Source organism: Dama dama, chromosome 3 (genome assembly GCF_033118175.1).
Source record: "Dama dama isolate Ldn47 chromosome 3, ASM3311817v1, whole genome shotgun sequence".
In the NCBI taxonomy this organism is placed as follows: Eukaryota; Metazoa; Chordata; class Mammalia; order Artiodactyla; family Cervidae; genus Dama; species Dama dama.
Window position 1 is genome coordinate 22,696,144 of NC_083683.1, and position 59,497 is coordinate 22,755,640.

The 59,497-nt window shown below is 38.2% G+C and overlaps 1 protein-coding gene across 1 annotated transcript; it reads right to left on the bottom strand.

Moving 5' to 3' along the window:
* Nucleotides 1-4,539: 4,539 nt before the first annotated feature.
* CAPS2 (calcyphosine 2) lies at nucleotides 4,540-49,193 on the bottom strand. Its single transcript, XM_061121963.1, is given in 16 exon segments — nucleotides 4,540-4,779; nucleotides 6,280-6,376; nucleotides 9,645-9,770; nucleotides 10,932-11,086; nucleotides 12,907-12,980; nucleotides 13,982-14,100; nucleotides 17,380-17,473; nucleotides 17,562-17,657; nucleotides 18,525-18,599; nucleotides 24,545-24,664; nucleotides 29,568-29,635; nucleotides 32,627-32,749; nucleotides 38,828-38,998; nucleotides 44,057-44,102; nucleotides 45,704-45,753; nucleotides 49,050-49,193. Coding segments are annotated over 16 exon segments (1,734 nt in total). The 3' UTR covers nucleotides 4,540-4,603.
* Between the last annotated feature and the right edge of the window lie 10,304 nt (nucleotides 49,194-59,497).

Genomic DNA, 59,497 nt, shown 5'->3' on the forward strand with positions numbered 1-59,497 from the left:
GATATGTAGAACCTTTTGACTGCCATCTCAATAATATCTTAATAATCGAGTATTTTCAGGATGGTGTGTTATTATTCATATTATTCCCCTGGAATGACATGGACAGCTCTTCCATGCTCTGCTGTGCCTCGTTTATGCTTGCGATAGTGATCATGAGTTCGGTTTTGGAATTTTTAACTCTACTATTGTCGGCATTGTGCCATGCCATATTTGCATCTGTGTTGCCTACTGCTGTGTCTGACCAAGAACTGACAGCTAATTTAGGAGTAGCTGGTTTAGTTGCACACAAGTTATAGATTCTTTGTAGTAACTCTGATGTCCCCTCCCTCCCTCAAATCTCTGAGTTCGGTGAGAACTAGCTATTCCTTCTATCCTCACTATCCAGTTATAACGAAACAAATTTCAGAGTAAATTCTGCCACATGTACAGACGCTTATTAATGAGCACATCTTAGCAAGGAGGCACAGATAGATTCCACAGCCTCTTCTGTCAACTCAGTGAAATTCCAGCAGCCTGCCCTTCTGGGAACTCCAGTCAATGCTACACCCGAAAGGCTCGCCGGAGGAAGCTGCAGCCACACTCCAGGGAAGGGATCTGGTGACTGGATCTTTAACAACCGGTCAGTCCAAAGTCGTCGTGATCCCCAGGTGGACACAGGACCATTTAGGACTCTCACAAGACTGCAGTCATCATCTGCAGTGAATTTGGAGCCCAAGAAAATAAAGTCTTTCGAGGTTTCCATCGTTTCCCCATCTATTCCCCATTAACAGTTGCTGTTACTAAATCTCACATGTATCCTGTCAAGAGATTTTGATTTAACACCTACCACAGGTCAGACACTGTGCTAGACACCAGGGTCATAATGCTATCTTACAAACTAGTGGGAGAGACACAAGCAAAGTAATCGCTATAGTATAAAGTGATAAATGCCGGATTAAAGGCACACCCAGGGGGCCAACGGGATCCCAGAGAAGAGCAGCCACATCAGACTCCAAAGTTTGTCTGTGTAGCTTCTATAAGAGACGGTTCTTGAGGTAGTATTAGAACACAACTGTGAGCTAAATTAGATGAACGGAGTGGAAGGAATAATTTTGGACAGGAATATTATAACAGAGCAGTTCTGAAGGAAGAGAAGTTTGAAATCTCACAGCCCATTTTAAAACTGTACGTAGTTCAGAATGGCTGGAGGGTCATGGAGAGTGAGCGGAGCGGAAAGAGAGGCGCTCAGGGGACAAGGTCGGTGAGGTTTACATGTCAAGGTAAGGAGTCTGAACTTTCCTGAAAGATACGGAGTCAGGGGAGGATTTTAGTCATGGATATTTTGGAAAGATCATTCCAATAGTAATGCGTAGGATGGATGGAAGTAGGATTGGGAAGGGACAGTTGATGAGGGGGCTTGTGGTAAAAGTTTGAGCAGAGGCATAAGCCACTGAGAATAGTGAAAGGGGCAGATTCAAAAGAAGGAAACCAGAGGACTTGAGACTGAGTGGATACAAAGTGTGAGAAAAACTTAGACTATCTCTGCCTCGGGCAATTGTATGGATGTGTTACACAACAGGTGTTAAATGACTGAATGACGAAATGATCACATGAACAGTGACTCCAATAGGAAGCATTTATTCTTTACTTTAGGACGACATCCAGGGCTTCCCACATGGCACTAGTGGTAAAGAACCCATCTGCCAATGCAGGAGACATAAGAGATGTAGGTTCAATCCCTCGGTCAGGAAGATCCCCTGGAGGAGGGCATGGCAACCCACTCCAGTATTCTTGCCTGGATAATCCCATGGACAGAGGAGCCTGGTGGGCTACAGTCCATGGGGTCGCAAAGATTCGGACACAACTGAAGCAACTTGGCATGGATGGATGAAGACACCCAATAAATAAGTTGTCCTTAGGAGTTATAGAAACATCAAAGTGGGAGGCAATGATGAGAGCTTTCTGTCTTATCAGTTACTAATACAATCCACTGGATTCTCCTTCTCTTGCATGGCTTCTGGTTTTATAGGCTCAGGTCCTTCTACTTCTTTAAGCACTTTCACTGTCGATGTTTATTCTTGCTGGTCAACCTAGTAATGATTATAACTTATCACAGTATATATTTTATTTTGCAAGCACTGTAATCTCACAAATACATGTTAAATAATCTGTAGTTAGCATAGCTTACTTTACACAATTCTCTCTTAAAGTAATGGACAGCTTAGATTGAGAAATTGAAAGTAATTAATAAACTAAGATGTGTTTTACAGCTGCATCAATATTATGAATTATTCTAAGTGACTCTCCCTGGGCAGAATCACTGGTCCATTAAGCACATATATTCATATATTTAAAATAGGAGCATATACTTTTATCGATACTCTACTCCAGTGCTCTGTCATACAAATGTATATTCTTTCCTAATTAAATATAGCTAAAATTCCTAAATAATATCTCTTCTTTAATAAAATGTAAATTTTCCCTGAAAATTCTCTAAAACTTTAAGTGTAAGAATAGAAACAGTAAAACCAAGATATAGAATTCAATAAATAGTATGGTTAACTGGAAAAGCAATTCTATACCACAAACAAGTAACTAACCTTTTAAAGATCTTGAGAACAGTGAAATACATTTAACTATAAACTTCATGTAAAATCATTACAACATATAACAAAATTTTAAAACTTATCAAGAGATTTTTTAGAATATGAAGCTTATATTTTTAAATATAATGTCAGAAGTCAGTTATTATGCTATGGATGTTTGAAAATGTAATTTCTATTAAATGCTTTTTTATGAAATTGAATACTGAATAGTAGATTTTACTATACCAAAGCCAAAGAAGAATGTAGACAATGGGACAAAAGCAGAATGATTTATTGTGCCACCAATTATAATATTACAAAATATGCCAAATAACATATTTTATAGCTTTATATGGAAATAACAGTGTAAAATAATAAGAAATTAACTATAAAAAAGTTATATCCCTTAAATATAGAGAATCACAAATATTCAGAGAATCACATGCATATTTATATTAAGAGGTTGGATGTTTATTTAAGAATAGGTTGTTCTATTAATATGTTAAACTCTAGAAGAATCCCAAATTATAGGGTTTTAAATGACTACAGTTGGAGAAATTTTTCCAAGATAAAGCATGTGACTCAGAAATAGTGTTACAGACTTATTTCTGTCAAAACATCTTCCAGCATATTGTTTTAATTGAAATAACCTAATTGAAAAAAATTCCAAGGAATAAAGAATTTAGCTAGTGAAAATAGCACTGAAATACTTACGCATACTTTGTTTCTGATAATTCAGTAGAAAGTTTTAGTACCTCCTTGAATCTTGAAAAAGTACTACTTTAAATTTATGGTGTTCACACACATCACACTTCTGATAATGTTGCCAAGGGTATAGATGAATGTAGTTATTTGCCAAAGTTTATTTTTTATAAAGTATGTATTTTCATTTTGAACCACTTCTTATTTTGCTTGACACTGTTTTTTTTCCCTAATTTGTTATCTTAATATATAAAATTTTAAATTATTAACTTGAAAACAACTCTATAAAGTTATTCTTCTCTCTGTATATCCAAGAAGTGAGAAACATAGAAGAATTTAGAAAAAATGATTGCATCTAACTTTTAAATATTTATTTAGGGGAAAAAAAAGTTTCAGTTTTTAGTATACCAAAAAGAGGTACTATTTAGAATAGCATACATTCATTTTAGGACACAAATGAACTTTTTACAATTTGGTTAAGGATTATTAAATTATCCTTCAGTCCATATAAGTGATAATATACTGTTTAAAATCTTTATTTGATATTCTAAGAAAATATTTCTCTTCCCACTTTGTATTGCTTCTAGTTAAATAACAATTGTATGCCGATAATAAGAACTGCACAGTTAAAAACAGAATAAAAGAACAGATAGAACTGGTAACTAGAATAATTACATGGTGCTCTATTGAACAAACAGTAGCACATGATTTGGAAGACAAGAAATCATAAGACAAGTCAGTGCTTAAATAAGCATTTTTGAGGTAAACCTCCATCATTCTAAATATTCATGTTACAGAAAATATCTATAATCACACTGCATGGAAAATTTCTTTTGCATATCCTTTAATTCATTTAACATTTTCAGATGTTTGAAGCAAGCAGAGCTATTTCAGTCTCATAGGCTTTGGGCCCAAGTCCAGTTCATCAAATTGAGAATGGTGTCAACTACATTTTGGGGAATAGGTAGCAAAAAAATCGACGGGCAAGAAACTTGGTTTCACATAGCTGCTCTCCTATTGTTTGATACAGATGTTACTTTCCTAAGAAAGCTAATAAAAATGACCTCTAAAATATATTCAAGAGAAGTAATAAATCAAAAAGACAGATCATTATAAACTTATAAACAGGTGAGCACAGGCGTGCACGTGTGTGACTATACATATACTCTTCCATCTATCTTTCTGAATGCTTCTCTTTCCAGGCTCAGCTTTTTTAAGAGCACAAAAAACAAACAGAATAAAGAGAATCATAGAGATATACATTCTGGTGTTTGATACTTCACATTCATCTCTCCACACTTAGTGCTGGTGACATGTTCATTAAAAAAAAAAAACAACTAAATCCCCCATGGAGTACATATGATATTAACAAAATCTTCATCATCTACTATCCCTATACTTAGACCTTCATAGTAATCTTCAAATTCACCATATGACACCTCATCAGACTTGCTGCAGGCATCTTTTAATGTCTCTAGAAAAGATGATTTGATTTCTTCCTCTGTGGAGTGTCCTGTAAAATAGTACTGACTATGAAACCATGTCCTTAAAAGTCCAGTAAAATGGCTGACAATAAAGAAATACAATGTATGGCAAAAACCACTACAATATTGTAAAGTAATTAGCCTCCAACTAATAAAAATAAATGGGGGAAAAAAAAGAAATACTTAAGTCACCTGATGAAATCTTTTCAGCAATTTGAAATCTTATGTCAAACTACCCATCAATTTATTTAAACATTTACTTGCATGAACTAGAATTTAATGATGGGGACTTAACTATACATTTGAGGCATCTTTTAAGAAAGTCTGATAGAATGTATCCTATATATGTATGGGCAAAATAACAGCTACTACTGTAGATATTTTTGTATTTGTTAATGTTTTAGAGAACTCAGTTTCACTCCCATTAGAAGTGAGGAAAGAAGAAAACAATTTCACTGATATATAGGCTGTTAACACAGTAATGCAATGTGTGAAAGGCATTAGTTACTTTATGAAGCAGTTACTCATAAATGCAACTAGAAAATATTACTAGGATTCAGGATTCAGAGGCCTATGAAAATCTTTGCTGGATGAACTTCCAGTTAATTAAATCATTCTAATTTAATCTCTGACATTAAGTAGGCTATTTCTACTGGTGGGTTATACTGAACATGTTTAATTTTAAACTACAGGAAGATGCTATTGAGAATCACATATGTAAAAAAATTGTAATTCTTTAGTTTGCTATTTAAAGTGAGAACATAAAACATCTAAGTCATCCTTTTTAAAAATTAATTTGATTTTTTAGCTTAGAACAATAAGCTATTGAAATAAGTATCTCTGATTGTATTATGACTGGTTAAAGAGGAGTGATTTCAGCTTAAATACCTTTTTCTTTAAGTAATTTTTGTATTTTTAACTTTTGATAGACATATGTATGTTTATTCCCTTATTCTGCCTTAAATCTTCAACCATAAGCAGACAATAAAACTCAGAGGACTTGCTCCTCAATTATAAATGTAAATGAAAAAAATAAGTACAAATAATAGACCTATGAATTTTTAAATGAAGAAGCTCTCACATTTCTGGTTTAAAAAATTAACTATTTCCTCTCTTAATGGCCTCAAGTCCATGCTATAAATTATAGATACACTATTAACTCACATTTTTGAAATCTAATGCATTTTTTTTCTTTTTTTAAATTTATTTATTTTAGTTGGAGGCTAATTACATTAAAATATTATGGTGGTTTTTGTCATACATTGCATTAATTAGTCACAGGTGTACATGTGTCCCTATCCTGAACCCCCCTCCCACCTCCCTCCCATCCCATCCCTCTGGGTCATCCCAGTGCCCCAGCTGAATACCCTGTTTCATACATCGAACTTAGACTGGTGATCTGTTTCACATATGACAATATACATGTTTCAAAGCTATTCTCTCAAATCATCCCACCCTCGCCTTCTCCCACAGAGTCCAAATTTCTATCCTTTATATCTGCCTAGTGCATTTTGACTTGTAGTAGTTACCTGAAATTACTTGAGCATGCTTCTTTGCACAATAACATTTGCTTATGTCTATAATAGACACACTGCCTGTTTTGTTAAAATCCAGTTTCATAAAGGCCTAAATAAAGAGAAAAATGTTATTTTTTCCTATGAAATCATTAGAACCTAATTTTCCATTCTGCAGTAGGCTATTTTTGAGCTCCAAACAAAGCAGTTTAAAGTACTAAACTGGAATATGCAGGGAGCATCATTAATACAGGGGGAAAGATACTGGAGCAAGATATTAGGTGACCTGCACTTAAGCATTAATTCTACCACTTTCTAGCACTCTGACCTTGAGAAAGTAACTTAACCTCTGTTACCCTGGCTTTCCTCTTTTTAACACTGAGGAGTTGGGTAAAAACCTCACAGTAAAGAATCTGCCTGCAGTGCAGGAGATGAGGGTTTGATCCCTGGGTCCAGAATATCTCCTAGAGAAGGGAAGGCCAACCCATTCCAGTATTCTTGCCTGGAGAATCCCTTAGACAGAGGAGACTGGCGGGCTACAGTCCATGAAGACGCAGAGTCCATGCTAGCGACTCAAGCATGCCCGCACACTAGGAGACACATGGAGTTGATAAATGGCTGGGACTATTTTGATTCAAAAAGTAAACTTGAAACATTCTATCACTAAAATCAATGAGAAAATGAAATGATTTTTAAATGGATTTTGTTACTCTATTTCCTGAAACTTAACACTACCTTTTGAAATGCTAGTTGCTTTACTGCTCCTTTAACTCAATGCAATCCTGTGAATCATAAAATGTATTTTATTGAGAAAAAGAGTGGATCCACAGAAACATACAACAGACCCAAAGCAACATCCCACATTTGCAGATGAGTCAAAACTAGAATGAAGTTTGTTTATTTACAATAATGTCACATATATACGGTACCTCTTGCAGGCTGAATTGCATCCTCTCCAAAATTCATTTGTCGAAGCCCTAACTCCAAGTACTTCAGAGTGTGACTGTAGAAGATAGAGTCTTTAAGTAGGTGACTAAGTTAAAAAGAAATCACTACAGTGGACCCTAATCCAGTATTACTGGCATCCTCGTAAGAAGAGGAGGTTAGGACACAGACAGCACAGACTGGGGGGCTGACCCCGAAACACACAGTGAGAAGACAGCCAATCAGTTACAAGCCTCGGAAGAGACCAACTGCTGACACCTCCATCTTGGACTTCTAGTCTCCAGAATTGTGAGACAATAATTTTCTGCTATATAAGTCATCCAGTGTACGGTATTTGTTGTGGTACCCCTAGCAAACAAAGACTTTTGCTTATTCCCTGGATTTAGAAAAGGCAGAAAACCACTGATCAAAAATTGCCAGCATCCGCTGGATCACTGACAAAGCAAGAGAGTTCCAGGAAAACGTCTGCCTTTGCTTTATTGACTACACCAAAGCCTTTGACCATGTGGATCACAACAAACTGTTGAAAATTCTTCAAGAGATGGGAATACCAGACCACTTGACCTGCCTCCTGAGAAGTCTGTATGCAGGTCAAGAAGCAACAGTTAGAACTGAACATGGAAGAACAGACAGGTTCCAAATTGGGAAAGGAGTACATCAAGGCTGTATATTGTCACCCTGCTTATTTAACTTAGATGCAGAGTGCATCATGAGAAATGCAGGCTGGATGAAGCAAGCTGGAATCAAGATTGCCGGGAGAAGTATCAATAACCTCAGATATGCAGATGACACCACCCTTATGGCAGACAGTGAGGAAGAACTAAAGAGCCTCTTGATGAAAGTGAAAGAGGAGAGTCAAAAAGTTGGCTTAAAACTCAACATTCAGAAAACTAAGATTATGGCATCTGGTCCCATCACTTCATGGCAAATAGATGGGAAAACAATGGAAACAGTGAGAGACTTCATTTTGGGGGGCTCTAAAATCACTGCAGATGGTGACTGCAGCCATGAAATTAAAAGATGCTTACTCCTTGGAAGGAAAGTTATGACCAACCTAGACAGCATATTAAAAAGCAGAGACATTACTTTGCCAACAAAGGTCCATCTAGTCAAGGCTATGGTTTTTCCAGTGGTCATGTACAGATGTGAGAGTTGGAGTATAAAGAAAGCTGAGTGCTGAAGAATTGATGCTTTTGAACTGTGGTGTTGGAGAAGACTCTTGAGAGCCCCTTGGACTGCAAGGAGATCAAACCAGTTCATCCTAAAGGAAATCAACCTTGAATATTCATTGGAAGGACTGATCCTGAAGCTGAAACTCCAATACTTTGGCCACCTGATGTGAAGAACTGACTGCTTAGAAAAGACCCTGATGCTGGTGAAGATTGAAGGCAGGAGGAGAAGAGGACAACAGAGGATGAGATGGTTGGATGGCATCACCGACTCAATGGACATGGGTTTGAGTAGGCTCCGGGATTTGGTGATGGACAGGGAAGTCTGGCGTGCTGCAGTTCATGGGGTTGCAAAGAGTTGGACACGACTGAGTGACTGAACTGAACTGAACTGATTCCCAGGACCGAGACTTACGAAGGAGACAGCCCTTCAGTTTCTGTTCTAGACACTCATACCCATCACCAGGACAAGCAAAGTAAAAATGAATGCAAATTTATAAGCATTATGTGGTGAATTTAACATAAGGTTTTTATCTTGCCTTTTGACCAGTAAAGATATAGATTTTTATATTTTCCATTTGTGCCCAATGTAATTGTTCAGACTACTCTATACACAATATCTTTGTTCCAATATGGGATATATATACATTTCATATTAGATACATATACAAAAGAAAAACTTCATTTTCAAAAGTATGCTTTAAAAATGGCTACTAGAACCAAAGTTATATGTTTTCTCCTACAAAACTCAGGGCTCTTTTTTTAAATTATTGTTTAACATGGTCATTTAAATCTTCATTTTAACATTTAGCAAGCATATTTTAAAAGTAGAGAAACATCTTTAAGTCATCATCTTAATATGCATTGAGCTTGGACACTTGGACAGCTATGATGCTAATAACTTTACATGTATTATCTTAGACCAGTGCTGTGAGATAAGAAACTGAGGCTTGGGGAAACATTTAATAATTGATATAGACATATAGCTTATATGGAGCCAGCAATTTATGGAATTAACAATTTGAAAACTGAAATTTAATTTCAGATTTTATTTTCTTTTTACAGTATTTTCCTTAAACATAGGTTGTTTTGCAGTATAATGGGTAGATTTGTACATGTATGTGTGTTTTTGTGCTTTACTAAACCCACAGTACACTGCAGGGAAAGGGATTTAAAACTTTTCCCATGGTAATTCATTAACGATTTAAGAATGAACCTAACCATCTAGTAAAAGTAACTATTTGAAAGGTTACTTTACAAAGTTACCTTTCGAACAAATGATTTCCTATATTCATTCATTTCACCGATTATGGCACGTTTGAATTCTCCGTAATCAGCCCTGCCATTGCCGTTGCCACTGCTGTTTAGAATTAGCCACAAAGACTCAAAATCCTAGAATTAATCACAGAGAGACTATTGTTACAACTTTAAGTTACATATGGCTATGACTATAATCATCATAGTATTTTGTTATATCTTTTGTTTAGGGCTATACCTAGCCCTAGACAAGGTAGTAGATTTAAGGAAATTCCAAAAAGTTGCATATAAATCCAATCAAAGGTACTAAGCTTATTTAGAGGAACTCTGCAATGGAGATAGTTCCATAAAGTTCAGAAACACTTAAGAGTGGTAATAAATCAAGTATATAATTTTAAATTCATTCCTTTCAATAAATATGCTGCCATTTACTTGAATTTGACCATTTAATTATTTGTAGTGTATTATATCTGTGACAATTAAGAAGTCACTTCACTTACTGGAATGACTCCAATAGGATGAGGACCACTAATAATAAGAGAATCTATATGAAGTGGCATAAAGAAAACATTCACACTTTGGGTAAATGGTATAGAAAGGATCAGGGTTGGGACGGGACGCCTTTAGGTGGAGGTGTCAGTGAAGTGCTCTGAGTAGAGAAAACCTGAGTGATGAGAAAATCCAGCCCTCAGACGCAGAAATCTGCTGGACCTCCACTCACAGTGGAGGGAACCGTGGGTGTAAAGGCTTTGGGGCGATTCCTGGAATGGTCACACCGCCTCTCCTCTTGAAGCCTTCTCATATGCTTCTCCCTCTCCTCAAGTAGCCACTGTCCATGCTCCTCCTCCCCTCTTGTTTGCCTAATTCCTCCTCATCCTTCAAAACTCAGTTCTGATACATGCCCACTCCAGAAATCCCATGAACTTCCTTCTCCTTCTCCACAACCTGGCTTGCAATTTATCTCACATGTTCCAAAAGCATTCTCTCTTTAACACTTAGCATGCTTTTTCTGTAATCATTTATATATTTCTTTCTTTTGATTATAAAGACCTTAAGAGTACAAAGTATGTCTTCTCAGTGTTAGAACAATGCTTGCTTATTAGGTTCTTAATAAGCATATGATGGAGGGATGAATGTTGACATTTAAAAAATCAACAGGATTTTTCTGACAGCTTAATACTGATAATGAGGCATAAAGAAGGAGACAAATGAACTACAAAAACTTCAGTAAAAAAGTGAATAAGGCCACTTATGAATAATAGTCACTCACTGCGGAGAATTATCTGTGGTACCTACGTTTTCAGACACTTCTAAGCGAAATAATTTTAGAGCTTGCTTAAAATCTGCCTTATCTAAAAGTCCATTTCCTTCTTTGTCCAGTTGTTGAAGGTATTTTCCCAATCCAGTCAAAATACGAACACCTCTTTTATGTAGTTGTTCTCTCAGCATGTCTGTTTAGGAAAAAGAGTGATGGAAACTAATTATCCCTATGCATAAATGAATCAAATTGCAATTGTCTCTCTGGTAAGAAAAAAAAGTTGATATATCTGATATAAGGGATGTGAATATGCAACCAGATCATATGTATGACTGGCAAAAGGCTCTGAAAAATAGAATGCTTTTAGTCAAGTGGGTTATACACAAAATCACACGTGAAATATATCAGAGCTATAGCACCACTGTGTGGTGAGAGTGTTATATTTAAATATAGGAAAATAACGGTTCACTTTATCAGCATGAAAATAACCTCAGCATCACAAATAAAATCTTCATTTTTAAAAAATTTTCCAAGCTTCCACTTCACCTGATGGGCCTATATTTTTAATATTTTTCCTCTTTCTTTGTTATTACCAACTGAATTACAAATTTTTGAGTGAAGTACCTGACAGTTTATCAGTTCAAAATTTCTAAAATCATTTGAAATCTTCAAATTGTAGCATATATTTAGTAACATCAAGGTTTTAGAATGCTATCCTATGCATGAGACAAGTGCTCGGGCCTGGTGCACTGGGAAGACCCAGAGGGAGCGGGTAGAGAGGGAGGTGGGAGAGGGGATCGGGATGGGGAACACATGTAAATCCATGGCTAATTCAAGTCAATGTATGACAAAAACCACTACAATATTGTAAAGTAATTAGCCTCCAACTAATAAAAATAAATGAAAAGATAAAAAAATAAAAAATAAATAAAATGCCAACACACACACACACACACACACACACACACACAAAAGAATGCTATCCTATACTTTTACACTTAAAGTAACCCTTTTTGCTAGGAATTTATAAGAAGTTATATCCCTAGGCCCATTCTCTTTGTGGGACAAATTTCATTTGATGCAGTTTGTACCATCTTCACTTAAGAAAATACAGGTAACTTTACCAAAGCAGTTATTAAATATACTGCTTAAAGGGAAAAAAAAATGTCACTAGATACAAGGGTGACAAATCATACTGATCATGATAGAATAAACTTTATTAACAATAGCATCAAGAACATTTCAGAGATCAAATACCAATCCTAGACAACTTTAAAATCTGCTTTTAGCCTTGTTACTCCCATATCATCTTTATACGATAAATCAGGACTTATCAAAATTTATAAATTATTGTTGACTTCTGTGATTACTGGTTTAATGTCTTCCTGCCTTCTTGACTATGAGAGTCAACAAAGGACTTGTCTATTTGAACCTCATAAACTGTACTAATTACAAGAGTAGACTCTAGAAACAAATCTTTAAAATATTTTAGTGTACAAACCTACATATATTTCACATATTATCTATAACAACTCTGAAAGTTAATGAGGTTATTATACCCATTTTAGACATAAAGAAAGAGGTACAAGAGATATATACAAAGTCACACGTCTACTGAATGGAGAGTCCAAACAGGGCTTCCAGTCTAGTACTTTTTTTCTACACTAGGCCACCACAAATCTTTTTATGATACCACAATATAAAATGAGTACTATATTGTAAAAATCGCATATTCATTTCATAGATAAAAACCACACTATCTAGTGCTTTCTAAAATTTTTAAGTTCATAAATGATACAATACTAGTTATTCAGTTAGACTCATTGAAGTAGGAGAAATCCTAAAAATATTTTTAAATATGTATTTGTGTCTAAAATAAAAAGATAGGAAGCAAATAGGCAATATAAATGAAGTGTCATAAAACTAAGTAATATCTGGAAAATACTGCTTTACTCCTTACAAAGAAAATGGTTGAAAATTAAAACTATTTGAGAGTATAGTAATGATACACACCTTGAATGGCCTTGAAAATCATCCTATCATTAGCTTCTTCATTGGTTACATCATCATGTTCCACAGAATCAGTTCTGCAATTGACATGTTCGCCATAATACAAATATACTGTTTTGCAGTCTTAGTATAGGAACTCTAAGATCTCCTTGCTTTAGACTCAAAAAATTCTCAAAGAAAGATAGAAGAGTACTTAGAGATTAATCAAGTCTCCCACCTTTGCTTGCTGCTTTAATGCTTGCTGCCTTAATCCTGAATATGCTAAATCAAGACTAAACTCCTTACATCTCCCAAGAACTATCTTTAAGCATTATATTCAGTTTTATAATTATTTCAATCTTCTATTTAAAAACTTAATTAAAATTATTATTTAAAAGCAGTTTTACCTTTAAATGTAAATACACTATTTTAAAAAGCACAGAAAAAAAAATGCAATCATATTGAACAATACAGTAAAAGACAAGCACAGACTTCCTTATAGCCAGTTTATGGCTATGAGGCCATAACGGCCTCTAATGCACTGATGGTACACCAGTTACTGTAATCTTGACCAAAACAGCACTCCACAAGAATAGCATAAATATTTTCAGCAATTAAAAAAAAAAACAACAACTCAAATTCATTTAAAGCTTTTGATTCATAGCATTATTTTTTCACTATGTATATTATCAATCAATGAATACCACAAGCATGTGGGACCCAAGATTTTTTTAGTGCTTAGAAGAAGCAGCACTCTAAAAACATGGGAAAAGTTATTATAATATACTGTATCTCATTTTTTAAAATGTATTACTTTGTAGCATTTACTAAAATTAAAATGTTATAGTATAGGCAAATTAATAAAGTACTTTAACTAACTTAAAATGGGACATTTTAAATCTCCATTTGATTGTAACTGTTCCCACACATGGAGTGTATTTGAGTACAAGATATAGAACATAAAATAGACATGTATAGCTATGTTTTATTTTTTTAAATGTAAATCTTAACTAAAATCAAAACACTTTGATATAAATCTAATTTTAATATAATAAAAAATAATAATACCTCTAAAGTTACAAATGCATGTGTGACTTACTTGAGAGAATCCAAAGCTCTCCAGTCAACATCTGTGATTCGAAGTGTAAGCACTGTGTTTTCTTTTACACTTTCTGGAAGTCTGGGATGATCAGAGCTCAAAAACGTCAAGTTTGCGCCCTAAAGAAGTTAACAAATGAATTATTTTAACTATGAAGTATATAAGAAAGTAAAATACAACTAATTTTAAATATTCAATTTTGATTACATCTAATGTAGTATACTTTTATACTAATAAATAAGTATATTGAAAGAATATTTAGAAACCACACAGGCTTCAGCTAATAATATAGGAAAATAGAACTAATTTCACAATCTCCCAATTTGAACAATCTTAGATGTAACAATTGACATGAAAAAAAATAAGAAGAATTTCAGTTTTGTTTTTTTTTTTTTTTAAGAATCAGAGGAAAAAAAGAACAAATTATCTCCGTGGAAATTATGACACTCCAAAATATAGAAATAGAGCTACTGATCTACAGAGAGATGTGCTGCAAACTGCTGAACTATGACCGATGCATTAGCCTCTTTCGCCCGGTATTTTGAACACAGTCGTGTGTATGTGTTTACTGCTGTGCGGGGCCTCCGTTGCTCTGTGCAGGCCTTCTCCAGCTGCAGAGAGTGGGGCCCCCTCTGCTGCAGTGAGGCTCCTCCCCGCAGTGGCTCCTCTCCGCGGAGCGCAGACTCGATCACGCGGCCTTCAGCGGCTGTGGCCTGCGGGCTCTGCAGTGCAAGCTCACGAGCTGTGGTGCAAGGGCGTAGGTGCTCCATGGCGTGTGGGGTCTTCCCAGACCAGGGATCCAACCCACGGCCCCTACACTGGCAGGGGAATTCTTATCCACTGCTCCACCAGGGAAGTCCTCTTTCACCTGGTATTTTGATAACAAATACTACATATATGTAAAACTAAGCTTTGAAAAGACCCTGATGCTGGGAAAGATTGAGGGCAGGAGGAGAAGGGGACCACAGAGGATGAGATGGCTGGATGGCATCACCGACTCGATAGACATAGGTTTGGGTGGACTCCAGGAGTTGGTGATGGACAGGGAGGCCTGGCATGCTGTGGTTCATGGGGTCGCAAAGAGTTGGACACGACTGAGCGGCTGAACTGAACTGAACTGAAATACTAAGCTTAACCTGTTTAGAGAATCAAGGCTTTGGTGAAAAAATTCCCCTCGAAAATCCTTCATCCAAACTTAGAAAATTGTTGTTATTTTAATTTCTGAGTTTCTCAAATATCAGTCAGTTCAGTTCAGTTCAGTTCAGTTGCTCAGTCGTGTCCGACTCCTTGCAACCCCATGAATCACAGCACACCAGGCCTCCCTGTCCGTCACAAAATCCCGGAGTTTACTCAAACACACGTCCATCGAGTCGGTGATGCCATCCAGCTATCTCATCCTTTGTCATCCCCTTCTCCTCCTGCCCCCAATCCCTCTCAGCATCAGGGTCTTTTCCAGCGAGTCAACACTTGGCATGAGGTGGCCAAAGTATTGGAGTTTCAGCTTCAGCATCAGTCCTTCCAATGAACACCCAGGACTGACCTCCTTTAGGACTGACTGGTTGGATCTCCTTGCAGTCCAAGGGACTCTCAAGAGTCTTCTCCAACACCACAGTTCAAAAGCAGCAATTTTTCGGCGCTCCGCTTTCCTCACAGTCCAACTCTCACATCCATACATGACCACTGGAAAAACCATAGCCTTGACTAGATGGACCTTTGTTGGCAAAGTAATGTCTCTGCTTTTTAATATGCTGTCTAGGTTGGTCATAACTTTCCTTCCAAGGAGTAAGCATCTTTTTATTTCATGGCTGCAGTCATCATCTGCAGTGATTTTGGAGCCCCCCAAAATAAAGTCTGACACTGTTTCCACTGTTTCCCCATCTATTTGCCATGAAGTGATGGGACCGGATGCCAAGATCTTAGTTTTCTGAATGTTGAGCTTTAAGCCAATTTTTTCACTCTGCTCTTTCACTTTCATCAAGAAGCCTTTTAGTTCCTCTTCACTTTCTGCCATAAGGGTGGTGTCATCTGCATATCTGAGATTATTGATATTTCTCCCAGCAATATAGTCAAATATAAATAAACACAAATTTAAAGTAATATGCTTAACTATCTCTTTTGAAAATAAGGGGAGAAATTTCTCTCCTTTTTCCTAGAGCATTTACTTTAGAAAACTATAAGTACTTTCTCTACTCTTTGAAATGTTTATAAGCTCTCTTGAAATTATTATTTAGACAATAGAGACTACTTGATATGTGCAATGTAATTCAATGCAATCTGGTCCTTTGTACTAGTTTTCAATCCATTCCCCAGACTGCAACCAGAGAAATCTGTCTAAATCACAAACCTATTGATGCTACCTCCTTTCATTCCATCCACCTTCTTACCTTTCAGTGACTCCCCAAGACAGTTTAGATAAGTCTTTAACAAAAGGCCACTCTTAGTAAGTTCTCATTTGCCTCTTGCTGGTCCCCACCTTGAAGTCGAGTTCAGAGGACTGAACTCCTTTCAGTTCTCAAAAAAAGCCATGTCTTTCGAGCTTTTGTTCTTTGCATGACCTGTCTTCTCACCTGAAAGCCTTGCCTCCCCTCTTCCATCTACATATCCTGGCCTGCCTACGTCCAGGTTGGATGGCACTCCCTGAAGAAGCCTCCTTTGACTCTGCAAAATTGGGTCATTGCCCTGCCTATCTGGCCCTCTGATCTCTTTCCCGTTAGAATATAATTCCCACAAAAGCAAGGATTCTTTTCAAGTTATTTACAGTTCTATTTCCAATGCTTAGCCTATGAGTATATGTTTTATATGAATGATCATTGTGGGTAGTGAGATAACATGAATGTGATCATTTCAAATTTCAGAGCAGTGTACAACTTCCAACATTACCTATGATCAATTCACACTAAGGAATCCTTGTGATATGCCACACACCAGGACTTGTGCCAAGCAGGCAAATCACAAGGAAGGTGAGCTAACCAGGAGATCTACGACAGCTCCAGAAGCCAAGCACCCCTCTGTGTGGAGAAAAATGTATGTCCCCAGAAGATAAGCCTGCATTAGGTGGAGAATTACTCCTGGTACTACTGAAGTAACCGCTGACCCAGTGGTACAGCCTTTAAAAGCAGCCAAACACCAGCTCTCTGGGCTTCCATTGCAGGGTAGGTTGGGGGGGAGCGGGGAGCTGAGTAGGGTCACAAAGAATAAACGCTATGCTTAGATTCAGACCACTGGGATCTGGACCTGGGAGGCACCCCCTCTCCTAGAGAAACATCAACCATTGGCCAACATAAATGCCCCTGCCCAGGAAAGAGGGAAAAGAATAAACTGGGAACGAGAAACCCTGCTCCCCTAGCCCCACAGGATCCCTCAAAATCCAACACCAGGTAGTAAAACACTGAACTTACAATATAAAGATCACCAAGTCGGTACTGCTTTCCTTTTCTTCGTCCACGCTGATGACAATAAATGTTTTTTTGAATAAAAGGAAGCACATTTGTTCTAGAAGTTAAACGACAAAAATGTGAAATTATTCAGCTTCTCTGGGAAATAGTCCTCTTGAGAGCTGTAATGATGTTTAATGGCATACCTGTTTTTCCCAAATTGCCGATACTCATAAATTGTAAGGGACTGGTCATGAGTGAAAAAGAATCCGACCAGCTCTCTGCAAGCATCACGTCCATTTCTAGAAAAAGAAAATGGTATCAAAGATTTTCAAGTGGGATACTTTTCATATTTAATGATAGATGGATTCTATGTGTCAAACAGAGATAGCAGGATTTGCTCAAATGCATGGTTATGGGAAACCACAAGGAAAAAATGACAGAGCTTGCCAAAGTGTCAACTTAATTCTGATTTGGATGGAGAAAAAAGCTTTATCTTATACTAATATGAATATGGATATATGACAATGTAGATTACTAATTTGGCTTAGACTTTTAAGATAGTGAAAGACCTTAAAAAAATGTTGAGCTTGTAAGAAGCCACAAGATAGATATACATTTATTACCTTTTGTCATGGAAATTTTAAAATCACTGAACAAATATGCTTATTTCTAAAAAGCCACTTTACCTTTAATATTCATGAAGAACATCAAGTAGCATTATGTGTTACTGGCAGTTTGCAAGACTAGATAACAGATTTAAGAACCACCTTCCTTGTCACTTTACTACATCTACCAATGTCACTTTACTACATCTACTGTTACTTTAAGCCATTAAAGTGAAGTTAAATAAATTACATAAAGGTTAATATTTAAGTAGTTTAGAATCTTCTAGTAGTAACATGTATCTTTAAAAATTCACTTTTACTTCTTTTTGAAAGACATTTTAAAATCACATTTTAAATAATTTCTAATTAAAATGTTTTTCTTTTAGACTCATGCTCCTCATAATTTTTGTAAGAGATTAAATATATATTACCTAAAAATGGTTGTGGTAAATTCACTTAAATGTAAAAAATTTAACTAACTTCATTATTGCTATCTCTATTTGAAAAGAAAATACCTTTTAATAATCATAGGATTAAAAAATGTAATAAAGTCACAATTACCTTGATATGATCCTACCATCAAACTGCACTTTATGAGAAAGGATATTTTCAGTTAATGTAGACTGGGTTCTTACCCTGGTAAGAAATACAATTGTTAATAATTATTTTTAAAATATCTACATTAGATAAGAAAAGTACCCAAGAGTTACATCAGTATTTTCAAATGCACATATTGGATAAAGATGAGGTTTAAACCTCTTTTTATTCCAGACTGCTATTGCTATGGCAGACTCAGAAGAAAGAACCCCGACTGTGGTATATAATGGGCTTCCCTGGCGGTTCAGTGGTAGAGAATCCACCTGCCAATGCAGGAGACGTAGGTTTGATTCCTGGATCAGGCAGATACCCTGGAGCAGGAAACGGCAACCCGCTCCAGTATCCTTCAGCAGAAAATTCCATGAACAGAGGAGCCTGGTGGGCTATACAGTCCATGAGGTCACAAAAGAGTCGGACATGACTTAGCAACTAAACAAAAACAACAAGTTGTATATAATACATGAATAACTTCTCTGCCGGAACGTATCATATCAAAGTGCTAGGACAGCCAGTGTGAAAGAGAGGTCGCATGTTTGTGCCTGGTACTGTGGCGAAGCTAACCAACAGCCATGTCTAAGCCTCTTCTTTGCCTCTCTCCCATCACAGGATTTTCATTCTTAGCCTCTTACAACTAGAAGTGACTAAGGGACCCAGCTCTCCCAGTAGACTTCCAGGAAAGACTTTCTTTTGTCCTGATGAGAGACCGGCCCGGAAAGAGTCCCTGCCTGTGAACATGGCAGGGATATGATGCTGGAAGCCACAGAGCCATCGGGCAACCGGAAAGATCTCAGGGAAGCCAGCCCAGAGCTGTGCCTCACTGAGCCACTGAACTAAAACCAACAGCTGGCCACCTCCAAGCAGCCGGTTGTATAAGGAAAATAAATCCTGATTCGTTTAGGCCACTGTCAGTCAGGTCTTCAGTGATGGGTAGCCAAAAATATTCCTTGCCAAAACAGGGTAGAGACAAAGAGTGCTGGATGAGGCCATAGTTATAGCTGTGAGACCTCAAATCAGTTATTTAGTCTTTATGGCTTTTAGATGGCACTGAATGATCTCACAAAGACTGCCAGTCCTAAAATTCTGTTTAATAATATGAAGTAAAACCCAATGACACACACTTTGACACCCTACTACCAATATTCTCCTCTGAAGATTCAGTGATGTCTCTTTACATCCCTTCCTAAGTAGTTTTATGATATTCCCATAAAACTGCAGCTATAATGAAATTGCAATACTGTAAACAGTAAGTGTGTAGCTCACTGAGATCTTGAAATGTCATACCTCTATAAAAATCTAGGTCTCAATGAAAGGTAAGCAACATACAGCAAATAAGAACCTGTAAATCAAATGAGAGTTCTGAACACAGAATGGAGCCATGAAAGTTTGGTCATCTCAATTCACTTTAATCCATTAGTAATAACGTGTTCATTGAGCACCCACTATGTGCCTGAAATAATTCTAAATGCTGAGAAAATAAAAGCAATAACAATAATAGCTACTATTTTTTAAGAACTTCCCAGACACTAGTCTGTGTTAAAATCTTTTTAATGTGTATTGGTTCATTTAATGCTTGTAGTAACTCAATGAATTAAATGTTATTATCCCCATTCTAAAAATAAGGTTTATACAGTTAAACAGTTAGCACATGGCATAGCCAAAAAAAAAAAAAAAATTGCTCGTAACCATTACATTATATTGCTTCTCAAAGGTAAACAGAACTCAGTTTAACAGTGATAGATTGAAATAACAGCTTCAAGGATTCTAGAGTCTTCTTGAAGAGACAAAAAAAAAAAAAGGCATTTATATTATAAAATGGGAAGTTCCATGTTGGAGTTTTTGGTATCCAATACATAGCACCAATACTTCTCCAAGTTCTTAACTGATGGAGAAATAAGAATCAGGTGGATGAAGACTCACATATAAATTTTCTTATTGCTAAAGCAGTTGGAAATCATGGTTTAGAAATGGAGCAACAACAAGCTAAGTCCTTAACACTAGACTTAAGCAGACTAGCCCACTCATTCCCACTGGGGAGGCGCCCTGTGAAGCTCGGTGCACGGGACAGAGTATGCACTTCTGCAGACAGCTGGGTCAAGGAGCAAGAGCAGAGGAAGGCCTGCACTACACGTGCCTACGCCTGCTTCCCGCTCTATGGAGCAGGATCTTTTCCTCCTCTTCCTCTGGGAATAATGACTAAGGGCAGTGAAGTCCATCCATTCAATAATTCTAAGCAAACCCCCACAGGATTTTTTGTAGAACTAGACTAGCTAAATCTAAAACTTATATCGAAAAGGAAGGAGCCAAAGTGTGCCAAGATAATACTAAAGCTAAACAAGCTTTAAGTATTTAATATATAACAGTACTAATTAAGACAGGATAATTCTGGTGCAGGGAGGCATAACAGGTAGATGAGACTGAAAAAAAAAAAAAAAACAACAACCACCACCACCTAGAAACCAACCATACATTTGTAACAACTTCATATATGACATAAGTGGCATTACAAGTCAGAGAGAGGAGTTAGTGGTAGGGAGAGGTTTTGTAATGATACAAAGGACACTAACAATAAATGGATAGATTGGTAAACTGGTCTACAATAAATTTAGCAACTCTTGTTCATCAAAAGACATGATCAAGAGAATGAAAAGGGGACCAGAGGATAGGAAAATGCACTTCTAACAAATATAGCTGAAAAAGGACTTATAACTAGAATATATAAGTAAGGTCCACAAATCAATATGGAAAAGATAACCCAATAGACTTGAAGGGACTATATAGGATATCCTATAAGAGGATGCCCAGATGACAAACAAACATATGCAGAAGTGCTCAACATCATTAGTCTTTAGTGAAATGTAAGTGAAAATCACCAATGTATACCCATAAAATCACCAATATATACCTATGTTCAACTACCACACAACTGTACTCATCTCACAAGCTAGCAAAGTAATGCTCAAAATTCTCCAAGCCAGGCTTCAATGGTACACGAACCATGAACTTCCAGATGTTCAAGCTAAATTTAGACAAGACAGAAGATGCAGAGATCAAATTGCCAACATCCATTGGATCATCAAAAAAGCAAGAGAATACCAGAAAAACATCTACTTCTGCTTTATTGACTATGCCAAAGCCTTTGAACTGTGTGGCTCACAACAAACTGTGGAAAATTCTTAAAGAGATGGGAATACCAGACCACCTGACCTGCCTCCTGAGAAATCTGTATGCAGGTCAAGAAGCATGGAACAACAGACTGGTTCCAAATCGGAAAAGGAGTACATCAAGGCTTAACTTATATGCAGAGTACATCATGACAAATGCTGGGCTGGATGAAGTATAAGCGGGAATCAAAATTGCCAGGAGCAATATCAACAACTTCAGATACACAGATGACACCACCCTTATGGCAGAAAGTGAAGAACTAGATTCTCTTGATGAAAGTGAAAGAGGAGAGTGAAAAAACTGGCTTAAAACTCAACATTCAAAACATGAAGATTATGGCATATGGTGCCATCACTTCATAGCAAATAGATGGGGAAACAATGGAAACAGTAACAGAATTTATTTTGGGGGCTCCAAAATCACTGCAGATGGTGACCGCAGCCATGAAATTAAAAGAAGCTTGCTCTTTGGAACAGAAGTTATGGCCAACCTAGACAGCATATTAAAAAGCAGAGACATTACTTTGCCAACAAAGGTCCATCTAGTCAAAGCTGTGGTTTTTCCAGTAGTCACGTATGGATGTGAGAGTTGGACTGTAGAAAAAGCTGAGTGCCAAAGAATTGATGCTTTTGAACTGTGGTGTTGGAGAAGACTCTTGAGAGTCCCTTGGACTGCAAGGAGATCCAACCGGTCCATCCTAAAGGAGATGAGTCCTGAATATTCACTGAAAGGACTAATGCTGAAGCTGAAACTCCGATACTTTGGCCACCTGATGTGAAGAACTGACACTTTAGGAAAGATCCTAATGCTGGTAAAGATCGAAGGCAGGAGGAGAAGGGGAGGATGAAGGATGAGATGGTTGGGTGGGATCACCAACCTGATAAGCATGAGTTTGAGCAAGCTCCACGAGTTGGTGATGGACAGGGAAGCCTGATGTGCTGCAGTCCATGGGGTCACAAAGAGTCAGACAGGACTGAGTGACTGAACTGACTGATACCCATAAGAGGAACTAAAATGAAAAATACAGATAATTACCAGTACTTGTAAAGATACTGTGCTACTAGCACCTTCTTACTGCTACCGGTGGGAGTTTTAATTGCAGCAACCACTTTGGAAGACTATTTGGCAGTATTCTTTAAAGCTAAACATATGCATAGTAAATGGGCCAGCAATTCCACTTCTAAGTGAGTACTGAGCAGAGATGAGTACATATGTTCACCAAAAGGCATGCACTGAAGTTCATGGCAGCACTGTTCATAAACTGCCAAATGTCCACCAACAGCTGTGAATAAACAAACTGTGGTATATTCATACAAGAAAATACTGTACAGTAATGAGGATAGAGGACAACTGCAAATAACACAGATTAAACTCACAAACATAACGTTAAGCAAAAGAATTCAGGCTCAGAGTCCAAGCTTTGTGAGTTCATGTAAATTTATAAGCAGAGAGTAACAATCTACAATGTTAGGATGGAGACGTTACCCCGGGGTGGCAGAGGAGCTGTGGAGTAACTGAGGAGCAGCATGTGGGTGGTTTCCGGGGTGCTGATCTATTTCCTGGTCTAGGAATAACACATACGTTTTGTGCAGTTTGTGAAAATTCCTATGCTGTACATTTAAAATGTGTACACTTTGTGAATGAATGTTTTATTTCTATAAAAGTTTACTTTAAGAAAGAGAAGTTTAGACATGTGGGAGCTGAGTGATGGCCCCTGAAAGATACTCATATCCTTACCTTCAGGACACATAATTAATTTACACATGATAACAGGGACTTTGCAAATGTGATTAAGTTAAAGATCTGGAGATGAGATTAACCAGGATTATACAGGTAGGGTCAGTGCAATCACAAGTGTTTTATAAAAGGAAAGCAGAAGGATATGTGATACCTACAGAAGAGGAACAGCAGAGTAATAACACTCCTCTGCTTTGAAGAAGGAAGAAGGGACCACAAGCCAAGGAATAAAGGCAGCCCCTAGACACTGAAAAAGGCAAAGAAGCGATTCTTCCCTGAAGCCTCCAGAAGGAATGCAGTCCTGTCAGCACCTTGATTGTAGGTTTCTGAACTCCAGAAGTGGAAGAGAATAAATTTGCGTTGTTTTAAAAATACTGTTTGTCGTAATCTGTTACAGCAGCAATAGGAAATTAATACATGATACCTTCAAATATTTAAAGGTATGGAAACTTCTAGAAAATAAGATAAGGCTTCTAGAAATAAGATAAGAATGAGACAAAAGACCAAAGTTATAAGAAAGTACTGACAATTATAACAATCTGAAAATATTAAAAAACTGCTCTAAGAACTGGTGGGTTTTCTATTCTATTAAATCTGAGGCTCAATGTCAATTATCAGTGAAGTTGGCAAGAACTTCCAGTGGACTGCACCAGCGAACCATAAAAGTCCACTCCAAACCAAGTACTTTGTGCTTCACAAAGGACTTGGTACTTTGTACTTTGTAAAAGGCAAAAAGTAATATTTTTTAAAAAATACTAATTTTGAATATATTATGTCATTGAAATTCAGCCAACATACATTATGCACATACAAATCTTTTGGTTACTACATTGTGTCTTTTCACATGTATTATTGCCTAAATTTCTGGCTGTCATTCCTAAATTATAAATAGAACATCTGGAGGGCAAAGTTTACCCCAATATCTTAAAGTGACAGAACTGGGATCTGAACTCCAAAAATTCCACTTTCCTTTATACAGAAAAACTAAAAACACAAAGGAAAAAATTTCCATTAGATACAAAAGTACATTTGAAAAATATATTTATAACATACTACATCCTTATTTTATATAAAGACCTTCTTACTTCGTTTCATGTAGTGTTCTTCTCCTGAATCGAATAGGTGCCAGCTTTGAATCTGGAAGGATATGAGCAATTTCTTGCTTCTCAGAGGTTAAATTTTGCTCTGGATCACTAATTACAGCCCTACACAGGAAAATACAACAGTCTGACAATTAAATATTATCATGAAATGCTCTAGTATTCACATATTTATAAGCAATTGGAAAAACCCATATACAAATGCCAATTTATACTACTGGCAGAATGACCTGTCAGATATTAAATGAATAAATTTAATCATTAAAAACATCATAAAAGTGAATATTCTTATTTATCTCTTTTTCCATAAGTATTATCCAAAAAGAAATTGAAATTTCTGGGAGAATTTGGAGCTTCAGGTCTTCCTCTTACTATTCTTTAAACAAAGACTGTGCTGATGACTTCTGAATAAAAGACAGGAAGTAAAATATGTAAGCAACCATATGGATTTCTGGGGTGGGGAGGAAGCATTCCAAGCAGAAGGGAAAATAAATGCAAAATGCCTGAGACATCAGTGAATCTGGTATGTTTCAGAAGGAATGAAGCCAGATGGCAAAGCAGAGTAAACAAGAGAGAAGTAGGAAAAGGAGTCTAGGGTCTAACGGTGGGCAAAACATGCAGGGACTGGGGAGAATGTGTTACTGACCCCAGATTTTTAGCACTCCTTATTCATGCCCTTGGCATGCCCTCATTATAAAGGCAGTGTACTTTCTTTGGCTTTAAGTTTAGCCATCGGAAATGCTTTGGCAGCCAGATGGCTCTGCTGATCTGACCTGAACTAATTCATGCAAGTGTGGGTTGTTTGGGAATCTGTTCATCTAGGATAATCTTGGCTAAGTGGTCCAGCTGCATGTAGAGAAGGACTTTCTTTTTGAGAACAAGTGGGTTAACCAAGCTAACAAAGATGGCAGAAGCACAAAAAAGCAAATGGAAACATGAGCTTTTTTAAGGATTAAACTCAGAATTAAGCCCACTGCTTTTGGTCATATATAATGGGCCAAAGTAAGTGAAAAGTAATAGCTACTCAGCCATGTCTAGCCTGGACAGCTGACCTGAAGACACATGAACTATAATTCATGACTACTGTTCTACGCTACTAGGTTTTATAGCGATATGTAACCAATACACGTGCATGCTCAGTCACTTCACTCATGTCTGATTCTGCTGCCCCAGGGACTGTAGCCCACAAGGCTCCTCTGTGCATGGGAGTCTCCGGCCAAGAATACTGGCACGGGTTGCCATTTCCTCTTCCAGAGGATCTTCCCGACCCAGGGACTGAACATTTGTGTCCTCCGTCTGCTGCATGGTAGCAGATTCTTTACCCACTGAGCCACCTGGGAAGCAACCAATACGTAGGTCTTACAGATTTTACTCTGATTGAGATGGGAAGTTACTGGAAGGTTTGATGTGGCTTATGTTTTAATGGACTCACTCTGGCTGCTAGGTTGAGAATAGACCAACTAGGGGCAAATGCGGGTACAATGAGTCCAATTAGAAACTGTCTGAAATAATCCAGGAGATAGGAGATGACAGGGTGAACACGGAGGGGAGTAGCAGGGGGGGGATAAATTTATTTGATGGGAGACCTGAGTTTGCCAATGAACTGCATGTAGGATTTCAGAGAAAGAGAAGGATTAAAGGCATTAACAAGATTTTAGGCCTAAATAACTTGAAGAATTATTACAAATAGCTGAGAAAAGAAAAGATGCAAAAGGCAATGGAGAAAAGGAAAGACATACCCATTTGAATGCAGAGTTTCAAGGAATAGCAAGGAGAGATAAGAAAGCCTTCCTCAGTAATCAGTGCAAAGAAATAGAGGAAAACAATAGAATGGGAAAGACTAGAGATCTCTTCAAGAAAATTAGAGATACCAATGGAACTTCTCACAAAGATGGGCACAAAAAAGGACAGAAATGGTATGGACCTAACAGAAGCAGAAGACATTAAGAAGAGGTGGCAAGAATACACAGAAGAACGATACAAAAAAGATCTTCATGACCCAGGTAATGACGATGGTGTGATCACTCACCTAGAGCCAGACATCCTGGAATGTGAAGTCAAGTGGGCCTTAGGAAGCATCACTACAAACAAAGCTAGTGGAGGTGATGGAATTCCAGTTGAGCTATTTCAAATCCTGAAAGATGATGCTGTGAAAGTGCTGCACTCAATATGCCAGCAAATTGGGAAAACTCAGCAGTGGCCACAGGACTGGAAAAGGTCAGTTTTCACCAATTCCAAAGAAAGGCAATGCCAAAGAATGCTCAGACTACCACACAAGTGCACTCAGCTTACATGTTAGTAAAGTAATGCTCAAAATTCTCCAAGCCAGGCTTCAACAGTACATGAAACATGATCTTCCAGATGTTCAAGCTGGATTTAGAAAAGGCAGAGGAACCAGATATCAAACTGTCAACGTTTCATAGATCATCAAAAAAGCAAGAGAATTCTAGAAAAACATCTACTTCTGCGTTATTGACTACACCCAAGCCCTTGACTGGGTGGATCATAATAAACTGTGGAAAACTCTTCAAGAGATGGGAATACCAGACCACTTGACCTGCCTCCTGAGAAATGTGTATGCAGGTCAAGAAGAAACAGTTAGAACTGGACACGGAAAAACAGACTGGTTGCAAATAAGAAAAGGAGTATGTCAAGGCTGTATATTGTCACCCTGCTTATTTAACTTATATGCAGAGTACATCATGAGAAGCGCTGGGCTGAATGAAGCACAAGATGGAATTAAAATTGCCGGAAGAAATATCAATAGCCTCAGGTATGCAGATGACACCACCCTTATGGCAGAAAGTGAAGAAGAACTGAAGAGCCTCTTCATGAAAGTGAAAGCAGAGAGTGAAAAAGTTGGTTTAAACTCAACATTCAGAAAACTAAGATCATGGAATCCAGTCCCATCACTTCATGGCAAATAGATGGGGAAACAATGGAAACAGTGATAGACTTTATTTTGGGGGGGGCTCCAAAATCTCTGCAGATGGTGACCACAGCCATGAAATTAAAAGATGCTTGCTCCTTGGAAGGAAAGTTATGACCAACCTAGATAGCATATTAAAAAGCAGAGACATTACTTTGCCAACAAACGTCTGTCTAATCAAAGCTATGGTTTTTCCAGTGGTCACGTATGGATGTGAGTTTTGGACTATAAAGAAAGCTGAGCAATGAAGAATTGATGATTTTGAACTATAGTGTTGGAGAAGACTCTTGAGAGTCGCTTGGACTGCCAGGAAATCAAACCAGTCAATCCTAAAGGGAAACAGTTCTGAATAGTTACTGGAAGGACTAATGCTGAAGCTCAAACTCTGATATTTTGGCCCCCTGACATGAAGAACTGTCTGCTTAGAAAATACCCTGATGCTGGTAAAGATCAAAGGCAGGAGGAGAAGGGGACAACAGAGGATGAGAATGTTGGATGGCATCACTGACTCGATGGACATGAGTTTGAGTAAGCTCTGGGAGTTGGTGATGGACAGGGAAGTCTGGTGGTGCTGCAGTTCATGGGGTTGCAGAGTAGGACATGACTGAGCCACTGAACTGATGGACTGAACTTGAAGAATATTGTTGCCATGGAAGAAAACTAAAGAGGATTTCATAATGAGGGAAGGAGAGAGAACAACTTTCAGAAACCAAAGTAACATCTTCCAACATTACTTTGGGATTTTGATTAGCACAGCATCAGCATATAGATGGTTACTGAAGACCCGATACTGGATCAAATCACCTAGAATGTAAAAGGAGAAGTCCAAGAAGTAGAAGTCCTTGTGTGTGTATGCCTGTGTATAAAGATAGGAGAGGTGAAGAGGAACTAAGAAAGGAGGCTGAGGATTGGAAAGTAGGAGGATAAGCCAGCCACGTGCGGTATGCCAGAAGCCAAAGGAGGGAAAAGAGTGCTTCAAAGACAAGAAAGTTCTCAGCCCAGTAGATGGCGCTGATGGGGTCAGTAACTGAGAATTAGGAAACTGCCATTAACCAGCAGTATTGGATGTCACTAGTTATCTCAGGAAGAGACACTGCAGTGGCATTTTGGGAGTGAAAATGTAAAGTCGGTTCATGAGGTAATAAAAGGAGAAATACTGAAGATTGTAAGCAAAACTGTGTCAAAAAATTAACTAAGAAATATGCATATAGACTATCATTCTTTCTCTCTGCCAACCAACTAAGTAGTTATCTTTTTCAAAGCTAACCTTGAGTCTTACCTCTGCTGTGAAGGCTTCCTAGACTTTTCCAGCCTCTTCTGAAATCCTGCATTACTTACATATTCATGCAATTTAGCACAGCAGGTATTGAAACTTTATCTAGTTTTCTAAGAGTTGTGAAATTTTACATTAGGCTTTAAAACTCCTGACAATCCCACAGTTCCCAAACTGTGCACTGAGTCACACTCGGGTGTCACAGGGAAGGCAAAGGAACACCGCTGGATATTTTCAGGTTTTGAGGGAAATAGTGATAGTTCATAATTGTGGCATGCCACAAAATCTACTAGCTCCAAGTAATTCACAGCTTCAGCAAAATACCACATGACACTCCGTCAATGAATGATAGCATATCTTTGCAAAAAGGCTTTTCTACAGTTGCTGTGATAAAAAGCAGGTGCTACGTGGACTAGAAAGTGCGAGTGGCCGCATTCTATACAATTCTAAGATTTGAGAGATTATTTGTCATCCAAGAAGTGCATATGTACCATTAGTGAGTAACTGCCTATTTATTAAAGAAGTAAAACATTTTTTTCAATTTGTATTATTTTTTCAGATGACCAATAAGTTATTAGGAAGAAAATACTTACTAAGCTATTTAGACAAAAAATACCTAGTAAATAGAACTGTTAAGTATTTCTGTTGGAAAAGGAGTCTGGTGGAAAAAATAATCACTGAAACCCTACAAATGCAGTAAACAGAGCAAGTATGGAAACCTCTGAGTTGACCATTCCAATGCAGATGTCATGTATACAAAGGAAATGTAATGAATGCTTTCTGAATGGATCGCTATGAACGCTTACCTGGATAAGTGGTCTATCATCACTTGCTCTGCAACCATCTGTTTCTTCTTCTCTGCAGCCACACATTCCTGAGAAGAGAAAATAAAGAAAACGCCATTGTCCATAAAGCAGAACAACACTATTATTAACACAAGAGTCCTAAAACATAAATTAAACATTTCCAATTTCTTTCTTAAAGAGAGATTACTATATCATCATTCCCCAATGGCTTCCCCAGAGGCTCAGCAGGGACAGAATCTGCCTGCAACACAGTTGACACAGGAGATGCGGGTTTCATCCCTGAGTTAGGAAGATCCCCAGGAGAAGGAAATGGCAACCTGCTCCAGTATTCTTGCCTGAGAAATCCCATGACAGAAGAGCCTGGCAGGCTACAGTCTATGGGGTTGCAAAGAGTTGGACATGACTGAGAGAATAAGCACATTCATATCATCATTAATAAATTTAAAGTCCAATTATTTAATCTAAAAATACATTTATTTGCTAAAATAGAAAGCCTCCTGATGAAAGTGAAAGAGGAGAGTGAAAAAGTTGGCTTAAAGCTCAACATTCAGAAAACTAAGGTCATGCATCACTTTATGGGAAATAGATGGGGAAACAGTGGAAACAGTGTCAGACTTTATTTTTGGGGGCTCCAAAATCACTGCAGATGGTGATTTCAGCCATGAAATTAAAAGATGCTTACTCCATGGAAGGAAAGCTATGACCAACCTAGACAGCATATTAAGAAGCAGAGACATTACTTTGCCGACAAAGGTCCCTCTAGTCAAGGCTATGGTTTTTCCAGTGGTCATGTATGGATGTGAGAGTTGGACTGTGAAGAAAGCTGAGCGCTGAAAAACTGATGCTTTTGAACTGTGGTGTTGGAGAAGACTCTTGAGAGTCCCTTGGACTGCAAGGAGATCTAACCAGTCCATCCTAAAGGAGATCAGTCCTGGGTGTTCATTGGAAGGATTGATGCTGAAGCTGAAACTCCAATACTTTGGCCACCTCATGCGAAGAGTTGACTCATTGGAAAAGACCCTGATGCTGGGAGGGATTGGGGGCAGGAGGAGAAGGGGACGACAGAGGACGAGATGGCTGGATGGCATCACTGACTCGATGGACATGGGTTTGGGTAAACTCCGGGAGTTGGTGATGGACAGGGAGGCCCGGCGTGCTGCGATTCATGGGGTCACAAAGAGTCAGACACGACTGAGCGACTGAACTGAACTGAACTGAATACCGTTAAATTTTGGTAGAAATCATCAGTGATTTCCATATCAGTCAGACAATGGACGTAAAACCCAGAAGCAAGTGAGAGAGGTGACATTGATGAGTGTCGAGTCCATGGAGAACATGCACCGTGGGTGTTGACATTTATGGTGGCTTATACTTTGGAGGAAAGGTTAGAACCACCCTCAGGCACATTGATTTAGAGAGCTGTGTAAACAGAAGGCAGATTAGAAGCAGAAATCACACAAATGCAACTGAAAAATGACAAAGTGGAAGAGATGGATATAAAAACCATAGGTTCACTGCTTCTGCTGTTCATTTAGTTAAAAACTAAGTTGAAAAGTTTCCACCTACATTTAAAAAGTAAATTGGTACTAATTTCAGATGCATTCAAGATTTACTCATGTAAAACATCTGCTTTAAAATAGTGATACAGGGGTGTACCACAATAGAGTAAAATGTGCTTGATGATGAACTTAGATATAATGCCACTAAGAAAGTAATTGAATGGGAAAAGAAATCCACAAACACCTAGATGGCTCTGGATTATACTAAGAGCAGTAGCCAAAAGGCCTTAGGTATTTGATAACATCCATTCAAGTATAACTTTAGTGAAAAATGAAAGTTGCTCAGTCATGTCTGACTCTGTGACACCATGAACTGTATAGACTGCCAGTCTCCTCCATCCATGCAATTCTCCAGGCAAGAATATTGGAGTGGGTTGCCATTATCTTTTTAGGGGATCTTCCCAGCCCAAGGATCAAACCAGAGACTCCTGCATTGCAGGTAGATTCTGTACCGTCTGAACCACCAGCTAAGCCCCAAAAGAGTATACTTTAGAAATATACCAAAATAAGCCTTATTTGGGACACAACTTTGCCCTACAGGGAAAATTTAAAAAATTTTTTTACAATCCTAGTAATACTCCTTGTTCTATTAGGTATAAACATCTATATAATAATAGGTATATAAAATAATATACATGTGATTTTTAATAAACAAACAAATTACCAACTTGGGACATCTGCAGAAAATCAGTCCACCTGGCCCAGAGATTGATTACATCTTGCTGTCAGTTCAGAATGCATTAATTCAGGATGATTGCTATCCAAATAAAATTTATTTTGAATATCCACTCAGTGATAATGTATGTAGCTAAATCCACATTGCTTTATTATTATTTAGGCCATCTAAAGCAGAATTTTCTCAATTTTAAGCCAACACACACTGATAGCCCATCAATCAATTACAGGTGTACCTGAGGTATTAATCAGCTGGGGGTGTCTAGGAAGCCAGTGGCCTCCAACTCCAAGCAGCTTGGTCTGCATATGCCTGGACACTATAGAAATGCTATAATTATCTATTTGTACAGTAACCAGTCTAAGTAATACTCATTAAGAAATCTCATTGTTTTTGTAAAAGATATAATTTAAAGTTAATATTGAGCCTAGAGCTTTGTTTCCCTTTTCCTAAAGAAAAATTACTTTACCCCTGCCCTTCAGTTTTATTAGCATATGATTTTCAAAACAAAAAGATTATCCAGCTACGTCTTTGTGGGGAAAGGAGTGATACCAGATTAGCCCATTGTCATCGTGGTCAGTTAACATTCTGAACAGTGTAAACTAAATTTTGACAGACTTCCAAGGATTCAAGATGACATTTCCACAGTAAACATACCAAACGTCAATCCATGGTAAGAGTGAGGACTGAACCTGGCATATTAATGACTATTCACCTCAGTCCAACTTCAACTGTTGGAATCATTTATTCAAATTTAAGGCTATAACATTTCAGAGGGCAAATTATCTTAACAGTTTATCAAATCAGTACAAGTACCAATAACTTACAGCATCAGATTTTCCTGTACTCCGTTGGAGGATGTGAGGGTTGTCTGCATAACCCCGCTGCAGGAGGGCTTTCCTGTCCAGAGTTGTCAGATCATCTGTGATGGTTTCTGCACCTTGTACACACTAGATGTGAAGCAATAAGTGAACCCTCATATGCATGCTTAGAATATTTGTTTTTAACAACATAAAGACTAAAACAATGACTGGATACTTCAGATTAAGAGTATAGGCTCTGATAATCAGACCGCCTATTGAATCCAGCTCTCCCACTTTCTAGCTACATGACATCTCTGTGCCTCGGTTTACTCATAAATAAAATGGCAATTAATATTAGTAACTGTTTTGTACTAAAAAAAAAATGATTAAATGAGGTGATACCTGGCCAACACATTTCAGAAGTACCTGACATATAATAAGCATTACATAAAAAATAGCAACTATTATAACTATAGTTGCCCAGTTGAGTCTTTGTAAAGTTAATAAATATGGGCATGTCATTCCTTTACAAAGCTAAGTTCACAAGTAAAGTGATACTAATATATGGGTGTATCCTTTGCGACTGTTAAAATCAAACACAAACAGAAACCAGCCTTCAAAATTTCCTGAGCAGACAATACCAGTTTAGTCATACAAGCAAAGCTTAATTTAGCTTATTTTACAAGACAAGTGAGACAAACTTGACCAGGGTTACTTCCTGCTTATGTGTCTAGAAATCATAAGTGAAACTTAAACTGTTCCCCCAAACTGATATGAAGTAACCACTAACTAATCCCTTATCATTTAAGAAAATTCTTGTATTATAACCAATCACTGTGGAGCATAAACAGTCACCGCCTCCTCACTATGTAAACTGCTTTACAACTATAGCTCCCGGGGTCTCTTTCCATGTTCAATTTGAGTACTTCCAGTTCACGAACTGACCTTTTGGTGTGTACACAAAACTTTTACTAATGACTGCTTTGGTGATTCATTGGTTTTACGTCTGCTATTTCTGAACTTTTAACAAGGATTCTGATGAGATAAATGCTAAATTTTTCTCTGAATATTAGATGTGTTTATATGAGCGTAAAAAAACATAATGCTCCAATAGGATGGCAACTTATCAAAAATGTAATAGATTACAAGTATATCTCCCCAGGGCTTGTTCTTACTTTAGATTTTCCTTGAAAGGTCACATTTCATCTTCATAAGGTTCGCTGTCTCCATGACCTTTGATTGCTACATGAAACTTTATTACACATTTGCTTATGATTTGTTGCCTGCCTCTCCTGTTGTAAGTTCCATAAGGGCAGGAACCTTGTCTGTCTTTTTCATTGCAGGATTCCTGGACCTGCAATGCAGGTCCACATGTAGTGAGCACTGTGTATGTATCCAATGAATGAATAATAAATCTTAAGTGTGTACTATTGGGAAATAAATTTATGAGGATACTTAATAATTTTATTTATTTACCCACTAATATCTGTTTTTCCTAAATAGTGATTTGACAGTCACCAGAAAGATGTTTAACATTATATAAAGTAAATTTAAGAAAGATTAAATTAATAGACATGTTTCAGTATAAGCCAGGTTCTGCATTACATATAGGTTGGAGGAAACTTTCAAAGACATCTTATTTTATTTCAACTTGTTTTCAGTCTTTTACCCAAGGGAAACAGTGGCTTTTCCACTTGGCATCCCAGATTTAACCTCCCCAAATCAGACTTCACTGTGATATCCCCCACTCCAGTTAATGAAAAATACACCCTTTGAACTGCTCAGCTCAAAAAGCCTTAGAGCCATATTTCATCTTTCCTTTCTCTCAAGCCTAAAACCAATCCATCACCAAATATTCTGAGCCTTACCTTCAGAAACTGTCTAGAATCGAACTTCTCGTTGTGACCACTTCTTATCCAAATCTGCTACAACCACCTGGGTCCAAGCAGGCATCCTTATCTCTTGCCTGGATTATTGGGATAGCGTCCACAGCAAAACCCATTCTCAACAAAATGGAATAGAAGGTAAAGTCCTGAAGTGGTCTACAAGACCTCTCTGATCTGCCTCCCAGCCTCTGCTACCCTTTAACTCACTGAAAAAAATCTCCTCCCACCTCTCCCTTGCTCTTCTCCTTCATCACACTGCTCTTAATATTTCTTAAATACTCCAGGCCTACTCCTACTTCATGACACTAAGAGTTTCTTCTAACTGGCTTGCCTCATACCCCTTTTGAATGTGCCCTAAAATGCTACCTTAAGGTAAAGATCTTCTCTGATGATCCCTTACTAACTACAACCCCAACCTTGGCTTTCCAAGTTTCCTTCTACTCATAGCATTTATCATCTTCTGTCATATTAGAGGACTTCCTGGTGGCTCAGAAGATAAAGAATCTGCCTGCAGTGCAGGAAATTCGGGTTCCATCTCTGGGTCAGGAAGATCCTCTGCAGAAGGGAATGGCTACCCAACTGATTCATTCATTCATTTATTCTTTTTTTTTTTTTTCCTGCAAGAGAAGGAATATTTGTCTGTTCTAGTCACTGACTTATCACCAGCGCCTGGAAAGGTACCTTGCATATCATGAAACATTAGATAACTATTTTTGAAAGAATAAACAATGAATGAGTTAGTAGGTTTTTTGTCTTTTTATAGAGTACGTGAAAAAAGTTATATTTGGAATGATCACATGCTAGTAAAGTAATGCTCAAAATTCTCCAAGCCAGGCTTCAGCAGTTCATGAACCATGAACTTCCAGATGTTCAAGCTCACTTTAGAAAAGGCAGAGGAATCAGAGGTCAAATTGCCAAAATCCACTGGATCATTGAAAAAGCAAGAGAGTTTCAGAAAAACATCTATTTCTGCTTTATTGACTATGCCAAAGTCTTTGACTGTGTGGATCACAATAAGCTGTGGAAAATTCTTCAAGAGACAGGAATACCAGACCACCTGACCTGCCTCTTGAGAAACCGGTATGCAGGTCAGGAAGCAACAGTTAGAACTGGACATGGAACAACAGACTGGTTCCAAATAGGAAAAGGAGTATGTCAAGGCTGTATATTGTCACCTGGCTTATTTAACTTATATGCAGAGTACATCTTGAGAAATGCTGGGCTGGATGAAGCACAAGCTGGAATCAGGATTGCCAGGAGAAATATCTATAACCTCAGATATGCAGATGACACCACTCTTATGGCAAACAGTGAAGAAGAACTAAAGAGCCTCTTGACGAAAGTGAAAGAGAAGAGTAAAAAAGTTGGCTTAAAGCTCAACATTCAGAAAATAAAGATCGTGGCATCCAGTCCCATCACTGCATGGGATATAGATAGGGAAACAGTGGCTGACTTTATTTTGGGGGGCTCCTAAATCACTGCAGATTGTGACTGCAGCCATGAAATAAAAAGATGCTAACTTCTGGAATGAAAGTTATGACCAACCTAGACAGCATACTAAAAAGCAGAAACATTACTTTGTCAACAAAGGTCCGTCTCGTCAAGGCTATGGTTTTTCCAGTGGTCATGTATGGACATGAGAGTTGGACTATAAAGAAAGCTGAGTGCAGAAGAATTGATGCTTTTGAACTGTGGTGTTGGAGAAGACTCTTGAGAGTCCCTTGGACTGCAAGAAGATCCAACCAGTCCATCCTAAAGGAGATGAGTCCTGGCTGTTCATTGGAAGGACTGATGTTGAAGCTGAAACTCCAATCCTTTGGCGACCTGATGCAAAGAGCTGACTTATTTGAAAAGACCCTGATGCTGGGAACGATTGAGGGCAGGAGGAGAAGGGGACGACAGAGGATGAGATGGTTGGATGGCATGACTGACTCAATGGACATGAGTTTGGGTAGACTCTGGGAGTTGGTGATGGACAGGGAGGCCTGCCATGCTGCGGTTCTTGGTGTCGCAAAGAGTTGGACACGACTGAGTGACTGAACTGAACTTAACAGAACTGAACATAAGTACAATTAATTAATATTAATTTGGTAATTAATATTATTTCCTATAAAATTGAAGTTTGATTTTCAGTGTTTAATTTAAAAGTATTTCATTACTTGAAAAATGCATGAGACAAATGCTTGGGCCTGGTGCACTGGGAAGACCCAGAGGGATCGGGCAGAGAGGAAGGTGGGAGGGGGGATTGGGATGGGGAATACATGTAACTCCATGGCTGATTCCTGTCAATGTATGACAAAACCCACTACAATATTGTAAAGTAATTAGCCTCCAACTAATAAAAATAAATGAAAAAAAATACATATACCCACCCACACAAATATAGATAAATTTACATTTTACTTGATAAAACAATTTGACAGTGAGATTCATCACCTTTTATACTAAATGGAAGGAAAGCTCAAGACAGGAAATTTGCCTTTAGAATCAAGCAGAGTGGAACTATTTTACTGTTTGATATTATCAATTGATTGATGTATCAGCCTATTTAGTCAGTAGCTATAGCCTCTAGTTATTGTCTTGGATTCTGAATACATCTAACTTTAGCTTTTCTTTATCAGCAAAGAGAATCAATTTGCCTGTGACTCCCTGCTTTATAAAGGGGCTATGTTTCAGATATCAGGGATCTTTTTGTTTCTAGAGATTACTATCCCAGTGGTAATTCATGTAATTATAATAGGATTTACTAACTGCAAATTTATACATTAGTTTTGGTTCTAATAAAAGTGTACTTTTAAAATGATATCAGATAAGTTGCTCAAACTCCATAAGTACAAGATTATTATATATAGCATATACAGAAACCAGGGATTTTTTTCTAAGACTACCAAAAACATATTAAACTTCTAATATATAGGTTAAAAAAAGTAAAACAAGATATTCTCCAAAAGAAAATATGCAAATGTTGGCTGCTATTTATAAAACCCTTACTCATTCATATGGGAAGATTTGCAAACAATATTTATCTTCTCTTAAACCATAAGTAAAAAAGCATCCTCATTTGACCTTGTGTTCAAGGGTATCAAGGTTTTACTTTAAAACTATTTGAATTGTTTTGCTATGAAAAGGAAAGCATGCACTTATAGAAACTTTCATTCCATTTTCCCAAGATTATTACAATGATCTAAATATCACATGGTAGATCCTACAGATACTACACACCCAGGTGCTAAACAGTTATGAAATTATCCTATCTGCTATTACAGACACTAGAATACTATATTTATGTACATCTGTTTGAATGTGGAAAATTAGTTTTAAAATAAAAATGACCAAATAATCCCATAACTTTTGTTACTTTTTTAGCTAAATACCATGGGTTTTAGTGAGTTCCAGATAGTCCCTACATGGATTAGAAAAAATAAAGCTGATATGCCACATCTACTTACAACTTATTTAGGTATAAACTCACCATCCATGAATACAAGAGCAAAGTAAACATAATAAATTTAATGGCTTTTCACAAGCATACCAGAAAGGTCAAACTTGAATTTTAGAAAGATTTTACAACTTAATCTTTTTACTCAACAGTAAATGCTAAGTAAATACAACTATCAAACTTCCCTGAAAATACATTATTCTTATTAAAAGTTAACTGAATGAAGAATTGTATCTAAGTGCTCTTTCTTTATGATCAGTAGTATCATAAACTATGTTTTCAAACCTTTCTAAAATTCAAGGTTCATCTTTTCTATATGCTTGTGAAACATCACTGAATTTATTATGCTTAATTTGCTCTTATATTCATGAATGGTGAGTTTATATCTATTTAAGGTTAAATTAAAATATAACAGCTTCAGAAATTCATGATGTTAAAACTATCTCCCAAACTCAGCTAGAAAACAATCACGGAGTGATGACAGTTTTAAAATAAAAGAGGGTCACTTTAAAGTCTGAAACCACTTTTCAACTTTAAAGTTTAGTCTTTAAAGTGAGAACAATGGAGTTCAAGACAGCTTCGTCAGAAACAGATATGTAATACTGCTTTACTTCCAACCCAAGGCAAGTGAAAAACTACAGAGAAAAGACGATTAGGTCATATGACTAAATTTTTCACATCTGAAAATGGTGATAATAACCCATTGAAGTTGTTGTGAAGAATAAACTAGTTAATGTAAGTAAAATAGTTAAAGAGAGTCCCTGGTACACAGAAGTAAGTGTTAGCTATTACACTTTATTATGACTAACAACAGGATATATCAGGCAGAAAGATGCTTCTATCATACATATACTGTTTTCTTTAAATTCCATTATGGTTTTGTAAAGCCTCGTACATTACCTTGTCATCTGTCTTGTTTCTTGGAGTCTGTTGATGTGTGATACTTGACTTTGCCTTTTCTGCATTTCTCTGACTGTGTTGTTTGTATCCCCCTTTCATTTCAGTTTTGTAATGCTGATGTTTTACTTTATATTTGTCTGTTGGTGATGGCAAATTTTCAGGTATTATGTCCTGCTCCAAGAAGTAAAAAGAAAAAGTATGCTATCCATCATAAAAAATTCAAAATTACTATTCATTTTCCTTATTAACATTAAACAAGTTTACCATTTACTTTAGCATTTATGCTTAAGAAACATCACTATGATCTATTTTCTAAAGAGAGGTCATATTTAAAACATTTAGCTGTGCAGCATGCCTGAGTGGGCACTGGCCTCAAATACCATTAAGCCTGTATCTTGTTTCACAGCTGGAGATCAGTTCTGGTTCTAAAACAGAGAGAAGAAAGAATGACTTTTCTCTCTTCCTACGAGTTTTAGATAGTTTATTTTACTCCTGCCTCGGAGTAAACCTCCATTGCCAAAAATTTGCCAGAATAGTCTTTGGAATTGGAGGTCACTAATATTGAGAAGCTCTGGTTGCCATTTCTAGAATATTGAAATATTCTGTCTTATGATGTTATCTGGCTCCCTTCCACATGTCCATGGAATGACAGGTAACACAGCCAGGCGATAAGAGAAACCTACAAAGAATAGTCAGAAAATATACACTGTCCCAGAGAGGGACAGCAACTCCAACTGGAGGATAAAGCCAGTACAACATTTGAAACATTTTGTATCCAAGTCTATACCCACAGAAGAAGAATGAGACAAGGCTTTGGGTGAAAACTGTAACATGATACCGATTAAGGTACTATTCATGTAATCTAACCAAAACAAGATGGAGGAGATCACGAATGGAAAAAGATGGGCAAATACAGAAAAGTAAGCCCAACTGGTTCTGACTACTAGTCAGACCTTGTGCTCATGACATGAAATAAATCACTTAATATTGTTTGAAGTATAAATATGTCCCAAGGAGACAGTTTGCAGTAAGTAGTTACTTACTTACTTCATAGTATCCTCATAGCCTAAAGTATGTCAAGAAACATACAAGCTTAAAGAGACGAGTTTTATATTTTTAACCTAGCCACATCCAATCTAATTTTCTGCCATTAGTATAAACCTATAGTTTACCAATTTTATAAGACATTTAAAAATGCCATTCTTATGTGAGGCAAAAATGTAAAACAAAGTAAAATTCATCAACAGTACTGTCTGAGATATTAACATACACTCTCAGTGTGTGTCAGTCACTCAGTGGTGTCAGACTCCTTGGACCCCGTGGACTGTAGACTGCCAGGCTCCTCTGTCCATGGAATCCTCCAGGCAAGAATACTGGAATGGGTAGCCATTCCCTTCCCCATGGGATCTTCCCCACCCAGGGATCGAACACAGGTCTCCTGCATTGCAGGCAGATTCATTACCGTTTGAGCCACCAGGGAAATCCTGATATACACTAACTATATTTAAACTAGCGCTACTTCACGTTCAAGGTCAGGAAGGGCGGCCGTGAGAAGATACCCCTCGTCCAAGGTTAGGAGCAGCGGCTGCGCTTTGCTGGAGCAGCCGTGAAGAGATACCCCACGTCTGAGGTAAGAGAAGCGCAAGTAAGACAGTAGGTGTTGGGAGAGGGCAACAGAGGGCAGACAGACTGAAACCACAATCACAGAAACTAGCCCATCTGATCACAGGACCACAGTCTTGACTAACTCAATGAAACTAAGCCATGCCCTGTGGGGCCACCCAAGACAGCCGGGTCATGGTGGAGAGGTCTGACAGAATGTGGTCCACTGGAGAAGGGAATGGCAAAGCACTTCAGGATTCTTGCCTTGAGAACCCTGTGAATGGTATGAGAAGGCAAAATGATAGGATACTGAAAGAGGAACTCCCCAGGTCAGTAGGTGCCCAATATGCTACTGGAGATCAGTGGAGAAATAACGCCAGAAAGAATGAAGGGATGGAGCCAAAGCAAAAACAATACCCAGCTGTGGATGTGACTGGTGATAGAAGCAAGGTCTGATGCTATAAAGAGCAATATTGCATAGGAACCTGGAATGTTAGGCCCATGAATCAAGGCAAATTGGAAGTGGTCAAACAGGAGATGGCAAGAGTGAATGTCAACATTCTAGGAACCAAGGAACTAAAATTGACTGGAATGGGTGAATTTAACTCAGATGGCCATTATATCTACTACTTTGGGCAGGAATCCCTTAGAAGAAATGGAGTAGCCATCATGGTCAACAAAAGAGTCTAAATGCAGTACTTGGATGCAATCTCAAAAACAACAGAATGATCTCTGTTTGTTTCCAAGGCAAATCAATCGATATCAAAGTAATCCAAGCCTATGCCCTGACCAGTAATGCTGAAGAAGCTGAAGTTGAACAGTTCTATGAAGACCTACAAGACCTTTTAGAACTAACACCCCAAAGGGATGTCCTTTTCATTATAGGGGACTGGAATGCAAAAGTAGGAAGTCAAGAAACACCTGGAGTAACAGGCAAATTTGCCCTTGGTGTACGGAATGAAGCAGGGCAAACACTAATAGAGTTTTGCCAAGAGAACGCACTGGTCATAGCAAACACCCTCTTCCAACAACACAAGAGAAGACTCTACACATGGACATCACCAGATGGCCAACACTGAAATCAGATTGATTATATTCTTTGCAGCCAAAGATGGAGCAGCTCTATACAGTCAGCAAAAACAAGACCAGGAGCTGACTGTGGCTAGATCATTCACTCCTTATTGCCAAATTCAGACTGAAATTGAAGAAAGTAGGGAAAACCACGAGACCATTCAGGTATGACCTAAATCAAATCCCTTATGACTATACAGTGGAAGTGAGAAATAGATTTAAGGGACTAGATCTGATAGACAGAGTGCCTGATGAACTATGGACGGAGTTTCGTGACATTGTACAGGAGACAGAGATCAAGACCATCCTCATGGAAAAGAAATGCAAAAAGGCAAAATGGTTGTCTGAGGAGGCCTTACAAATAGCTGTGAAAAGAAGAGAAGCGAAAAGCAAAGGAGAAAAGGAAAGATATTCCCATTTGAATGCAGAGTTCCAAAGAATAGCAAGGAGAGATAAAGAAGCCTTCCTTAGTGATCAATGCAAAGAAATAAAGGAAAACAACAGAATGGGAAAGACTAGAGATCTCTTCAAGAAAATTAGAGATACCAAGGGAACATTTCATGCAAAGATGGGTTCGATAAAGGACAGAAAAATGTATGGACCTAACAGAAGCAGAAGATATTAAGAAGAGGTGGCAAGAATACAGAGAAGAACTGTACAAAAAAGATCTTCACGACCCAGATAATCACAATGGAGTGATCACCCACCTAGAGCCAGACATCCTGGAACGTGAAGTCAAGTGGGCCTTAGAAAGCATCACTACGAACAAAGCTAGTGGAGGTGATGGAATTCCAGTTGAGCTATTTCAAATCCTGAAAGATGATGCTGTAAAAGTGCTGCACTCAATATGCCAGCAAATTTGGAAAACTCAGCAGTGGCCACAGGACTGTAAAAGGTCAGTTTTCATTCCAATCCCTAAGAAAGGCAATCCCAAAGAATGCTCAAACTACCGCACAATTGCACTCATCTTACAGGCTAGAAAGTAATGCTCAAAATTCTCCAAACCAGGCTTCAGCAATATGTGAACCATGAACTTCCAGATGTTCAAGCTGGTTTTAGGAAAGGCAGAGGAACCAAAGATCAAATTGCCAACATCCGCTGGATCATCAAACAAGCAGGAGAGTTCCAGAAAAACATCTGTTTCTGCTTTATTGACTATGCCAAAACCTTTGACTGTGTGGATCACAATAAACTTTGGAAAATTCTTACAGAGACGGGAATACCAGACCACCTGCCCTGTCTCTTGAGAAACCTGTATGCAGGTCAGGCACAAAAGTTAGAACTGGACATGAAACAACAGACTGGTTCCAAATAGGAAAAGGAGTATGTCAAGGCTGTATATTGTCACCCTGCTTATTTAACTTATATGCAGAGTACATCATGAGAAACGCTGGGCTGGAAGAAGCACAAGCTGGAATCAGGATTGCCGGGAGAAATGTCAATATCCTCAGATATGCTGTTGACACCACCCTTATGGAAGAAAGTGAAGAAGAACTAAAGAGCCTCTTGATGAAAGTGAAAGAAGAGAGTGAAAAAGTTGGCTTAAAGCTTAACATTCAGGAAATTAAGATCATCCCATCTGGTCCCATCACCTCATGGGAAATAGATGGGGAGACAGTGGAAACAATGTCAGACTTTATTTTTTTGGGCTCCAAAATCACTGCAGATGGTGACTGCAGCCATAAATTAAAAGACACTTACTCCTTGGAAAGAAAGTTATGACCAACCTAGACAGCATATTAAAAAGCAGAAACATTACTTTGCCAACAAAGGTCCATCTGGTCAAGGCTATGGTTTTTCCAGTGGTCATGTGTGGATGTGAGAGTTGGACTATAAAGAAAGCTGAGCACCAAAGAAGTGATGCTTTGAACTGTGGTGCTGGAGAAGACTCTTGAGAGTCCCTTGGACTGCAAGGAGATCCAACCAGTCCATCCTAAAGGAGATCAGTCCTGGGTGTTCATTGGAAGGACTGATGCTGAAGCTGAAACTCCAATACTTTGGCCACTTCATGCGAAGAGTTGACTTATTGGAAAAGACCCTGATACCGGGAGGGAATGGGGGCAGGAGGAGAAGGGGACGACAGAGGATGAGATGGCTGGTTGGCATCACAGATTCGATGGGCATGGGTTTGGGTGGACTCCGGGAGTTGGTGATGGACAGGGAGGCCTGGCATGCTGCGATTCATGGGGTCGCAAAGAGTCAGACACGACAGAGTGACTGTACTGAACTGATATTTAAACTAAACTAAACATAGACTGAACATAACGAAATTTATGGATTAAATAGAGGGACAAGTGCACGCTGTAGTTCTGAAAGCTGGGAGTAAGAAGTGAACACTAACCCAGTCATACAGATGATGCTGGTGTACGGTGTGTGACATGGAGTTACCCAAGCAAAAGCAAAAGAGGCATTTGTTGGGTTAAAATGAATATCTTCTGTACTATGTGGCCTATATGGTAAATCATCCTAAAAACTGAGATTAAATGACACTAGTGATATGCTACCTGTAACACTCTGTTCAAATGTTTATAACATGAAATACCAAGTAAAAATTACCTCATCGTCAGAGTCAACAAGGCTTCCCAGATCAAGTTGTGGGACCCTGAAAGAAATAGTTATGTATCCCATAATTTTTTGTACATGAGTCTTTAATAGTTGCAAGTCATATATGCTGTATCTTACTATAAAAACAGGTAAACTGAAGCCAATGGTGTGCTGGCTCTTACCAGCTGTGAGAGGCTTTTGTTAAATGTTCAGTAATATTTTCCACAGGTTGTTAACACAGAATTATTAAGGATAAAATTATGTAAACTTATAATTGCATCAATTATATGAAAAACAAAGGTAATAAATATTCAAATCCCAGCACTTCTTAATAGCTTTACCATACTTCACTATTTCTTGCTTTATAGAGGTTATTTATATCTCTCATATCTGAATGGCAATACATGGGTGGCATCTCTTTCCAACTCTGTGTTCAATGATAGACTGAAATTAGCCACAGTGGGATTATTTACACAGAAATGGGCGGATGTTATGAAGCAGGCCTTGGTATATTATTTTGTTGATTTCTAAGGCTGATAAACGTGGTGGAAAGAATGTTAGTAGTGCATATTAAACTTAAAGTATTACCTGTAACTGTCACATGGTGAATAACAAAAAAACTGAGGAAATATTATTCTAGTATTCAAAACTATTACTTGATTCAGCCAAGAAATCACTCATGTCACTCTAAAATAGATGAAAATATCAACCAATATTCACCCTGATTTATATTGTCACATAAAATATATAATCAACTTAAAATATACTTAATTTTATTTAAAATTAGCAAGTAAGATATATGATGAACTTATAGTACATGTCTAGAAAACCACTTGTTAGACATTTTCCAGCAAACAACTGACTGTCATCACACACTCAATATTGTATCTAGCATCTATACCTAGCTCTGTTCTTTGTCTGGATGAGCAAACAGGTATCTATTTTGTGGCCCACATGAAATTGCTGATATTTGCCCATTGTTAATCTATAAAAATGTCATTTTTATATAGTTCAAATTAATATGTTACTTTTTAATTTCTATTTTCCAAGAAGCCCTGTAGTCTAATATATTGGATTGACCAAAAAGTTCATTTGGATTTTTTCATAAGATGTTACAGAAAAACCCAGATGAACATTCTGGCCTACCCAATATTTGAAAGAATATAAAAATCATATCCTTCCAAATTTTGAAAAGCAAACATTTAAAATATATAACAATTAATGTATTCCAGTCCAAAATTAAATCACTTTAATAAGACTGATAAAATTATCATATTCCTCAAGATAAGATTAAAGAACAGATAATCTCCCATTAAATCATTTTGACTATCCCAATAAAAGTGCAATATATTATATGAATTTTTTAATAAATACTCTTAGCTGAATTTTCTAAATAAAACAATATTTTAACTTTTTCAGGAAAATATAAAAATAATACTAAAGAAAATTAAACAACAAGAGAAGTATTAGCCTTAGTCCTACCATCCTATCACAAGAAATACTTTAGTTTGGACATAATAATTCTCAGGGCATCAACATGTATATAAACTTAATCATAATCATAGCTATATATATAATTTTTCTTTCTTTTTTTGCTTGTCAATGTATACTTACATATTTACCCATTAAACAGCTCAAATGTGAAGAAATGTAACTTACACAGGTAGGCAAGGATCCTCCATAGCACATGATTTGGAGGTCCATCTTTGCTTTAATTAAAAAAAATTAGAATCAGTATGCATGTGTCATTTATTTATACTTTAAAAGATAACCAATGTGCCAATGCAACAAGACTAATTATAAATTTTCTCAGTAAGCTTACATAAGAAATATTTAGGAAGCCCCATCCCTACTGTGCTTGATGTGCAGAGATAGGATAATAACCGGCATAGGACTCTGCTCGGGAAGACATTCACTCAGACAGTGTGGAATACATGCTGAGACAGAGCAACTGCACAGAGCATGTGGACCCAACCTAGTCTAGGGAATTGAGGTCGCTTTTTTCAAAAATAAAAAGGAAACTTTAAATGGAGCTCTGAAGATTGGTAGGAGTTAATTAGCCAGACGCAGAGAGAAGGGAGAAAACTGCTCCAGCCAGGAGGAGCAACTTGTCCTGCACAGGCCCACAGTTCAGAGCTGATGGGAAAGACTGAAATCCAGAGTGTGAGGAGGTAGTGGACAGAGCTGTTAAACTGTAATGCAAACAAGGAACCTGGACTTTATCCCAAAGGAAATGGGAAGACAGGATAGGGGTTAAGCAAGAAATGACAAATATATGCAGGCATATGTTTGTAAATATTTCATTTTATTGCTAAAAAATGGGTTCAAAGGGAGGGGATATATGGATACCTATGGCTGATTCATGTTGAGGTTTGACAGAAAACAACAGAATTCTGTAAAGTAATTATCCTTCAATTAAAAATAAATAAATTTAAAAACAAACTAAAATGTCTCAACATTGACAATAAAATGTCATCTTCATGTGCCTGTGGGGGGAGGGGGGAATAGGCAAAGACCTGAAAATTACAGTGAGCTTAGCCACCATGGTATAAAAACTGTGTAGGAATCTTAGGGAAAGCTAAAGTTAATAAAAGCAGGAAATAATTTATTTATAAGCACTTACAGCTTACTTGTGAAATATTATCTAATGGGTCATTTTTATATTGACAGCAAGTACAGAAATTATATTCAAGACTGAGCATCATCACTCGGACTATGAGAGAAATCCAGAGAAAATTCAGCTCAGTATCAACCTTAATATGGCATTGTTTTAAGTACTGTCCCAATAAATAGTTAACATGCTGGAACGTGAAGTCACAAGATGATCATCTAAATGGATGTTTATATATTTAATATATAATAATAAAATAATAACAAATGTATATAAGATATTGATTCTGTTTAACTAATAATAAATTTAAAATATAATTTCATATATATGGAAGAGTGAAAAGTGACTGTTAGTTGTTCAGTTGTCTCTGCGTCTTTGCAACACCATGGACTGTAGCCTGCCAGACTCCTCTGTCCATGGAATTCTCTGTGGACAGAGGATCTAAATAGAATACAGCTGTAGTTTTCATCATCATCATGATCATTATTATTCCCCAGAAAATGTTTTAACAGACTTATTAAAATCTGCTAAATAGGTCTATCTAATAATGAGGCCATAGGGATAAATATTTCAGAATGGCAGTTATCTTTCCTGTCTAGTTATAATAAAATTGTGTTAGGCAATCCAGAATAAAGATAAATTATAGTTTACAAATCCCTAGGCAAGAGATCAGCAATCTAGACTCAGCTTTGTTTTTATGCTAAAGGTTTCACTGGCACATAGCCATGTTCATTTATTTACAAATTACCTATGTGTTCTCAAAAAAACTGCAAGGTTGAGAGACTGTACAACCCATAAAGCCAAAAATATTTATTCCCTGGCTCTTTATTTTAAAAGTTGAATATTTTTGTATCTGACATTTTTTTATGCAACTCATTTTTTAATGCATTTTATTTTTTAGAAGAGTGTTAGGTTCACAGCGAAACTGTATAAAGTGTACAGAGATTTGCCGTATCTTCTCTGAACTTACACCTGTATAGCCTCTCCCAAGAAGGGCTGCTTTGATTAAAATTATCAAATAGTTCAGACTTAGCCCATAATATTGTGAACCATAAAAACCCCAAAGGTGTCATTCATGTATATAAGGGAGATGGCTGAACACAGAGGAAAGAGCACAGATACTGAAGTCAGAACTGAAGTTCAAATTCCTGATGAGTCACTTAATCTGTAGCAGCCTCAGTTCTTCCATATCTAAAAGCAGGTGAGGCCTGTCCCCTTGGGAGATGGTCCACACTCTGTGGAATGTGCTTCTCCCAGGGCCACCCTTACCTTTTGGGATGGACCACATTCTGTCTATGGAATGCGTACCTCTAAATAAACCCACTTCTTACCTATCACTCTGTCTCTCCCTAAACTCTTTCTGCAACCAGATATAAAGAACCTGAGCTTTAGTGAGTCCTGACACCAGCCTCCAATTAACTCTGGATGCTTGGAAGGAACCCTGGAACATCTCAGAGAGGAATGTTAAACTAATTAGGTTTATTTGGAACTAAGGCCCCCACCGAGGTGGAGGATGGAATGATGCTGTTGACCCTTCTGACTGCAGTCAAGTAAAGCCTGGACTCTGTCAACCTTTGCCCTGATTCTACGCTCAGTTCTCCTCTGCTCAAGCCCCATCATGAACATGCATGGAGCCTTAGCTTAAAACTTCCCCAGTTTTGCAGTTCAGGGAGACTCTGCTTTGGGGAAACGTCCCTACTGTTCTCCTTACTTGCTGCAAGTAATAAATCCTTCCTTCTCCCAAGTAAACAGATAGATAAAAATAAATAAGGGAGGTTAATAATAATACCTACCTCAAAGGTTTGTTGTAAGAATAAAGTAAATTGCTGAAACATTTATTGTGTTTGCTGATAAACAGTAGGCATTCACTATTCGAAACAGTAAGAATAGAAAGGAAATATATATCAATGTTATGCATTTCTAAACTAAATTTTATGTTTGCTCAATTCTGTGATGATTACAGGGACAAAGTAGCTTTAAACTTACACCTAATCAATAATATACAGTAGTGATATAATGAAGGTTGAAAAGAATGAACGTCCTAACAGGAGAAGTCCAGATTCTTTTCCTACCTAGCTAACACAAAATATATATTGATTATTTTCTTCTTCTTTCTACTTTTTAAACTTTTTGTATTTTATATGTATGCAGACATACATAGACAATTTTTAAATAATAAGAAGAAAACAATGATATTAAGCTTAATTAAAAATAAAACATTCAAGTAATGATCAATTTTCAAGTAATGATTATCTTCAATTTTTTCAGTTATTCAAATCTAAGAATTAATTGCAAATATTTGGGAGTATGACTTGTCATAAAAACACGAAGAAAGGAGTCAGAAAATTATTTAATGAATCATCCTACAAGAGGAAAATTATATAGCATACATACTTGTAGTGGCTTCCTTCTTCCAGAGAATGGCTGAGTTTGAGTTGTAGGAGAAGCAGCAACTCCTTTAATCTCCAAGTCCATTGCAGTTCATGTATTTACCAAGCAGTATACTTTGAAAAAGGTAAAGCAATATAAAATGATCATTCTTACTCTAATTTTAAATAAGTCATACAAATTACATAATAATATTACATGGAAAGAAGTCAGGTGGTTAATCAGTTTTCCGTCTTTCACCAAAATCAACTTTCTGTGAAGAACTACATTATGTGGGGCAACATTTATGGGATAAATATTAGTCTGAGCAATGGCCCCCCTGAAGACGTTCATGTCCTAATCATCAGACTCTGTGAATGTTACCTTAAATGGAGAAAAGTTTTCCAGATATGATTAAGTTAGGATTTCAAAATATGGAGATTCTTCTGAATTATCTGGGGGACACAATTAATCCCCTTATAAAAGGAAGGCAAGATGATCAGAGTGAGAAAGATCTGAAGACGGAAGCGCAGGTCAGACAGGAGCTAAGACTTTAAGCATCACTGACTCCTGCCTTCAAGGATTAAGCTCCCGTTCCAGGTGATACTGACTCACTCTGTACACGTCTTTTTGAAACCTTGAAGGAATGTACTCCTGTTATGATGTTCTTTGTTATGACAAGATATAAAACTGTGTTGAAAACCAGTCTGCTCCAGAGCATTTCCTCAGAGGTATCTGAGAGGATGTTTTCCAGGCTACAGTCCTCCTGCGTGCATACTAGTCACTTCCGTCGTGTTTGACTGTTTGTGACCCTATGGACTATAGTCGGCCAGGCTGCTCTGTCCATGGGATTCTCCAGATAAGAAATTGGAGTGGGTTGCCATGCTCTCCTCCAGGGAATCTTCCTGGCCCAGGGATTGAACCCATGCCCCTTAGGTGTCCTACATTGGCAGGTAGGTTCTTTACCACTAGTGCCACCCGGAAAGCCCCGCTGACTATAGTCCTCAGTTTTGACTCAAATAAAACTCTTTTCTATTCATCTTGCTCTTGTTGTTGTTGCTAAGTCACATCCGACTTTTGGCTGTTGATCTTCCCCATTGACACCCATTTCCATAGCCCTCTCTCCAAAAATCCTTTGCCCTAAGCCTGGGGTCCTACTGCATGAGCGAAATCAGGAAGATTTAAAATCAGCAGCAGACTGATTCTGAAAGCATCCCAGATCATTAGATTTGAGGACACCCTGACAGCACTAGCAAATGGCTTTCTTTTCAGAGACAGCTTTCAGAAGGAAGAAATGTTGTGGGTCCTCTGGTGACTCAGTGGTGAAGGGTCTGCCTGACAACGCAGGAGACTCAGGTTGGATTCCGGATCCAGGAAGATCCCAACTAACACGGAGCAACGAAGCCCAGGCCACAGACACTGAGCCTGTGCTCTAGGGCACAGGAGCCACAACTGCTGAGCCCACGTGCCAGTATCGATGAAGCCAGATGCCCGAGAGACCCTGCTCCACGGAGGAGAAGCCGCCACAGTGAGAAGCCCGAGCACCTCCACTAGACAGCAGCCCCCACTCACCAGAGGCAGAGAAAAGCATGCGCAGCAAAGAAGACCCCGCACTTGGTCACTTCACAAGCACTATTTTATTTGCCGGGATGATTAGTGGCCACCAAACCCGAGTTGAAACAGAGGTGCTGCCGGGAGCCAGCACACGAGATCCCACCCGTGACAAGGTCGTGGGGAGAAGACCTGACAGGCAAGGCAGATCAGGACTTCAGGGATTTCGAAAAGCTGCCCCGGCGCTCACCTTAAAGATGATCTCTGTCTTTCTGATGCTTGCTATATTAGACTACTCCCTAATTTCTGTGACACGGGTAGAAGGCCTTCCCCGATCTCTCTCCAAACAGAATCAACTTAGAACTTTAATTAATATGTCCGCCGGACGGTGGTATCCTGTAAGATTATCCAGGATGAAAGGAGTGTTTCAATTTAGACCCCTTTGCTGGCATTCTAGCCTGCTTGGCAAATGCGTTCTAATGCACTGACTGCTCACAACACCTTAACCATGAACAGCATAACCCGATCACATAAAGGCCCTAACAGGCACAGAGCCCTTCGGGGGTGAGGAAGCCCTATTAGAGAACATAAAATATTATTCTAAAAGTGGTTATAGTTAAAGATTTAGAAAAATAAGAGTTTAGAATTGTTCATTTTAACCAGGAATGCTAAACAGGGACTGCCTCACTGGAGCTGCAGAGTCTTTGTGTGGTAAACCTTTTAGATAAATTTAACTGATAACTTCTGCAAAAGGACTGACCCTTTGTGTTCATTAAAGAATAGATTACGGAGCACAGGTTTACATTCACCTGACCTGCATAAAATGTTAATAGGCCCCAAGGCCAGAAGATGATGTACAAGACCCTCATAAACAAAAAAGTATGCAGAAAACACCCTGGTTTCGTGAAGGACAAGCTGATGTAATGTTAAACTATCTTCCCCTTAGAAATGTACTAACTTAGGGTATAAAAGCTATGGTAAAAAATAAAGCATTGCCAGACTCTGCCAGACCCTGCAAACACCCCCGTCTGGTCATTCTCTCTCTCTCTCTCTCCCTCGCAGACTTGGCCCCATCAAGGCTGGTCTCATGTGTCTTCTCTCGCCCGACGCCGTTCATCCTGAGGGTACGCCCTGGATCCTGTCGAGGCTGGACCCCGGCAAGGTGCTAAACAATCAGCTACATGACTGACTCCATACATCAGCCTCACATTATTTATACCTTAGTAACATTATCGTCTGGCTTCCCACATGGCACTAGTGGTAAAGAACAGCCCTGCCAATGAAGGAGATGCAAGAGACACAGGTTCTATTCCTAGATGGGGAAGATCCCCGGACAATCCATTCCAGTATTCTTGTCTGGAGAAACGCATGGACAGAGGAGCCTGGCAGGCTACAGTCCATAGGGTTGCACAGAGTTGGACATGACTGAAGCACAGCACATTATAGCCATTTCAAATCACTATAGGCCACTTTAAGTCACCATACCTTATGTAAAAATAATAAAAACAACAAAATTTATTCCCTTAAATGTCCATGGTCTCCTTGTTCCTTTCCCCAGGCATGACAGTCATCATTCTTCACTGTAATTAGCTCTTCTTATCTCCCTAACAATCAAGACCATGAAGGTTAGTATCTCATGCCTTTAATATAGCAGATGCTTACTAAAGTCAATAAATAAACTAATGCATAATCAAATACCAGGATACATTCGAAACATATCCTTAGTTTCTCACCTCTGCACTTAATTATGACATGATCATAATATGCCTCTATAAATTGTCTTCAAAAAATTAGATGAGGTGTTTAAAGCATATTAAGCATAAAGAAGAGTAGCTATTATTCTTCACCACTTTAAATATAATCCTCAAAAAGGCAAAGATTACTACTGGTTTTCCTCACCCTATAGCTCAGCACTCAACAGGAAAATAGTAGGAGCTTAAATATTTGTTAAAGTGAATTCAGTCAATTCAGATATGTGTTATTTCAGAATAATAATTACTAGCATTGATAAAACAGCTCAACCTCCTGACTTTCAGACCCTGAAAACTGAATTTTACTTTGCCAAATTATTTGATAATTATTGCAGAGTTTGAAGTCATATAGGTTTCAGACCTCTTTTCAGTGCTACACCATTTCCAGTACAAGCAATAGGGAAGGGGAGGGGAATTAGCTGCAGAGACTAAGGAACACCAGAAACCTAAAGTGAAGTGAAGTGGCTCAGTCGTGTCTGACTCTTTGTGACCCCATGGACTGTAGCCTACCAGGCTCCTCAGTCCGTGGAATTTTTCAGGCAAGAGTACTGGAGTAGGTTGCCATTTCCTTCTACAGGCGATCTTCCAAACCCAGGGATCGAACCCTGGTCTCCGGCATTGCAGGCAGACGCTTTACCATCTCAGCAACCAGGGAAGCCCAGAAACCTAAACTTGCTGGTAAAAGGATCAGCATTTCAAACAAACGGCTTGGAGCTAATTCTGGATTGCATACCAAGGGCTGGCTTTGCCCTAAAGCACTGAATACGTAGTTGGGGTATGGTGGGGATAGGGTAGCCAGAGGAGAGAAGAGCAAGGTCCGATGGCTTCTGTCTCTGCAAACAGCTGCCAAGTCGTGAGATGTTATTTCTAGCATGTAATGAATGCTGGGTTGTTAACTAACAGAACCACGCCTTTCCACGTTAGCTTTTGTGCCACCAAAACGAACTGAATCACCTCCCACTTACCTCATTTTTAAAGATGATTTTGTCCAGCTCCAATTATTATCACATCTCTTTTGGTATTAGGGGCTATTATGCCGCTTATATCAAATCAGAACCTAGTGAAAAGCGAAGGATAAATTGATCAAATCCAGTCCATCAGCAAGGAGAGAGGAAAAGAGATGTGTAAATACAATTTCGTATTTAAACTCCACGCAGGGGAGGATCAAGACCACCTCGGAGCCCCGGGGATAAAGATCCACGTGTCTGATGGAACCTAGGATCATTCCTAATTTCAAACACAGCAGAGTAACTGCCTCACATCACTCCCCCAAAAGCTGAGATTATACTTAAGAGCACCTGCAACGTCCTAGCACCCTCTTCCTACTGAGATTCATGGACTAGGGCAGGACCCAAGCGGCAACCAACCTGAAGTGACCCAACCAATCCAGGGAAAGAGAAATCCACGATGGGAGAGCTGGAAAAGGTATAAACTGAAGCAATTCCACCGAGAGAACTCCCTTGAGGCCTTTTCAGAGGGGAGGAGCCACAAAAGAGACAGCTCTCAGCAAAGGCTCTGGCCAACTCAGACCTGCGTCTGTAGGTTGCCTTGACAACAGGCCGTTGCGCGCCGGCCAGGGACCCCTCTCACTTCCGGGGAAAAGGAGATAGATCTTTGGCCGAGGCCCCGGCTCCGCTGGCCCCACCTACCGGCCCCCTGCTGTTTCTGCCCTCGCTTCCTCAGCCCGGCAGGCGCCACAGGAGCTCCGGACCCCTAGCGGGACTCAGGAAAAGCCGCAGAGCTGCTCTGCGTCCCTGCATCCTAGGAGACCGGTTCCGGCGCCTTTGTAGCCTTGGCGGAGAGCTGTGCGGACGCACTTCTCTGCGCTTGTACTGCGCCAGAAGAGGGCCAAAGTCGGCCCCGCGGCGGTTGGGTTGTTGTGCAATTCCTCGTTAAAGTGAATTTCATTTAATATATTTTATAGGGCACAGACCGAGGGTTCAGCTCCCCGGTTGATGTTTTGAGAAGGAAAGAAATTTAAGCGTATTCTGGAATGTCTGCTTTCCAGGAGCTTGCAATTATTTAAAAAGGCAAGACTGCAGTATAGTGTTAGAGAGAGACAAAGATATTACTGTCAATATGTGGACATTTACACATATACATATATGATCACTATATAATTTATATATATATATATAAAATTACAAATTAAAATACTGATGAAAAGCCTAGGAATCAGGAAGCTTTCTTTTTATTCTTTGCTCTGCACACAGTGTCTTTAGGCATCAGCTCCTCATCGGTAAAACGAAAGGTCTGGTTTGAGATATGTCTAAGGTTTCATTCTACTCGAACATGCTGTAAATCTCCTGAGTTACACTTCCAAATGTCAGATAGCCAAATCAGAACTAAAATCTTTTTAAAACTAATCCAGTTCTTTTCCCACAAAATGGAGTTGTTTTTCTAATCTGTTATCTTTTCAAAATAAGCTCCCCTCCAAATGTATGTGTCTAACGTTGCAAGTTAGAACCATTTTGTAAGTGAAAATACAAATGAATTTTTAAAGCATAAAATGAGTGAAGTCAATAGGTATAAGGTAATCACTCCTATTTCTTCCCTATCTATAAAAATTCATCCACCTATTACCCCCAAGGGGAAAAAAAAGCAAAAATAAACTAGGGGGAAAAAAAAAGAACAAAAAACTTTAAAAAAGTTATCAAAGACCAAAATTTTTGGTGCCTAACTGCCTATTCCACAAATAGATAATCAGCAAAATAACATTAAGATGTCTCTTACCTGGCTCTGAACAATTAGGTTTAGTACACCTAAACTGCTTCAGTATTTTTGACACAGAAAACATCTAGTATAGAAGCAAGAACTTTGGACTAAGAGTTGGTCATATAAATTGTACTGCTTGCCAGTTTTCAAAACAATTCATTACAAAAGCTCTTTCGTTATTACTGCCAATTAATTTCTCTTAACACAAAATAAAATTAGTCACATGTTAACCTCAACAGTTTGCAGATCCAGAGTAGATTGAAACTCAGAAAGCATCCACTGAACTACAATCTGCAAATATACCCAATGTTAGTAAAAATACTGTATATATGCATATCCAGGATTGCCTTTTAAATCATTTATTGAGTCTAAAATATTTAGTGAGCCCCTAATATATCTTTGACAAGTAAGATATGTTTCTAAAGAAGCTAACAATTATATACAACATGTTTAGTAAGCTAAAGAGTGATCATTTCTTCATTAATTCATTAAACAATATTTACTGAGGGCATAAGGGTTCAGTACCTATTCTACATGCTATATATGTGAAGCAAAAAAGCCACTCTTAGTGAGGGTTACAATCTAATAGAGCCTACAAAATTAAATAAAGAATGTCAGATAACAACTAATGCAATGAAGAAAAATATAAGAGGTCAATGGGATAGACATTACGTGTAGGAGATGCTGTACATTCAGGTATAGTTTCACTGAGGGGAATTCACAGGCTGGGGGAGCAGTCAGTGCAAAAGGCATGAGGAGAGGGCATCCTTTCATGCTGATGGATGGAGCGGAGGCAGAGTGAGCCAGGGGAGAATGGAGGTTGGGGGCCAGAGAACAGCCATGGTTAGATTCAGCATAGCCTTCTGAGTCACATGTAGATTTTGAATTTGATTTGTGTGACAGGAAGTCATTAGAGGGCTTTGAAAAGGGGGTGCTTATGTTTGGGCTTTCCTGGTGGCCCAGAGAGTATAGAAACTGCCTGCAATTCTGGAGACCCAGGTTCAATCCCTGGGTAAGGGAGATACCCTGGAGAAGGGAATGGCAACCCCCTCCTGTATTCTTACCTGGAGAATCTCATGGACAGAGAAGCCTGTACAGTCCATGGGGTCACAGAGCTGGACACGACTGAGCAACTAACACTTCGTTACTTATGTTTTAAAAGGAGTAATCTGGTTTTTCTATAGAAAATAAATTTTAATGAAGCAATAATGAATAAAGAGAAGCTGAGAAAAAGGATACTACTGCCTTTCCAGTAAGATGTGATTGTGGTTCTATCCAAGGTGTTGGGTGTCCATAGCATGGGAAGAAGTGTTTGGATTATTTTAAATGTAGAGCCAACAGGATTTGTAAATTGATTGAATACAGTATGTGAGGAAGAAAGAAGAATAAAGTGGTAAGATAGGCACATGAAGTGTTTAGAAGAATAAGAAAGTATGATGGTTGATTTTATGTGTCAGCCTGGCTAGACAGTGGTGACCAGTTGTTTGGTCAAACATGAATATAGATGTTTCATGAGGATAGCTTTTGGATGTGATTAACATTTAATAGACTCAGTACAGTAGATTACTCTTCATGGTATGGATGGGCCTCATCCAAACTGTTGGAGGCCTTAAAAGCAAACACTGAGTTTCCCAAAGATGACTGGATTTTGCCTCCAGAGTTCAATATGAAAATTCAGCCTGAGTTTCTAGCAGACTGAAGACTGCAACATCAACTCTTACTGAATCTTAAGCCTATCAGCTTGGCTTACAGATTTGGGTCTTGCCAGCCCCAATAATTGTGTAAGCCAGTTCTTTAAAATCTCTGTGTATATATGTGTGTGTAGAGAGAGGTTGGGGAAATACGTCCTATTGGTTCTGTTTTTTCTGGACAACTCTGACTAATGCAGAGGGGAAAACAGAAATAAAGCAATAAGATACAGGAAGCTTACCTGTTTTAATGACAGGAGATTCCTTCTAACTAGAGGACTACATAAAAGTAACTAACATTTAATTTGAATCTTAAAGGGTCTATTTATTAATTTTCACATCAAATATTGAACTCCTCTGTTGAAATGCTGGGCATACAGTAGTTACAAAATAATAATAACAAGCAACCCCTACCCATTCAATTGAGGGGGAACAAGATAGTAATACTTTGGCCTCCTGATGCGAAAAACTGACTCTGGAAAATACCCTGGTGCTGAGAAAGATTGAAGCCAGGCAGAGAAGGGGATGACAAAGGATAAGATGGTTGGATGGCATCATCTGGGAGTTGGTGATGGACAGGGAACCCTGTCGTGCTGCAGTCCATGGGGTCGCAAAGTTTTGGACACAACTGAGTAACTCAACTGAACTGATGATAATAAGATATTGATAAATAAATTACATCATAAAATGTGAGGATAAGGATTATGAAGAAATAAATATAAGGCAGAAAAAAGACCAACAGGAAGCGATAGGTATAGAATGGGTAATGCAAAACTACCCTCTCAAGTATATTTGATAAGATATAATTTGGGGCTTCCCTGGTGGCTCAGACGATAAAGCCTCTGCCCGCAATGCGGGAGACCTGGGTTCAATCCCTGGGTTGGGAAGATCCCCTGGAGAAGGAAATGGCAACCCACTCCAGTACTCTTGCCTGGAAAATTCCATGGACTGAGGAGCCTGGTAGGCTACAGCCCAAGGGTTGCAAAGAGTCAGACACCACTGAGCGACTTCACTTTCACTTTTTTTGAGAAAAAATTTAATAGAGGTTGTAAACAAGTCATGTAACTTTCTGGGGAAAGAATTTAAGCAAAAAAACAAGAGCAAATGCCCTGGTACAAGAGCATCTTAGCTTTATCCAGGAACAACAAAGGAGCCAAACTTTGTGAAATAGAGCAAAGGGGAGAGAAGTAGGAGATGAGATCAGAGTCGGGGTGCATTCTTCAGGATCTTGGTGGTTAATGTAAGGACTTGGGATTTTGCTTTGAGTGCCATGGGAGTCATAAGTTGGAAGGTTTTGAGCATTGGGATGACATAATCTGATTTGCAGTTAACAGAATCGCTCTGGATGCTGTGTTAAGAATATTATTTAAATGTTTTAATATGAAGATAAATATACACAGAGGCATGATATAAGATTCTCAAAATATTCAGAAATACTCTCTTATTTTCCTGTACAGGTTTTGCTCACATTTAAGTCTTAATATGGAATTTATTTTTGTGTAAGGAAGACACTAAGTCTTATATTTTTCAATATACACACACTGCATAACAAGTCGCTTCAGTCATGTCCAACTCTCTGTGACCCTATGGATCATAGAGACCGTAGCCTACCAGGCTCCTCTCTCCATGGGATTCTCCAGGCAAGAACACTGGAGTAGTTTACCATTTCCTCCTCCAGGGGATCTTCCTGACCCAGGGATTGAACCTGTGTCTCTTATGTCTCCTGCATTGGCAGGCAGTTTCTTTTCCACTGGTACCACCTGGGATGAGTAATTATATGAGAATTTTTTAAGTCCTTATCACCAAACTCACCAGAAATGCCATCTCTGTTATACACAAGTTCTGGGATGTATTTGTGGATATTTCTTGACTCTTTATTCTCTTTATCTATTTTTCCATCTGTGTTCCAACAGCAAATGCTTTATATCACATAGTTCATATTCTCTGACCACAAATATAATCAATAACCAAAAAAAAAAGCTTAGAAAATTTTCTTTCTTTATCCTTTCTTTTTCCCTATTTTATAATTTAATTTCCTACTCTGTTTTAACAAAAAACTAGTTGTATCAGTTTTTTTCTTTCAGTGGCAACATTAATTGACTAGAATATCAGTAACTGTAAATATATGTGTTCACTTGAATTAAATGGCATTATAAACAACCTCAAATAATCAAATAAAGACATTTGTTTGAAACAGAAATACTGGAAAATATCATCTAAGGCCACGGTGTAAAATGCTGGTTTCTTATTGAATAATAGTATGACATATAATGGGTTTAAAACATTATGCCAAATGAAGTTGATTTGTATTACAATGTAGGTAAAATAAGCAATCAGTTGTACTCTGTCCTAGTCTTCAGCATCCCAACCAAAGCAGTCCTTTAACTGAAGTTTACTAGTCTGTAAATGATAGCTCTGTTTCACATTTAAGTATAAAGAAGGAAAGATTTTGCCCGCTGTTCCACATGTCTATGTTGATCGTTTGAGGCAGTCAGTCTCTTCAGCTGAGAAAACAGAAACAAATTATTAAATAATTAAGTGTTTGATATGGTAATAAGGATCTGTATGTCATCAAGTATTTAAAATGCCTATTCGAGTTTTGTCGCCAGTCTCTGAGGAAACGCACAATATGATGCTGAAGTTTATTCCAAACAACAAGCTTTTTTAAAGCCATACCCGAAGCTGAATCTATGAATGGACCACTCTACAGGGCTTTGCTTGCACAGGCCCGGTCCACTGTGGCATCTTATACACGTTGCCCTTTTCCATA